The 72,089-nt window shown below is 38.0% G+C and overlaps 2 protein-coding genes across 2 annotated transcripts; one reads left to right on the top strand and one right to left on the bottom strand.

Moving 5' to 3' along the window:
* Window positions 1–31,172: 31,172 nt before the first annotated feature.
* On the bottom strand, window positions 31,173–33,908 carry LIG4 (DNA ligase 4; the record flags this gene model as incomplete). The annotated part of the gene is made up of 1 exon (XM_079722089.1): window positions 31,173–33,908. One exon carries the CDS (start codon window positions 33,906–33,908, stop codon window positions 31,173–31,175), a length of 2,736 nt encoding a protein of 911 aa, XP_079578215.1.
* An 18,587-nt stretch (window positions 33,909–52,495) lies between these two features.
* On the top strand, window positions 52,496–53,632 carry ABHD13 (abhydrolase domain containing 13). Its single transcript, XM_079722052.1, has one exon. The coding sequence runs from the start codon at window positions 52,499–52,501 to the stop codon at window positions 53,510–53,512; it is 1,014 nt and encodes a 337-aa protein (XP_079578178.1). The 5' UTR covers window positions 52,496–52,498; the 3' UTR covers window positions 53,513–53,632.
* The last annotated feature ends 18,457 nt before the right edge of the window (window positions 53,633–72,089 follow it).

Genomic DNA, 72,089 nt, shown 5'->3' with positions numbered 1-72,089 from the left:
TCCTCAATTAACCCTGTCACTTTCAGCCAATGGCCATATAAGATGAGGAAATGGGGATGGGGAGGGAGGAGACGGGGGCGGCACACCAGGTAGGTGGATGATAAAGGGAGAAAAAAAAATCATGAAAAAACACGTTATGCCTGGCATAATGTTTACAAGGGCCAGTGGAGAATCTAGACTACATGCATGATTTGCAGCATTCAGATCCTGCTTTATGTCTCAGCTCCATCCAGATCTGGCATTATGTCACCGTACGACTTGCAGCACATCTGTTGACCTGAGTCTCAAGTTTCTCTTCTGAGAAATGAGGATCGATCATGTCCCTTTGGTTCTAAAATTCTGAGTTTGTGCTGCCTTTGGAAAACGTGTGCAAAGAATAAATACGGCATTCCTCATTACCCTCAAGATCCAGGATAATCGATCACCTGTCAGAAAACCCGTCCTCAGGGCCCCTTCCAGCCCGAGATGTGGACAGCATAAACTTGCTCTCTGTATCATATCAGGGAGACTTGACCGGCCAGCGCTGTCAGTTTTTGCCCTATTTGTTTAGCTTTTCCATCAGTACAGTTGCTGAAATTGACCCTTGTTGACTTCTTTCCTTGTTACCAGAATCTCATCTGCTTCCTTATTGTCCCCCTCTAATTGGTAATTCACTTTGCCCTCCATATCCTTGGGTTCCACATCTGTAGGATTCAAACAACCACAGATTGAAACTATTCCAAACAATTTCCAGAAGGTTCCAAAATGCAAAACTTGACTTTGCTGCCCAGCAACTGTTTACATAGCATTTACATTATATTAGGTATTACATCATCTAGAGATGATTTAACTTATACAGGAGAATGTGTGTAGGTTATATGCAAATACTACGCCATTGTATGTAAGGGACTTGAGCATCTTCCGATTTTGGTATCCATGGGGGTCCTGGAACCAATCCCCTGCAGATACTGAAGGACTATAGGTCGCTTAGTATTGATCTAGATTGTTTAGTACTGGACACGAGTCCAATACTAAGACAAAAGGGAGTTCAGTTCCACCCCATGTGTCACATTTCCTCAAGCCTAATATCATCGAATATTTTCTAAAGAAGCAACATTTAAAAATGGGTGTATTTAAGGCCGTAATTTCATCTATGTGGAGAAAGAAACATTGAAAATGCTGTAAACCAGTGAAAACTGTCCTGGAAAACTATAACAAAAGAATGTCCTCGCAATGAATTGCAGTGTCTCAGAGATGGAAAAGAGAAAATACACATTAAAGTAAGTTACCTTCTATAGAAACCTCTTATTATTAAATATCCTTGCCAGGGATTGTCTCTGAACTTCTAAAAGCATTTCTTAAGTCTCGTTTGATTGGCATTTATAGCAAATTTATTTATTCTGTTAGCTTTATCCTGAAGTAGCATATTTATCCAAATATATTGTAAGTTTCTTAAGGACAGAAGTTTACTTTAGGTGCTCAATCCACACGTGTTCCTTCAATGACTATTAGTAGTTATAGTTCATGAATTATTATACGATGTGTAGGGAAGAAGTAAAAAAAAATAAATTTCCAGGTTTCTAATTTCAAGAATATTACAGACAATTGAGGGAGGAGGTCATGTTTATGTATGAAATGAGAAGTAATGTAATTTCCTCCATTGAACTTGGGTCCTGGGGAAGTGTTGGCCTCTTGGTCGGTGGTTCCATCATCTGTAAATATGAGCACACATCACCTGCCACGGCTATGAGGATGACATAAAAATAAAATACATCTTGTGCACCTAGAATGTGTTTAGCTGTCAACAGTCATGGGGTTCCATCTTGTCTTCACTGAAAACGTGAGAATTTCTGTTTAACAAGCGGTTACATAGCATACAACATACTCTGTGCCAGTCAGTGTTATGAAAGCTTCCTAAATATCTGCTCACACAATCCTCACAACTACCCCATGAAGAAAGCATAATCACCAACCCATTTTACAGATGAGGACGTGGAGGCCCAGCCACATTAAGAGCAAGTTGCAGAGTGGGCACTTGACACCAGTCAACCTGGCTTCAGATCCTGTGTTCTTAACCCCTCAGGTGTGCTACTTTGGTTTACAAAGCCGGGCATTTATGAGAGCACAGTCTCTCAGTGCAGACAGACTTCTAATTGTAGGTAAAAATTGAAAATTGATGCTTTCATTTTTAAGTTATGACACAATTGAACATTTCTGACATTTACTTTTCATGGCACTTCTTTTGAAAATCTCTGAAGTTCCTTTTCCATTTAATCATCATTATAGATTTGTTGTACACATGTATTCTCCATTTATTAAAAGTAATAAATTTTGGCAGTCATAATTTGCAAATGTGTATTTCCATTCAGTCATTCAACAAATACCTACCAAAAGCTAATTATGTGCAAAGAATTGTGCTGAGCATTCAAGACATAAAGAAGCAGGATCTTTTGCCCTCTGAAGGATTAAAGTCTACGTAAAGACCCTGATATTTAGACAAATACACAGGTTAAAGGGACTATCAATTTGATCCTTTGAATCTTCTTTTCTTCACTTACTAGCTGTGAGACATTGACAGAACACTTAACATCTATTTCCTTCAGTTTCCTTATTTATAAAATTAAGGGGACAATGCTATCTACCTCATGGGGTCATGTAGAGAACTCAGTGAGTAATCCATGGAAAGTGCCTAGCAAAAAGTAAATGGTGATAAATGTGACCTATGGATTTGGGAGGCAATGTTTACAGGTAAACATAAGACACAAGTAAACAATAAAGGGCTATAAATAAAGGTACAAATAAGCATACAAGAATAAACAAATAGATTTATTATGATTACTCACACCAGAGGAGGTTTAATGAAGCATCTGCCATGAGGCTTGTAGGTTGAGTAAGCTTTTATCCACCAGAAATTCATGTGAGGAGAGGACTTCTAGGCTGAAAAAGAAGAACAGGATGAGAAATCGTAACTCCAGTAAGTTATCTGAAACATGGGCCATTTAAAAGGGAAGGAAGACAGGGCAAAACATCAGATGAATTGTGATATTAGATTGAGAAATTGAAAATATATATACATTTCCTATTTATATTTATTCTTATATTTGCTTTTATTCTGCAAACTGAAATATTAACCTCTGAGAAATAAAGATTTTTCTGTTGGTGATTCTGTTCATATGAGTTCAAAACTGGCACATTCTTTAATGATCTTGTATACTGCTAATTGTTTATTTGAAGAGAATAAGAGTGATAGAAGTATAATTTCATGAAGATCAATACCTGAAGTCATTAGACAGATTATTAAAATGTGTCACTAGCTGTGAGAACAGTCAGACAGACAGTAGCAATGTCACTGCATGGATATACCTCCCACCTGTCCTCAGGAAGGTGGCAGGTAATGAACTTGCGGACTCTTCAACAGCTACCTCTATGTCAAGGTGATAATTTCTCATGGAATTTGGTTGAGTTTGTGACTACTTTTGATAGTAAAAGTAACCATATCTTTTGAGCCCCTTACCATATTGAATATTAGCATTTTATTTTTAATTTCATTAAAGTAAGTGATTTATTCAAGGTCACACAGCTAGTAAGTGATAGAACTGGAACCCTCATTTTAATTTCTTTTCCACCACACAATGCTTGAGCATGTGTATGTGTGAACATACACACACACACACACACACACACACACACCATGATTGATTAAGAATGAATCAACCAATACAATAAACAAAGCTTTGAAAGTCAGTAACCCCAGAGGGTAACATACTAATAATACCATCAACTCTTATCCCAGAACATGAGGCAGGGACCATACTAATTCCCACTTCCTTGATCCTGTCTATGCCCCACCATCAATTGTTTAATCTAGAAACTGACTTGGTTTTAGCCCAATTGTAGCCCATAATATTGCCTGCAATAGAGTGAGAAACACTTGAATTTTCTAAATTTCTTCAGAACATAACTCTGAAACATAAGAAAATTGCAGTGATGACTTAGAAGAATCACAGGTTATAATGTGCTCAACTTGGTCAATCAATTTTATCAGCTTTGTCGAAGTATGGTTGACCTACAGTGAAAATGGCCAATTATAAATGCACAATCTGATGAATTTTCCAAATGTGTAGTCATTTAACCACCATCACAATCATGATATTGAACATTTCTATCACCTCAAAAAGCTCCTTCGTGCCCTTTTGCAACCAATCCCCACCCCTGGGAATTACTGTTCGGCTTTCCGTCACTAGAGTTTTGCTTCTTCTAGAAGGACATATAATTGAAATCACAGAGTAAGCCTTTTGTGTCTGATCAATCAGTAACATTTGAATATTTATTAAATTTAGGACCCAGGCAAATGCAAGTTCTTGGGGGCTTATTTAATAGAATGGATAACCTTACTAGCACCAAGAAGCAGTTCACCTAGAGATTATGTCTTTTTTGTGCGTGCATTTTCAATCCTCTGTGTGAAATACAACCTTGCTTCAAACAGTAATTTTCTGCAGCTCTGGAAGTCCGTGAGATGAAGGGAAACTAACTGTGATTGGAACACACTGTTGGTATTGGCAAAATCTCATTTAAGCCTTAAAAGATCACACAAACATTTATTCTACATGTTAATGCAAAGGAAGCCAAAGGTGGTTTTGTGGACAAATAACAAAAGCAATTTGCTCTTGTTTGAGAAATTATGGGAGAATAATATTACATAAATATCTGTAGGGCTGTTCCAATCTTCTTACATACTGAGATGTCATCAATTATTGTTTAAAATTTGGTTCTTTGTTTTCCCCACTATTTGGTTTCATTTGCTGTCTGTGTTTCATTTGTGATTCTTATTCTTTATTCATAATTGAACCAACGTCTATTTTATGACATACTGCCTCGGGCTGTGATCATAACCATTAGGACAGTCTTTCTGGCAAGGTGAGCAACACCAGAAGGGGTCATCTGAGGAAAGAGATGAAGAGGGAACACATTCAAATAAAGGGTGGATTTTAGCTGTGCCTAAATCCATCCCCCGCCTCAATTAAGGACAAACCAGAATCTCTCTATCCACTTCCCCCTCACCACAAGACCTGCATTGCTGAGCCCAAAGTAGGTTATCCTTCTCTCAGACCCCGGGAATTTAGGGGAAAGGAGCCTGATGGTGTTAAATCACAACCTCAGGATTTATCAATCCAATCAGCAGACAAATGAGAGTCATAAAATGAAGCTGATCCTCTGTAGCTCTGACTGAAGGCCCCTCTGGTGTTCAAGACCTTGACTTTCTCATGTTTATGTTTCTCACATATTTCTTAAGTTTATTTATGCACTGTACTAATACCTGGGAAGTCAAAACAACTACAGAACATCATCCTTACCCTGGTGGGCCTCACAGAAAGAAGAGAAACATAAATGAGTACCTCAGCTGTTAGATGACCAGGACTACAATAGAGACACTTGTGTGCGTATGAATAGGAAGGGCCGGCTACTTGTGGACTCTGGGCAGATCAAAGAATGATCCAGAAGAGACGAGACATTTCAACTGAGACCTAGAGAAAAGACATGGCAGGAAGGAGCGCAGAAACATGAAAGCTTAGGGAAACTAGTGAGTAATTCACTTCACCATTTTGATACTCCTAAAACATGAAGAAGCTAAGTGTTCATTATATTCCCAAGCTAAAAGATGTGAGGTGATTAAAAGTGATTACAGCACGTGCATCTGAAAAAGGAAACAAATTCTTAACCTGTTTAGCGTTATTATTCTTTCCTTAACTATCTCCAGTTAAATGTGCTTTTCCATTCTATGAAACCGGAAGCTTATGAAATTAATCAGCACATGTGGTGAGGCAGCAGACATCAAGGCGCTTTCTTCATTCTGTTAGCGCTGGTCCTGCTGCGGGGCGTCGAGTGTGTGCCCCTTTTCTCAACATTCCCTCCAGCTTCATTTTCATGAGCTTTCTCATCCTGCATCCCACAGTTGGCTACTGACATCATTTCCTCTTGCTTTTATTGTCTAATGAGGTCCAGGTCTGACTTTTGAATTCTTTGTTCCGTCTACCCAATGTTAACATGCCGCGGAAGGTAGGGTTCTGATTATGGGCCATTCATGATTAGGATAAAAATTTCCTTGTTACTTTCCCCTATCTTTTAAACACATAACACCATTAAGGTACACTGAACTGTGTCCCACTCCCTTACAGCTCAAACCAGAAGATGATTCACGTGTGTCCCCAGATATTCTTAATTTCAAGGACAAGTTCTTGTTGAAGATAATTCAGAAGAGGGCTAAAGTGAACAGGCAAGCAATTATAGCATCTAAAGTGATAGATAAGACAAAACAAGACTCTTGTTCACAAATCATCATCACAGTGCCCAGAGATTTACGGAGTATGACTAGCATCTCTGCATTATGGCAAAGATATGGATATACAACAAGACTCTTGAATTTGAAAAAGGTACAACCACAGTTAGAAAAAAGACATTAAAATATAAGCCCTAATCATGAAGTATGTAAACAGTTGACTTTAATAGTAATGATACGATTAGTCACTTAATGAATTTTAAAAATAAAAATTATTGAGGTCCTCTGTAAAAAAGAAAAGAATTCCTTCAGGCTGACATGGAATGCACAAAATTGCTACTCCCTTCCCTAAAACCTAGATTATCAAACACACAGTTTGCTTGTGCCTTGGAGTCACTGTCATTTGAGGTTGCCCTTAGCAAGTGTTCTTTTCTCCAACCATGATTGGGTCGAGTATGAGGGGAAACTAACACTGGTTGAGACCATTCTTCAAGCCTGGCATTGTGTTAATAGTAACCCAGTCATCCCTGAAATTCAGGTTAAATCGACTTAAAACCCATTTCAAATTCCTAAGGAGTTTTACCTGCGATTCCACTGATATTTGACGAGATTGGAGAGGTAGAAGAGGAGTGACTTACAGCTTCATAAGCCTTCTCATTGCAAGCCCTTGTGATAGCCTTGGCAACTGGGCTCTCCTTTGGTCCAGTGTGGAGTTCAGTCTGTTTGTCCTGGACAGTGTGCTCTCCCATAAGGATGAGTCTCCATTAGAAAAATCTATTTCTTTCTTAAGGTCCTATATTCTGGTGTCTATCCTTTGCATTATAAGCCTGGAATGGCAGTGTGATGTTCTGTATTCTGTAACAATGCTGGTGATTTGCCACAGTATCTAGCAGACTGTACCTGATGGAGAAATTAACTTGTAGTAGGTCAAGTGACCAATATTTGGAAGTGTTACCACAACAAAGCCCAGTTAAATTCAATGAATGCTCATAAGGTCATCCTCAGATTTCCATCCTCACCTGCAACCATTTTACCTTCCTTCTATCTTGAACAATTAGAGTTCTACATCCATGTGCACGTTATATCCATCTTGCTCATGTGGCATTGTTCCCCGGAAGTCTTCCAAAGTTTCATTCTTTACACAAACTCTCTCATGATACAGATATGGCATCACTTGGTCAGTGATGACTTCCTGAACCTTAGAATGGATTGAGTGCCATTTCACATCACCTGAGCAAGTCACCAACTGAGAAAAAAAATATACAATATTAAAATTATCTCTTTCAGCATCTTTCTCTTCTATCAGGTTATAAGCTCTTTATATTACTTCAGATTTTTGTAATATGTGATTATAATATCTCAAGGGGTAGTCTTTGGGCTACCATACATAGGGATACATTAAAAACCCCAAAGAGTGTGACATTTTGTCTTTTGCTTCTAAATTTGTGTCCCCAATCACCTTGCATAGTTCCAATAGAAAATGGGTGCTTAATATATATTAGTAGACCTGACTTGAATAATGAGCTATGTTATAATAGGGTTGTATTATATCAATAATTAAAGTTTTACTCAAATCCTGTGATAAAGAACAAGGCTTAATTCACCCTAGAAAGGGCACCAAGCCCTTGAAAATGACAAGATTAAAGGCTTATTAATATTGCAGAAAATGTGTAATCATTAACATTTATCTATGATGCCTCCTATTTTTAATGCTATGTCACTTTAGGACTTGACATATTAGCCCTATGAAATTCAATTTTCCACTTTTTTGATGCTTATTTGTCAGGTGACCATTGGAGAAAAATAAGAGCAAATATGGAGCTTTGGGAACATATCATTCCTTCTCTAAAACAGTATAATCCTGTAACAAAAGAACAAGGAATACTACAGAGCATCTATAAATCAAATAAAATGTATGCATATTTGAGGGAAGAAACCTGAGTTAAAGGATACGTAACATACATTTAACAGAAATAGTCAAATAGGGAAATAATCTCTTAAAAAATAGCTAAAATCACATTAATCATGGGTGAAATGATGAATGTGACCATAAAAATAGCAACTGTTAGAAATAGGTTTTATAGGGAATTCCCTGGTGGTCCGGTGGTTAAAACTCCCACGCTTCCACTACAGGGGGCGTGGGTTTGATCCCTGGTCGGGGATCCCACAAGCTGCACGGCCAAAAAAAAAAAGAAATGGGTTTTATATAATGGGAAAAAATCTAAAAAAGAATATATATATATATACATATATATATATGTAATGTATAACAGAATCACTTTGCTATACTCCTGAAACTAACACAACATTGTAAATAAACTATATTTCAATAAAAAGTTTAAGAAAAAGAAACAGGTTTGAAACCAAGTCACCAAGATGACAACACATGTTATTTCCCTGCTGTCTGTTGTTTCCACACAGCAGGATACTACCTGCTCTCTTGTGAGTGAAATGTAATTTATAGAACTCAAAATTCCTTTGCAGAGACTACACTATGAGGATATAGTTCTATCAAGAGTAGGTGATAAGTAGATGATTAATCAGGCACAGGATTGTTTTCACTACTGGTGTCTCTCACTCTGCAATTCCTGCTCAGTTTGCTCTTCAAGGAGACATATTTCCCAAAAGCTGCCGATAGACAGGCCCACACTCAGATGCACACTTTACATTCGGTCTCCCATAAGCTTGTTGAGGAAAATGCTTCCTGCTCAAAGGGAAAATATAGTATTGAGCATATACTTTTATTAAAATCCCTCATCTGTTTGATATCTCATCCACAAAGGCACTCATTACATTGCAAGGCAAAAAATACATGGTGTTTGGGTAAGGATTTGTTCAGGTCTTGGTCTTCAGAAATTATTTAACCTTTTACATGAAGCTTTCAGTGGAATCTTTCACTAATACAGAGCATTCTTGGACAGTGGCCTGTGTAATTTCATTATACAATTAATATTTGTAATTTCTAGCTCAGGAAAGTAAACATTCTCAAATATCTACAATACTGCATCAAGGTGGGTTCAGTTTTTGACATCTGTACATATTACAGTGGGTTGGTTAGAAATATCACCATAATCAAGAGAAAGGAGCAGTGCCCAGCAGGCTGGCTGGCAGTTGGTAATTTAGTAAAAGCCATTACCATGATCTCTCAGACTTTTCTCTGTGTGGCTCTGAGTTACATGCTCTAGATCTGTCTTCCCAGACAAATTCCTTTATAAGGCTTTAGTAATAGCCCCACAGACAGGCCCCCATACAGTAAAAGAGAAGCAGCATTAAAATAACCAAATTAACCAGGTAGATAGAACACTGTAGAAAATCTGTGGAATAAGCATATATGTGAATAAACATAAACTAATCGAAACACTAAATAAATATAAATAAACAATTCATACATGTGCAGTGATCTAAATCATAAAATTAAAATATAAGAGTAGTATTTAAATTACATAAATAATTTAGATGAATTCTTGCTAATTTAATATCACTCTAACATTTCAATAGAGCAAGTAACCTAAAAATAACTACCCGTTGATGCTTTTGTGACAAGTTTTCACATGACACGACTCCATTCTTCTTTTAGGTGCTCTATTATTGAAGTATTATGCTAATTCAAAGGGAACTTCCCTTGGTTTCCTAATAATTTATGAAGTTTTACTGTCCAAATAGAATGGTTGCTAGTGAGTGGGGTTATTAAGAGAACACAATTTAGAATCAGAAGACCTGGATGAGAGTACATCCTCTGCCACTGTGTGAGTCTTGGAATACATATTCATATTCTCTGAGCCTCTCTTTCCTCATCTGTTAAATGGACCCAATAATAAGATTTGTAGGGCTGTTGAAAAGATTAGATGATATTTCTGTGTAAAACTTCACAGGACAGAAATGACTGTTGTTACTATAGACCATTTTTAAAATCCAACTGTTAAAATAAAAGGTAATTATATTGTTAGTTTTATACGCTGAAGTGGCTCTGAGGACTTTTGCCTAATTGCTATGAAAGAAAGAAAGAAAGAAAGAAAGAAAGAAAGAAAGAAAGAAAGAAAGAAAGAAAGAAAGAAAGAAAAGGAAGGAAAGAAGGAAGGAAGGAAGGAAGAAAAAGAAAGAAAGAAAGAAAGAAAGAAAGAAAAAATGAAAGAAAGGAAGGAAGGAAGGAAGGAAGAAAAAAGAAGGAAAGAAGGAAAGAAAGAAAAAGAAAGAAAGGAAAGAAGGGAGGGAGGGAGGAAAAGAATGATCACATTGCCCGTAATCAAACAAAACTGCTGGGCAGGGGCCGCTCTACCCCCCACCACAGTGCCCCCTGCTGTTCCTTTCCGGGGACGGCAGCTCTGCCTGTCCACCCCCGCCGCACACCCTGTCCAGTCCAGCTCTACCGCACCCTCCTTCCTCACACACTCAGCTAGGGCTTCCCCTTTTTCCGAATCTATAATGAAATTCCTGACCCTACTAACTTAATACTTCTAGATATGATCCTGAAACAGGGAAAAGTGAATAAGCAGAGAGAAGGACTTCAGAAATTTCAACACAAAAGAAGCAATAAAACAAGACGCTTAAGGAGTGTAAAGGAATCAAGAATTGCTTGATGAGCAGAAAATCATTGTGGGTTCTATACATACTTATTAAAGGTGTAGGTGTGTACTCACACCAAGAGTATACATACAACACACGTACACCATATGTATACACAATAGTTTCTGCTGGGTAAACACCCCACTAAAATGAGAAGTGTACGAATCTTTTTGAATAAGAGAATGATTTATAAATTCCCTTTGACCTCAGAAATTTAATAATCTGTCCAAAGATATCAATAGTCCATTATATCAGAGGTTTTAAAGCTTCTTGAAGATGAAGTCAGAAAGAACTAAGCAGTATTCAAAATGTCATTCTGACAATTTTTGCAGAATAAAGTATATTATGGGAAAAGTACACCAGTTATTAAAAGGAAATTCTGAGCTAATGGCATTTTTTTTTGGAAGAAGTGATTGCTGCCCAAAAAAGAACTAAGGTTCTTTTGTTTTCTTTTAGAATAATCTTACCTCATGTATATTTTCCTAAATGTCTTTTTATTCCGAAGACATTAATCTAATTTTATCTGAGAAAGTTTCCTTTAATACCTGGAGTTAGTTAAGAAATTAAAAATAATTATCACAGATTCCATCTTGAAAAGTGTGGAGAAGTTGCTGGTCAGAATTGTACTTGATTTTTCCAATGGTATGGGAATAAATGAGTGCAAATAAGATAACTCAGTTATGAAAATAAGGCCTGGCCTATCTAGCCAAAACCTAAAATAAAATAAATTGGATTGGGCTCACATGAGTGAGTACAGTGAAAATCATGCTGCAGACCTAGAGGAGGTGTGGCCACAGGTGAAGGAGGGATACAGGAAGGAAGACCGTGAGATCTTAGAACAATTTTCCCCCCAAAAAAGGCTTCTTGGATCCTCATGTAAACATCATACCAAAACAGATCCCAGAAACATTCCAGTAAGACTCCACTAATCAAAACACTAAGTTATTAAGTAATCCATAAAATACTTTGAGGAAAATATAAGTAAGTCTTTAATAAACCTATTGGAGGATGATCCAATTAACTTCCAAGTAATTCAAAAAGAAATCCCCCCAAATCGATCTATTTGGTGAAACTCGTTGAATTTAAGCTTGGATGTTTCCAGTAGAACACACCAAGCCAACCACAAAGGTGGTTTACAATGAGATTTGTTGGCTTCCCAGCACAGTTACCCATCCTTCTGGGACCACTGGGCCCATGTGGATGGGGCAGGACTGAGCCAAACTCAGTTGTGGCGGTCAGGGGAGAGTCCAATCGCCTTACACCGGTCAATGACGCCCATTCCCTGGTCACAGCAGTTGGCTCAGGGAAAATCCAGAAGCCAAAGGAGAATAATGGGATGTGAGGAGATACTTGCTGAGGTCTTCTGGGAAGGGGACAGTTCCTCTTCTCTCCACAGAAGATATTAGGAGTGATCCTGTCTCTCTTATGAACTATGTAATGTAAGGACTGAGGTCTGGAACTGTTGAGGCTCTTTTGCTGTTACATGAGGTGTGACTGGAGGGGAGAGTGGTGGGAGATGGTGCATCCCTTACAGGCTGAGGATGAAACCAGCACTGAGTGAGGCAGAGGGAAGAATCAGGATGAATCATGGCCCTGGGTATATAGCTTGAGTTATTACATAGAGATTCTTTTCTTGATGCCAGATTTTTAGTTGCAAACCCAGTAAATTAACTTTGTCGTTTAAAACATTTTGAGTTAGGTTTTCTACAAAGTGCCGCACAAAATATTCCAAATGATACATATTTAAGTAGACATTTTCTCAAGGCATTTTTTGGAGTTTCAAGGAGGGTTTTTGAGTCATCCACAGAGAGCCTTAAACATATGAAAACAACAGGAATACAACAGGAAATAATTTCTCACTTTATAAAAAATTCATGATGGGTCTCTAATGAATATAATCCACCCTAGTGCACTTAAGATAGAAACTGACTTATAAATATTTTATGTTCTTATTTTTTTAGGTACAATATTATAATTTTTAATGTGCTTTAAAAAACATTTTTAATAGATCTTTATTGGAGTATAATTGCTTCACAATACTGTGTTAGTTTCTGTTGCACAACAAAAAGAATCAGCCATATGCAGACACACGTCCCCATATTCCCTCCCTCTTGAGCCTCCCTCCCAAAGTAATAGCCTTCATCTCTTAGGATGTTACAGTTTCTAAAGCTGTTTGGTGTGTATTATCTCACTGAATCTAGGAAACCCAAAGAAGCTTATGTTGGCCAAGATCCCAGGAGTGTACTTTTAGGAAGAGTTGACATCCATCTCAATCCTTCTGACACTGATACTGATCCACTTCTCGGTTCTCCATCATCATGCAAGTACCATCCATCCATAATTACCACACCCTATCGATAATTCACTGGTCACCCATCTCTCACAAAACAGACACACAGCATATTCTGTTTGATGGTCACTGGTTCAGTAGCCCTATTGCCAAGTGGGAAGCTTCTGTGCTTATTGGGAGACACACTGCCCACGTGTACTAAGTATACAACTAAGCATACAACATTTGGAAAAATCACTTAAACACTTTGAGCCTCTGCTTTATCACATGAAAGTGGAAATAAGAAGTGTCCACATTACAAACTTTTGAGTACTAAACAAGATAATTCCTTTTATGTTCTTTTATTCTTCCTATGACCTGTCTTACCCTCTTCAATTCTCAGTTCATAAAAATTTGTATATTTCCCTGCTTTTAAAATTGATCATTTTATTACCAAGCTTAAAATCTTTCAATGATTACTTGTTTCTAAAAACTGAAGCCTAAACTCCACATCAGGACTTCCAAGATTACCCCTGACCTGGCCCTGGACCACCTTCTCACTTTCTGTCACTTGGTCACTCCAGGGTCTATGTGCTCCAGAGTCTAGATCCTGCCCTGGATGGCATGAATCCTGAATGTCTCCTTCTGTGTCACCAAACTTTAATCAGGCTTCTTCCTACTCTAGACCCTGACCTCCCTTTTCTTAGAGCATTTACTTTAGAAAACTTGTAAATATTTTCTCTGCCTCTTTGTGATGAATGCAAATCTTTTTTAGAGACTCTTGCAAGTTTTACAGCCCAGGACTGTTTTCGTCAAGGGCTTGGAGCCATCTCTTTGGAGTGTAAACATCCAGGAAAATAGCACCCCATTTTCCAGTTTCTGTTGGAGGGTTGGAGCTAATTAGTGGGATTTGCTCCAAGTTGGAAAACTACCTCCTGTCACAAGGGTACAAGGAGGTTTGCTTTTTCTTTGGGTGAAGCTGATGAATCCTGAATTTGAAAATCCCCCTGCCCTGTTTCAGTGAAATTAAGGTCAGACTGAGTTCCGGCCTCTCTCCCCTATTACAATAGCCTGGGATAAAGTCGTGCTTCCCTGTCTACATTTGTCTGGTGCACTTTTTGCTTTGCCCATCCCCAGATGGAGCATGTGGTATGTTCACGCCTACCTTAGCCCATGTTCTCTCAACTTGGAACTGCTTTCTCTCTCCTACCCACAGCTCTTCTGGCATTCCTATGCCAAAGGATTTACCACACAGTTCACTGTGCTTGCTTCAGCACACTACCCACTTGGAATAGGAGCCTCTTGGGGACAGAAACTGTTTCATTCAAATTTTTGTTCTTACAGGTTAACCCAGTGTTAAATGCTCAGCAGACCCTCTGCAAATGCTTGGGGCCTATCAAGCAGAATAAACAACTTCTCATCCCAGCAAACTGACTTTCAGCCTCTTATTTTATTGAGCCTGAACAAGTAAATTCAAGTGAAAAAGGAAGTTGGAATTCAAAAGGAAATCCCACAGATAAACCAGGAACAAAATACTTGTATTGCTGGTCAGCAAAGATGTTGAGAAAACTAAAACTGTATGGTCCTTTTGTGCAGGAAATAAACTACCCTGGTCATGGGAAGTGGTGGTAAAAGCAAAGGCAGTTACTTCTCATGCTTCAAAAGTGTAGTTCCTTCCAAATAAAATGGAAATATCTCTTTAATATTTCCATATAGGTTAAGACTTCAGCACTTTTCCTAAGTATATTTTAGACATTAATAAAGCAGATGTTGAAACAAGATTTTGGGTTGTGTGTAGGCAAAATCCCATCTTAGTTTGGTGACCACACCTAGCCTGGGGAACATAGATGCTCAAAGAAAAACAGAAGTGGAGTATACACACATTAAGCCAGAGTTATCAACACTTCATTTACCTGTGCCCTAAAATATCTCAAAACTGAATAAATATGGATGAACATTAATTTTCTAGACAAACCACCTGTAATTTTTAGCAAAAGTGTTTTCGGATCAGCCAAAACAGAATTTTTCTCCTCCAATTGAACATTAAGTACATAGAATATTAACAGCAAAGAAAGTCATATTTTCCCAAGGAAAGGGCAATTCTACTCGTACAGACTTCATCTCAGTTTGAGAATGATGAGATCTTCAGAGGAAATAATTGTGTTCCTGTGGGGTGCTCTGACATCTCAGATTGCTCAGCACCTTGATATTAAATTACTCAGAGGTCCCACTGGTCACTGTTTGTTAATGCACATGGAACCAGCAAGGGAACTGGCAACTGAAAAGTATTTTCCGAGAAAAAGCAAAGATACTCAATTAGAGTTTTAATAAGAAATCCAGGAAAGCTCAACAAGAAAATAGTTAAATTAACTTCAATTTTATTATGTTTAATCTTTTTCCAAGGTAGACAGGAAAGAAGCTTAGATGTAAAATAAATTAATTTTTACTGTTTTAGAGACTTCATATGGATATTAGCCATGACCTTTAGAAGTCACATTGGTTTTATCTATTTTGGAATGACAGTAGCTAAAAGTTAAAAGCTAAAACTAATAGTGGGAAGGATAACTGAACTATATCCAATCACTTAAAATTTTTGACGTGAGGCAGGGACTACTGAGTCTAAGATCACATAACTAGCCTCTTTCATGTTACCTAATTGAGTAGAGAGTAGTCAGTTTTACTTCTCAGTAAACTGTCCCCCACATGGAACACTTTGGGATAAATATTTTGAAATTTTTTCATGGCTATGTGTTCATATGTGTTTTGAAATAGTGCTAACTTTGGCAAGGACCATGTGCATCCCATTTATTGTGCTAAGCATTTGCTAAATTGAATGGTCGATGTTTTGATCTTATATTATTGGACTTTTCTAAGGAATTTGACACTTTAATGTTCTCCTAAAAAATGCTGTCTTCCAAATCCAAATATATATATATATATATATATATATATATATATATATACACACATTTAAATGTGTACTCAATGAACGCAAATGTCTGTTTCTCAATCAGCTCAACTTCCTCTACTACTCAGTTTTCTTCCCTTGCTCTTTTTCTCTTGCCAGGTTGAGTTTGTGGTTCTACATTCCAAGTCTGGGTCATTGTCCAGCCTCCATCTCTTTTCTCTCCCATATCTAAGTTTTCTTGCAGATTTTAGGTTGTACATCTCACAGCTATTCTCATCCCTCCATCCCCATTGTCAAGTGCTGCCTTGGGTCAGGCTCTCATTATATGTTTTTCAAAAGTCCCTCCCTGACATTATTATTTATCATCCATCCATATACAATACTACTACCTGATTAAGCCTAAAATGCTGTGCTGATTGTGTTGCTATTCCATGTAAAACTATTCAATAGCTTCCCATAACTTATACAGTAAAATCTAAGTTCCTTGCAAGATTTTTTTTCCATATTCTTTTTCATTACGGTTTATTACAGGATATTGAATATAGTTCCCTGTACTATACAGTAGGACCTTGTTGTGAGACCTTTAAAGATAGAGTATTGCCCAATTTTTAATATGCATTTACTTTCTCTCTTCTCCACCTGCAATTTATGCAACAGTAATGCTGAGCTACTTATTTTGCAAATTCACTGTTACAGACTTAATATTAGTATACATTTAAAATAAGTATGTTGAAGCCCTTATCCCCAACATGATGGTATTTGGGGTGGGGCCTTTGGAAGGTAATTAGGTTTATGTGAGGCCAGGAGGGTGGAGTCCCCATGATGGGATTAGTGCCCTTATAAGAAAAGGAAGAAGCACCAGAGCTTTCTCTCTCTCTGTGCACATGCACCGAGGAATCTCCAAGTGAACACACAGGCAGGAGGCAGCTGATCAAGCCAGGAAGAAGGTCCTCACTCTGGTCTTGTCAGTTTTATGGACATTACCCACTCTTATAGGTATGTAGTGAGATCACATCATTTTTCATCAAGTGTGATTTTAGCTGTGGATTTGGGGTAACTGTTCTTTGTCATATTGAGGAAGCCCCCTCCATTCCTAATTTGCTGAGAGTTTTTATCATGAATCAGTTTGGGTATTTTTCAAATATTTTTTCCTGCCTGTTCACAGAAAAATTGATAGGATCATAGGACTTTTCTTCCTTAGTCCGCTGATGTGGTGGATTATATTAATTAAACTATAAATTACATGATTAAACTGAATCTTTTCACTAATGACATTATCACATAGCTAAAAAAGTCCAAGATTCTAGTATGAAACAACTAGAATTAATAAGAACTTGGGGAGGTGGCTATATACAATATAACAACAAAAAATCAATTGATTCTATATATTTCATTGATAAGAACCTAGAAAAGGACACAGCAGAAAAAATTGACAATATGGAAAGAATTATAAAAAGTCTTAGGAATAAATTTGATAAGAAAGTTATTAGACCTACATGATAAATATTCTAAACTATTTTTGAAAAGCAAAGAATATTATTTGTTTTAGCTCTTCTGTATATCTTGCTTTTTCAAAGAACTTTAGAATCAGCTTGTCCATTTCTGCAAAAAAGGCAGCTGGAATTTTGATAAGGATTAGATTGAATCTGTTAAGAAGCAGAGAAAAGGAGAAACAAACAATAGAAACAGAACTACAGGTGAGCCAGACACTGGACTTATTAGATAGAGTCCTTGCAATAACTTATTAAATAGAGTGCTTGTCAGGTTCAAGAAGAAAATGACAACATGGAGAATTTCACCAGAGAATTATAGATTTAATGTTGGATATTTAATATAAATAATTGTAGAGCATCTGTGTGAACACTTAGCTTTTGACAAGCAGTTGGAATAGAGAAAGATCCTCCTAATCCAACCTAGAATTAAGTTTTGCAACATGTGCATCTGTGTCTCCCACCTGAATATGATTTTATTTTCTCTCCAGTTTATGGCTGCAAGAGTATACCTCCTGGTTTTGAGGCGGGTTTGGGGCTGCAGATTTTACAGGTCATGGGTGATTTCTGGTTTGTATTTTCCTGAGGATGCAGTCCTTCTGGTATCCCAGCATCCAAGCTAAGAGCATGGGATGTCTGATCGGGTGCCTTGTCCTTGCAGGCCTGAGACTCAGAGTCATGTCTCTAGCTCGTGAAACCTACGAACCTCTGCTTACTCCTCAGCCCCTGAGGAACTGGCTTCCCCAGTCCTAGCTGGTTTGGTAGCCTGAATTTCTCCTGGTGCCGCGAGATAGCCAAGCTCTGCACAGTCGCTGCTCTCTGCTCAGATTTCTCCTTGGTTTCTCAGTTCCTGCCCAACTTAGTTTAAATATCAGCAAACACCTCAGGGGAAATGCAGCAAGGAACGTCAGGCTCGACTTTCTCTTCCCTCTCTGAGCTTGGACCCTCAATTTTGGCTGCCTTGGCTGCTTTCTGATGTCTCTGAACAGATTTTCTTTTGGGGGGTGGGTGTGGGGAGGTAGGTGAGAAGTATTGTTTTGGGTGTTGCTTTTCTAATTTTGGAGGATACAGAAGGCTTGCTTTGCTGGAATCTAGTCCCTCATTAGCTGGAAACACAAGTATCTGCTAGAATATTTTAAAGCAATTCCCAGTTACAGTATCATTTTGTCTGTAAATGCTTCAATATGTATTATTAGCAGATACGATATGTTTAATGAGTTTAACACAAGTCTTTCATAAAAATAACAATAATTAATATAATCTAAATATCAAGTCTATGTTCAAATGTTCAAAAACAATTATATCCTGAATTTGGATGCAAATGAGGCCCAATCTTTGTATTTTGTTGATGTCTCTTTTAGTCTATAAAAGTCCCTTATTTTATCTCATGTTCATTTATAATAAAAAAGTAATCATTTTTTCATATAAAATTTCCCATATTCTGAATTTTGCTGATTGCATTCCTGTCACTTAACTTATCCTCCAATCCCTGTATAACTTGTAAATTGAAAGTTAGATACAGAGGTTTGATTATGATCAGGTTTTTAACAAAAATACTTCAGAGTACTCAGATAAGGTTTTACGAACCTACTCTTAATGATATCTTCTATTGATCAGTAGGCCCAGGTGTTACCAGCACAAAACATTTTTAGGTGAAAAAAAGACATTGCCAAAGACATACAGTATATGCCAGTTTTGTAACTCCCCTGTAATCATGGTGGCTCTCTTTAGGTGGTATTATCAGTGGCTTCATTTTGCTTAGTGTGTTTTACTTTTAGTTATAATTGTACTTTTATTCAGTTTTAAGGGACATATAAATTCATCTCAGAATATTCAAACACTGTTAGAGAAACAGTACCTGCCCTAGAAGAACTCACATGAGTAGAAAGAAAAAAAATAAGACACTATTTAACAGGGTAGAGTAAAAGAAACATCCACCGGAAGTCTCACCCTGACCTAAGAAGTGTAAAGCAATGGCTCTCCAAGGGGTGGGGCTACCCTTGCTGAGCACTGTGGATGGAATGTCATGGCCCCCCAAGTGCATATGCTGAGATCCCAGCCCCTAGCGCCATGGTACTAAGAGGTTGTCTTTAGTTAATATCTGGATTCTCCTGAGTCCTGCTCAGCTTCTGACAGCCTTCCTCCAAGAGAACGATCTACCCACTCAGCCTCCTCTTCTAGCCTGGACACAGGCTGTGCTACACATGGACAGATCCCTCACACCTGGGGGTACTTTGATTTCCCTTCCAGCCTGGGAGTGAAAGAGTGTACCTCCTACAGAGCATTCCTGAACATATTCATTTTGTCAATTGTGACTTAGACAACCTGGTTATTGTCTTTGTGGCCATATTTTATAGCTGTTTATTCTCTCTCCCAAATTAGAAAAAAGAATCTCTGCTTGATTTCAGCTCCCTGTTGGCCCAGGGCTGCTAAGTAATCTGGGTAAGAGGTGCTTGGGTCCAGCCAAGATAACACAGGTGCCATACTAGCTGGACTTTGCACCACTCCACCCTCTACGACCAATCACTGATTCCTACTGGAAGCAAAGTACAGTGTGAGGTATTAGCAGCTACATTTGGGAGGACCTTGAAGGTAAACAAAACGTGGCTCCACCTCTGAAAGGAATTTACCACCCCGTTGGAGAAATCACGGTGACACCAGAGTTGACCATGCCAGGAGAAGGCTTCTCATCCCATTGCTTTTGAAACATGAGCCACTATTTACCCCAGCCTCTCTGACAAGCCCCTGCCCCTATTTCTCCAACTTCACCACGCTGCCTCTCCTTTGGTCAATATTGACATTAGTCCAATAACCATTATTGACAGGGGCCTGGGAGATGGCGCTCCTCCAGCTTTGGGGAAACAAGATAAACACACAGAAGTATAAAAGTGAGGGATGTATTCAGAGAATAGCCAGTACCCCATGGTGTGAGTAGGGTTTCAGGGAGAGAGACGTTAGTAGATAGGACAGTAATTAACTAAATAAAAACATTAAATCAAAGGTCATCTGTAAATCTCCTTACTCTTCCTAATGATCACACAAAGGAAAAATTATGGGTAAGTACAAATATTCTGTAAGCTCTGTCCTATTCCCCCACCGAGGGGTTATGTGATCTGGCCACAGCACAGGTGAAGGTGATGGAGACCTCATCCTGGAATTAGATGGACTGGGTGAAGCACAGGACACAGTCAAGACTGCCCCATCCGGATCCAGAGCCTTCTCCATGGCCCCATCTTCCCCTGTGACATTTTCTGTGCCCACACGAATTTCTCTTCTCTCTCCTGCCCTGACGTGTTACCTCTCTTTGCCCTACATCAGCGTGCTCTGATACCTACCATTAACTGCAGGCCTCCTTGAAACCTCATTTTCTCTTCTAGTTTTATTCATTCATTTCTTTATTTCTTACTGAAACACTCCTTAATGACCTGGTAATTTCTCCACCTTTTAACAATTACCTTTAATACTCAGATCTCTTTTCTGAAAACTCATCGTATTTTTCCTAGTCCTTTGAATTCTCATCAGTTATTGCATTTCCCACAATTAGCAGCATGACAGTGGTTCAAAGACTGGCCATTAGAGCCAGATGGCCTGGTTTAAAATTCTACCACCTCCACTTAGCAGCTGTGAAAACTTGGGCCAAGTCCCTGCCTCGGTTTTATGGACTGTAAAATGGATACAGTAATAATACCAACAGAAAGGTTGGTGTGAGTAATACATAAATGACGCGTATAAAGTGCTTAGAACTGTGGGAAGGGTAGATTTAGCTCTCGATATAGTTTAGCTATTTTTATTATGATTGTCTTTAGCATGGTATGTTATCTCCATACTGAAAAGTTATTTTCATTGTTAGCATGTACACGCATGTTACTTTCACGTTAAAGGTCGCGGGGCGGGCTCAGTCACGGTAAAAGAAAGAACAGCATGCTGGTGCTTAGATTGTTTGAGGCGATTCGGCCCTTTTGCAGTATTCTATGCTGCCACCTGCTGTAACTCTCGGGAATTGTTCCCCTCAAGAGGAGGTGAACCTTGCCATGCTGTTTGAAATAATTTCACATTTACACAAAATAAAGTAAAATATATTACTCGAAGCATTCAGTCATCTAATGTTCATCTGAGCAATTGGTCTCACTGGGTGGCTCTGTGAATAATTAAATGTGATCTTAAAACGCTCAGAAAGGCATGTAGTCTGTGAAAAGAAGACACCAATGTGATTATGAGCATCTTCATATTTATGATAACGATGGTAAATGCTCTCTTAGTTATAAGATCCACACTTCAGGGGACATTTTAATGAAAAGTGGAATGTGAGATAAATGTGACATTTAAAAGATTGTATTTTTTAAATTAAGTGAATTTAAATTGATATCATAAAACTGTTTTCCTCTTGTTATTTAGAAATACTTTAGTATAAAATGAGGAAAATGATTAAACAAATAGGAGATACTGAGATAAAACATCAATAATCTCTATTCAGATTGTTAAGGAGAATATAAAATATATTAAAAAATTTTTTCCACTAGTTGCAGCAGTTATCAGATTTTTGTTTCACAGAGTCCAGGGTTCTGTAATATTTTTGTTATGTACTATGGCTAAGCTTTGAGCCAAAATGAGAGACAAATCCATATGCAAGCGCAGAAAATAATATTGGAGAATTTCATAAGTAAAGCTTAGAAAGTATAAGACCTCATGATTTTAAATTTCTTCACACCAAACAGAACCTTAGAACATGTGACATCTCTCATAAGCGCTTGAAGACAACGTAGTCCCTGTCCCTTGAAGCTCACAAATCCCAAGTAGTGGAGGGTTGGGACACATCTCTAAGACTTAGTAATATTAGCAAATTAGCCTATATCCCTTAATAACCACTAAATCATTAAATACTGGATTCTGTCTAGAAGGAGCACAGGTGAGGGCCAAGAACACCGGGTGAGACGATGTGACAGCTCCTCTCCTAGCTTTTCTGCTGAAGAGGTGTGTGCATCTGGGCACACCTCTGCCCCACCCAGTACCCTAACCTATAGCCTGTGGGGTTTGTACCACATGGTGGTTAATATGCTGGGTGTCAAGAACACAAGTGAAAGTCAGATGAAAGCTATGAAACTCTTCCAGGAAAAATTCTCAGGTCCATCCCTCACATACACACACACACACACACACACACCACACACACACACACACACACACACACACCTTGCCAGATCCCTGAATAGATCTTTCTTAGACTGCTTAAGAGTAAAGAATCCATGACTGTATCATACGTAAGGAACTTTCCAGGACTAAAGTCCAAATAGGAAGTGTAGGCATCATGATGGCTAATGTTATGTATCAACTTGACTGGACCACAGGACACTCAGACATTTGGTCACACGTGATTGGGGTGCGTCTGTGAGGGTGTCTCTGGACGAGATTAACATTTGAGTCCGTAGACTAGGAGAAGCAGATGGCCCCTCCCTGATGCGGGTGGTCCTCACTCAACCCATTGAAGGCCTAAATAGAACAAAGAGGCTGAGCGAGAGGGAACTTCACCCTGTCTTCCAGCTGCCACATGGCTCTCCAACTGCTTTAGGGCTCGACTAGGACTGGAACATACGCCATCAGCTCTCCTCGGTCCCCAGCTTCAGAACTGACTTCAGAACTTAGGACTTCTCAGTCTCCGCGGTGGTGTATATAATCTTTATAATAAGTCATATATATATATATATATATATATATATATATATATGTGTGTGTGTGTGTGTGTGTGTGTGTGTGTGTGTGTATTCTGGAGAATCCTGACTCACACAGGTATGTAAGAGGAGAACCCACACTCCTGGAACTGGGAAACTGGAAGACTGAGACAACTTAAATGTTGTGTGTGTTTCCCTCTTCCTTGCCCACCAGGTGCAGTTTTGCAATGGCAAGCACTCATACTGGGAGACCTTTCCTAATACCCACAGGAAGCCTCAGAACGCCTACCTGGGGCATAGCAGGAGCACCTGCACCCAGGCATGAACGGGGCAACACACACGTTTGTCGGGAAGTACGTCTGTCCCACTCACAATTCCAACTTTGTCTGAGTCATAAGTATTCGTTGGTGCTTCTTAGCCTTCACAGCCTCATTGTAAAATACGGGACCCCTATTTATTCCCAACTTCCTGTTAGTTGTTTTTGTTTGTTTGTTTATACAGCAGGTCCTTCTTACTCATCAATTTTATACACATCAGTGTATACATCATGTCAATCCCAATCGCCCAATTCAGCACACCACCATCCCCACCCCCCGCGGTTTTCCCCCCTTGGTGTACATACGTTTGTTCTCTACATCTGTGTCTCTATTTCTGCCCTGCAAACCGGTTCATCTGTACCATTTTTCTAGGTTCCACATATATGCATTAATATACGATATTTGTTTTTCTCTTTCTGACTTACTTCACTCTGTATGACAGTCTCTAGATCCATCCACGTCTCAACAAATGACCCAATTTTGTTCCTTTTTATGGCTGAGTAATATTCCATTGTATATATGTACCACATCTTCTTTATCCATTCATCTGTCGATGGGCACTCAGGTTGCTTCCATGTCCTGGCTATTGTAAATAGTGCTGCAATGAACATTGTGGTACATGACTCTTTTTGAATTATGGTTTTCTCAGGGTATATGTCCAGTAGTGGGATTGCTGGGTCATATGGTAATTCTATTTTTAGTTTTTTAAGGAACCTCCATACTGTTCTCCACAGTGGCTGTATCAGTTTACATTCCCTCATTGTCTTTTTTTAAATAAATTTTTAAAAATTAATTAATTAATTTTTGGCTGTGTTGGGTCTTCATTTCTGTGTGAGGGCTTTCTCTAGTTGCGGCGAGTGGGGGCCACTCTTCATCGCAGTGCGCGGGCCTCTATCGCAGCCTCTCTTGTTGCGGAGCACAGGCTCCAGCTGCGCAGGCTCAGTAGTTGTAGCTCACGGGCCTAGTTGCTCTGTGGCATGTAGGATCTTCCCAGACCAGGGCTCGAACCCGTGTCCCCTGCATTGGCAGGTGGATTTTCAACCACTGCACCACCAGGGAAGCCCTCCCTCATTGTCTTGATCACTGTTTAATCCTCAGCGTCCACACCATGCCTGGTACACTGTTGGTGCCTGATAAATATTTGTTAAAGGATATAAATTACTCGCCTTTAATTAACTCTTGTGAAGAAAAATCTCTTCTTAAAAAATCCTTTCTGTGGTTCACACTGAAACCACCTCTTCCGTGTGTTTTCTTCAAACCATAATATGGCTTGATCAATAGATTCATACTTCAATTTTAACAATTTAATAAATCATATAGATTTCAGTTTTTTTTTCCTCCCTGAGTTTCTTTTCACACACATCACAGCCTTTCTGACACTAGGACCCCATATTTGAACCATTTCTTTGTACTTCTTTGTGAAAATTCTTCCCTGACCTCCCAGACAGGATTAGATGTCTCTCATGTGTTCCTTTGCACCCTTCTCTCTCCATATACCCATTTGATGTCAAGGCCTCATTTTATCTTTCTGTTGAACAAAACCATGGACTCTTTGAGACAAGGACAATGCCTTATTTTTGTAACAGTAATGCCTACCATATAATAGGCCCATAATTTATATCTGCTGAATTATTTAAAGACAAACATACAAATCAATGAATGTCAAAACAGCAAGACCAACAGAATTCATTCTTGACCAGTAGGTGGCAACCATAGAAAAATGTCAAAAGAATGACCCCTGGGATGTGACCAGGAAGCCTTTGGTGTGGGGTCTGAGTTGGGCTACCAGTTTTGCCAGAGGAAGTCACCTTATATATTAAATTTATTAACATAAATTTAGTCACTCTTGTCTAGATGCCTTCCAAATTTCCTGCACCTTTTTCCAGCTCCAGAAATCTGAACTGGGTTAATTATTCCATTTGTAATATATTTTTGTAGGACCTCTTTTCCCAGTAGCCTAACTTGTAAATACTTATTTTCAAAGAACTGATAAAAGTGTTTATATATTTTTCTTATCTAATTAAGCTATAATTTGAATACATATATGATACATGTCCCGATTTGAAGGTATAATTTCCTATTCCTGAATATTTGTGGATTTGGAGAAATTCTGCCTTTAATAACAACCTGATATTGGAGGAAGATGAAGTTACCCAAAACAAGAAACCATTATTACTGAACACAGAAGCAGAAATGAATGTGAACAATTTTCCCTTTAGGTTTAACCACGGTCCAAACATTCTAGAAGAAGGGGCACTCTGCACTAAAATTAAGAAAGAATGTTCCTCTCACATTTATTTACATAAATGCCCATCCTTCTAATAAAACTATTTAGACTAGTGCTTCTTTTACCGTGCAAATAAGTCACTCGGAGATTTTGTTAAAATGATGCAGGGAAGGGTAAGCTGGGACGAAGAGAGTGGCATGGACATATATACACTCCCAAATGTAAAATAGATAGCTAGTGGGAAGCAGCCGCATAGCACCCGGAGATCAGCTCAGTGCTCTGTGACCTCCTAGAGGGATGGGATAGGGAGGGTGGGAGGGAGGGAGATGCAAGAGGGAGGAGATATGGGGATATATGTGTATGTACAGCTGATTCACTTTGTTATACAGCAGAAACTAACACACCATTGTAAAGCAATTATACTCCAAGAAAGATGTTGAAAAAAAAAAATGGTAAAAGAATCTCCCCCATGTCCTGCAGATTTCTTTTTTTATTCTGCTTAGTGTATCTGAAAGATACTTCCCTACTGGTAAACACAGTAGGAAAGCATCTTTGTTTTTTTAAAAATAGTTTTATGTTATCATGGGCTGATATACCATCATGTATTTAACCAAACGTCTGTTACATTTAATTTAATCCCTCTCCTTCATTATAGTGTAATTTCGCAGTAACTATGCTATGCTTGTAAATGTATGGTTTTGTATGTGTGTAATAGCTTCTGAAAGGTAAATCCCTGAAAATTCATTAAGTTGGCTAGAGTATAAATACATTTAAAGTTTTGATACATGTTGCCATTTCCCCCTACAGAAAATCAGTATATACACGATATAAATATTTGCATCAAAAAAGCATGAGGGGGCTTCCCTGGTGGTGCAGTGGTTGAGAGTCCGCCTGCCGATTCAGGGGACACGGGTACGTGCCCCGGTCCGGGAAGATCCCACGTGCCGCGGAGCCGCTGGGCCCGTGAGCCATGGCTGCTGAGCCTGCGCGTCTGGAGCCTGTGCTCCGCAACGGGAGAGGCCACACCAGCGAGAGGCCCGCGTACCGGAAAAAAAAAGCATGAGGATATCTTTTTTTTTCCTCGCATGCTTATGAGCACAACGTATTATCAAAGTTTTGGTTTGCAAATTTGAGAGCAAAAAAAAATACAACTTTAGATTGTCTTTGTTATGCCTGAGGAGGATATCTTTTTGTGAGTTCAAGAGCCGTGTGTTTTCTTTGACGTATCTTTGTATCTTTTTATATTTTTGAACAGTTTTACATGTAGTTGTATTTTTTTGTCTATTATCTAGTTGATAGCCTTTCTTATGGGAGCTCTTCATATAATAAAAAAAAAAGTCGTTTTCCTGCTATTTTGGTACAAATGTTTTTCCTGTGTCACCACCTTTGATTTATGGCAATCACTGTAGAGTATTTTTATCAATCATATAAATTAAATTTAGCAATCTTTTCTTCTCTGCCTTCTATTTTCATTTTTGTTTTCAATACTTAAAATACCCTTCTCTTAAATTTGTATTATTTGTGTGGTTTTGTTTTCTTACTTTTAAATATCTGCTTTATCTGAGATGTATTTAAGCAATAAGAGAGGGTTTGTTTTCTAGATGATTACACAGTTGTCTCCAAACTACTTATTAAATAATCCATGTTTTCCCTCATTGACATGAAATGTCACCTTTATTAAACACTGAAGTTCACATATGCGTCCATCAGAATTTGGCAAAGCCAAATCTCACAGCTCAGAATTATTTACCCCAGTATGTCACTACAGATACTTTATTCAGATTGAAGCTGAGTTAAAGATAACATTGTTATTTAAATCTAGAGGTTAGATTCTACCTCCTAACAGGAAAATGGTCACATTAGGTAAAATCAAGAGCCGTACTGAAATTTAAAGATATTTATACTGTCAAAGGATAAAATTATATTTATGGGACATGAATTACACTTCATACCTAGAGAAAAAAACGTACTGTATTATACTCAGTTTCTTGGTTTCTTTAGATTTTTGCAGTTCATTTTATTGTCTTCATTTTATCAGACCCAGTCTGAGTTACACCGTGACTCCCAGGTCAGAGAAAACCAGTTTATAAATATAAATAGTAGAATTTTTCTATAAATTAATTGTTTCTTTATAATAATTAAAATTGTATTATAGATTCTTGCTCCTCTCCTCCCCCCACCCCCACCCCCGCATACAGTGCTGTGAAATTGGGAGAAACTTACTCCTATTTAGCAGACATATCCCAAAGCAAAACCTATAGTTTTCTTAGTTTTAATGAGCCAAGTTATATACAGTCACATCCCAGCCACTGAAAACTGGCTTAGGTCCTGATGCCCATCTTTCTCATTATAAATGTTCCAGCTTATCAAAAATCACGCAGTGCCTCTTAGGCCTTTGAGGCTTGGCTGTGGTCATGAGCAAGGATCACAGTACGGTCTTTCAGAATGGTAATTAATAACACATAGCATTTACATACGATTTTACATCTCCAAAGGACTTTGCAAAAACTAATTAACCCACTTACTAACACTTTTAAAGGAATAAGCGGGAATTAGCTTTCGTTTTATGAATGAAAAACTGGCTCGCCATAAAGCTGTGATTATGCACGGTCTTTTGGAGTTGCTCATAAGTAATATAAGGTCTTCTTTCATTACATTTCAGGTGAATCTTTGTCAACCTCACCGTTATTGACATTTTGGTCTGGATCCTTACTTGTGGGAGCTTTTCTGTTCGCAGTAGGATATTTAACAGCATACTTGGCCTCTGCCCACTAGATGCCAGTCACACCTCACCACCCGCCCCCCGTCTTGACAATCAAAGTCTCCAGATATTGCCAAACCCCAGAAGGGCAAAAATCTTCCCCAGCTGTGAACCACTTCGTAGGAGAAAGGGCCAGAAAAGTTTGGTAATGCCCATTACAGGGTTTTCCCTTACAAACACAGTTCTTTTCTCCAATTCACATTCTATTATTACCATGTATCACAGAACCTCTGCACGTATTATTTTTCCTTCTCACATTACATACAAAAATAATAACTGGTAAGATAATGTTCTACACAGTCATAATACGTATGCACACGTGTGTGTGTGCACACACACACACAGGGTCCTTACAACCACTGGATAAAACAGTTACCACTATTACCCTATTTTATGCAAGAGGAAACTCAGGCACATTTTCCTAAATGGGAAAATAATTTGAAAAAGAATAGATACATGCATGTGTTTAACTGAATCACTTTGCTGGACACCTGAAACTAACACAACATTGTTAACCCACAGTACTCCAACAGAAAGATGTTTGTTTGAGAAGTCAGGAATTCTATAAAATATCTTTAGATGAAATCATGTGATCTAAGATGACTTCAAAATAATTCAGAGGTCTATAAATATGAAAAAAAGATTAATCATTGATAATTGTTGAGAATGGGTGATGTGCATGCAGGTCCTCCTGGTTGCATTTAAAATTTTTTCTATGATTAAAAACATAAGTTATGGTTGGACACATTATGTTTGAGAGGCCCATGCGACTTCATGTGGAGATGTTATGTAAATGGTTAGATATGTGAACTAGAGTTAAGCAAAGAAATCGGGGCTAAAAAAAGTGGGTGTTATTAGCATATTTAAAGCCACTGGGCAGGATGAGAACACCTATGAATTGAAAGGAGAGAGAAGAGGTCTAGTACTAAGAAACTGAACTCTCCAAGAAAATCTAGAAAGGCATTCTTGCCAGAATTTTACAATGTGTCTCAAGTCACTGGAAAATACGTAACTATGAATCAGCAATTCCATTTCTACAAATGTAAACAATTGATTACAAAGCTCAGTAAAGAAGTGAGGGTGACTTAGTGACATAACCTAAAAGCCAGAGAATAAGGGCCAGCTGGATACATTACAAACCAGTCAATGGAATATTGTGCAGCAATTAAAAATGATGTAGATATAGTTTAGTGACCTGTAAATATTCTCACAATTTATTAGGTGAGAAAAGCTAGTCATAGAAAGCATTATAGCTTATTTTATATTTATTTGTTACACTGTAAATATGCATTTTGTGCTTTCCTTACCATCAGTAACTTAAAATAGATGTTATTATCTTTGGTGGTAAAATTATATACTTTTCTTCTCACTACACATATCTGTATTTTGTAATTTTTCTCAATAGACATTATATAAAAATATACAAGTTTAAAAATTTTAATGAAGCTCATTCAGTAATATGAAATTCAAAGGACCTGAAATAGGAACTGACTTGAATCAGTCAAAAATTATATTAATACCGTAATGTCTATTTGACTGAAATAACTATTATGAATTGTTTGAAAATAAAGATAAGAAATTATTTTAATAGTACATTAAATATTTTATTTAAATTAAGAAATAAAACAAAATAACATACATTTGTTCCGTGGGTTCGATAAAATTTTTAACTACTTACAAATAATCTACACACAGTTTCTCAGGTACCAAATTTCAAGTATTTAATTGATGTCATAAAAACATATTTTTCAAAACATACAGGCTGCATTCCAAAATTTGGTATATTTTGGTATTTATATATTTGGTACATAAATCCAGACATAATATATATATATATAAATACATACACATACTATACAAACTTTACATAACCTAAGAGTAAATAAAAGTCACTTTAAAAAGTCAAAGCAATGTACTTCTCTGTAAAGAAAGTTATAACACACATGCCATTCTGACACATTCAATGGGTTATACTTAAGAAAATCACTCTTTGTGAATACTATTTATACTGAAGTACAAATTCACATAAAAGTATTTTCTTTAAAACATGCTCTATTTTAGAAAAAACATTAAGTGTGGGCCAAGTACTTTTAAAATTGCAAGAGATTTTAAAAATCAAACTGATCTAACTTTAAGTTTTTAGACCGTTAAATCTCATTCAACTTCCCCTGATTTAGCTAATGACATCATTAACAAGGTATGTATTCATGAGCTTGACTTAACCTTAAAAAATAAATTTGTTCACATTTCACATTTAAAAGAGGAATTTTAGCCTTCAACTTAAAAAGACATATATTTACAAGTCCAATTGTAACAATTCTGATTTTTTTCTTGCAATGCTTTTATTAGACAAAAACTATTATTAAAATTTTTATTTGACTTCAGTAAATCCTGTTAGGTCACTGTATTTAATGACTCTAAAAGCTTTTAAATCTATTTTATTAATATCTAAGTCAAAATTCTAGATTTCTATAAGGAGACTGTTAACGTTAAACGTTTTATTTCATCTTGGTTATAAAAATAATCAAATTCTATACTGTTAAAAAATTTTCCCTCTTGACATTGGGCCATTGGGTGTCTTTTCTATATCAAAAGTTACAATTATGTGTTTCTATATCTAATAAACTGTTTAAGCATAGATTTTAAGAGATTAAAATAAAATGTAGTTTAATGAGTCAGCCAGATCAGAGGCTTCCCTTACTAGGAAAGTTAGCTTCAAACCAAATATTGATTTTCCTCCTGTAATTCCCTCTTGTCTATTGATTCAGTTACCCAACGTTCTTGTAGGATTTTAAACTTCCTCTTAAGAGTTCTTCGAAAAGCTTTAAAGTCTGCGACCCGACTCTGATCCGCCCCAACGATGACGTGAGACACTCCCTCAGCTAAGCATGAAACTACTTTTGCTCCATGAAACTGAAGCTCCAGGGCTGTGATAGCTAATCTTGCCCCCTCGATTTTAGTACTTACGTCATTAATAACAGTATACAAGTCCAAAAAAACGGTGTGGTGTCGAAACATGCTAAGGGGAGTGTTATCCCAGGAATACCGGTGTTCCAAATCGGCAATCACAGGACCCATTTCCCTAGGAGTCTGTTCACCAGCATTTTTAATTCCCGAGAACACTTCCTTCAGTTGGTTCAAATCGGTATCGACAAAGTAACTGTCCCCGTAGCAGTCGTATTCCCGAGCGAAGTGCTGTTTTGTTGACGGGCACATGTGGATCATGTAGCGAGGCTGCCACGGCACACAGCTTTTGGTCTCCAAAGACTCTAACAGCCACTCTGGCTTGACAACATCGTGTTTATCAGAAGAGATGATGTTTTTCACTCGAATGTTCTCAGACCCTGCAATCACACAGTATGTGTCTGGGCCTGGATTTTGGACTATGTAACCACCAAATTCTGCGATTCTGTTCTCCAGATAAGACTTTGGATGGCTGTTTGTTCCACTCATGACACAAAACTCCACATCTTCAAATATATTAGAAACTTTGTTTATGTTAGAAAGGTTGGGTGCTTTTAGGTGCTCAATAATTCCAATAACTTTCTTCATCTTTGGGGCAGCTTTCCGCTTTTTTTCTTGTGGTTCATCATCATCACCCACATAAAGGTGTTTAGACGCAAGCTTTCCAGAGGCTTTCCCTCGAAGTTGTTCTAAGTCCTCCAGAGATGTACATTCATGCCATTCTTTGTTTTCTCTTATCTTCTCAATTCGTGGAAAACGCAACGTGCAGCCAGTTTTATACATACCACTGGGGACAATCTCTGTGGCCTTAACCTGAACAATGACCGAATTCCAAGGTTCGATGTAGACCTCTGGCTTCTCTGTTCCACATAAAATGCAATTTGGTGGAGCTTTCTTATGAAAAGGCTTCCAGTGTTGGGCCAACTTCAAACCCAGGTCATACAGTTCTTTCATGGTGTAACCTGAGCCAACGCGACAGAGAGTATGAAACAATGATGGTTTTTCACCAGAAGGGGGTTTCTCTGACACCGCACACAAAAAATGAGACATCATTCCACCCCGGGAACCTTTCCCCCAGTAGCCCCCCACGATTAAGATGTCCAGTTCATCCATCAGCCCATTTACATACTCTGGTTTAATTTTTAACCATCCTTCACCTCTTTTATCTGGCTTGTAAATGGACAGAGGATGTTTTATCATGATCCCCTCTTCTCTTTTATCTATTGCTTCATTCAAAGCATCAATTACTTCTTTCTTAGTATGAGCTTGTGTTTTCTGCACTATTTCTATTCTACCTGGTATTGGTGTAAAAACACTATTAAGAATTTCATACCTCTTTCTCAGTGTCTCCTGTCCTAGCTTTTTATCATTAACCATCAATACATCAAAAACACAGTAACAAGTGTGCAGATCAGAATCTTCTACCATTCTTTTAATATCAAACTTATTCCCCTTTTGCATAAAAGTTTGTGTATTAGGGTTGTAGGCCATCATCTCACCATCGAGGATACAGTTCTGAACATCTGTTTTGAATGCATTATGGATGAACGGTGTAAGGGAACCTTCCTGTGGGGAAGAGCCAAACTGATCCTCATAGTTATATCCATTGCGGGAGAAGTACCGATACACGTCCCCATCCTTGTGCATCTGCATACGCTCACCGTCTAGCTTGGTTTCGATGTAGAAACTCTGGTGTTTCATGTCCTTCTCAATTCGCTCAATATCTGCTATAGAGGCCAGCATGGGTTTAAAGGCAGAGAATAAAGTGATAGAAATGTCACTGAGTCCAACTGAAGGATCATGCAGTTGCCTACAGACCTTTTCCAGATCTGTGGTGACATTATGCAACTCAGCAGCATCATTATGAAAAACAGAAAATACAGTTTGCTGACTAAAACCAAGCTTCAAGTCCTTTACAATCATCCGTATCAGCCACTTTTGTTCAAGTGCTGAACTCTGAGTTATAAGCTGAAGAAGACTCTTCTTTACTAGGTCCTTCCTTTGGGCAGAATTATTGTTGGCAATGGAGTCTAAAATGTCATTTACTTGCTGTATGGTTAAACTTCCCTTCTGTAAACATCTGGGTTTCAACACAAAGTATGCAATCATCGCAAAGTCTCCAGCATCTCCACGAGTTCCGGTAGGTGTTCTGTAGTTTAAAAGTTTGAGGGCATCTTTTCCTTCTCGAGGTAAGTTAAGCAATTCAATATAAAGCTTAGCAAGCATAGTTTCTTTGATGCCATAGGCCATTCTCTCTCTTTCCAGCTGAGGAAGAATAAGTCTCATGGCTGGATAAAAAGAATCTGTGACATCTTTTTGGTTCTTATGAAGGGCATCATGAAACTTTCTCCAAGAATCTAAAAATTCTTTGAAGTGTCTGATTTTTTCTGCACGTCCTTTACTTTTCTGTATTCGTTCTAAAGTTGAACATAAATCTGCAAAAGGAACGTGAGATGCAACAGTCTGTGAAGTTTGTGAGGCAGCCATGGAAGCAAAGGTGAATCTTCTAGTTTATCTGATAAAGCAAAAAGAGAATAACTGTAAAGGATAAAATTCAACTAAATATTAATGTAAAGACCTTACAGAAAGTGCCTGGTTCATAACAAATGTTTAATAATGTTTGTTAAATGAAAACAGACAAATGTAACAAATGATGTCTCTTTTCAACCTCTACACTGAATGATAATCAACTATTTTGTTTCAAACCCATTTCACTTCTGAGCTCCTGAGGTCTTTTCTTATATTTCTCCTCTTTTTGTTCAGACCACCACCATACAGCACCAGAAACAAACTTTTCTTTTTCAATTTACAAACAATTTTTCCCATTTTATTGTTTTATTTTTTGTTGAAGTATAGTTGATTTACAATATTGTGTGAATTTCTGCTGCAAAGTGATTCAGTTATACATATGTATACATTCTTTTTTATATTCTTTTCCATTATGGTTTATCACAGGATATTGAATATAGTTCCCTGTGCTATACAGTAGGACCTTGTTGTTTACCCATTATATGTAAAAAGAAAAACTTCCTAAAATCATGTTTTTAACAAATTGCTAGCTCACTGAATTGAAATTTGGCTGAACTGAACTTCTATATAGATAGGGTCCTTTCCCCCAAGTAAGTACCCTCTTCTTCCAGACAAAGCCTATGACTTTGTTTACTGTCACTTCTTCACTGCTATGACAAATCACTCTAGCATTCAAAACCCAAATCAAAATATCCTCCCCATGGAATTCTCACTTTACCTTTTTTTTTTTTTTTTTTTTTTTGCAGTACACTGGCCTTTCACTGTTGTGGCCTGTCCATTGAGGAGCACAGGCTCCGGACGCGCAGGTTCAGCAGCCATGGCTCACAGGCCCAACTGCTCCATGGCATGTGGGATCTTCTCAGGCCAGGGCACGAACCCATGTCCCCTGCATTGGCAGGCGGACTCTCAACCACTGCGCCACCAGGGAAGCCCCCACTTTACCTATCTCTTAACTCTATTATCATAGTTACTTACAGTTTTATAAATTTAAATTCATTAGTGCACTTTTTTGGCTGATAATCCCATGCCAGTAATCCCAAAACCACTTGCTGACTATATATGGGCCACGCATTGTGCTATGGGCAAATACAGTATGTTTCTGCCTCGGGAGTACATTTTGCGATGAAAGAGAGATATAATGGGAACTATAACATGATAAGTGCTTTAACAAAAATACAGCAAAAGTAAAATGTCATGAGACAGAGCTTTTCACTGAAATATCTCCTAAAAGTCAGAGAGGAAATAATGGGGGCCTTATTCTAGACCCTAGACCCTGGACTAGGGTCTAGAATATTTGCTAAAGTGGTCACCACAAGCATAAAATTTCTTTGAAGTTTTAAATAATCATGCAAGTTCTATTAGAATCTATAAGATATCAGAACTAATATGGTTTAAACTATGGAACACTAAAATATACTAACTTTTCCAAAAAAAGATTCAAGTAATATGTGTACTCTAGGAATTTAAGCCATGTTTTATCTTGTGGTTTCAGATACCTCCTGGCATATCCCCATGTAGCCCAGAGGGCAGGGAGTCAGAGCAGCTTCCAGGGAGTGGGGAGGTCTCTTGTGGTGCAGAGTCCATGACATTCCCGGCCCCAGCAAACAAAAGAGAATCACACAGTATTATCAGCACGAGGCTATACTATCCAGCAGGAGAAATCACATGGTTAACTACAACACCATGTTTACTAAACTGTCAGTCTCTGGAGGTGAGAAATCAAGTTGTAATCTGTGCCACTAGGTCCTGGTGCATAGTAGGTTGGTTTATTGAATGAATTACTGAAACCTACAGTTGAGTTCCTGGAAAAGCACACTAGGGAAGGCCAGGAGCTGATCACACACACACACACACACACACGCACACACACGATTGGTGGGGTAGTTTGGTTAAAAACACCCAGCAGCTATGACTGCTCTGGGGAAGGTTAACAAAATCCATTTGGGGGCCTATGGGGAAAAAACCCCTCACTTCTCAGTCTAATTCCTGACAAAGGAAATCCAATTTCTACAGAGTCCATTAGGCCGAGATAAACCCAGGAGAGACCACAATCCTGAGTCTTTTATCTCTGAATACAGAAACTGCTTCCCCTTGCTGTGTCTCATTTGAATAACTGACTGCACCACCTGGTTAGGTCTGTTCACTGTCTCACCTCTCAAAACATGCTCCCTCAACCCAGCGCATTACAGTATATAATGCCCTGTTTACAATTCGTATATAATATGTACCAAACGAAGTATGTTAAGAAATACTTCTTTGAATGTTCAAGATTGGTATAGGGTTTCTAATTTATCTGTAGATTCTATTACAGTCTCAAAGTCCAAGTTTCCCTGAACAAGTCTCAGGCAAAGACTCAAATTACTTTATACTAATGTTGAAATCCACGTAATGATGTAAATATATATGCATCGTAAAACTGCTACATAGATAACAAGGATTCCAAAATTAGTATAAAATGAATAGACTTCAAATATTTTTATTTATTAAAATAGTATAAAAAAGTCGAATATTACCATTTCCACTGCTTTTTACATACTCTTTTAATTTTCTTTTCTGGATTCTGAGGATTTTAGCTGATGCTTTTGTTTTGTGAAAAAGCAATACAAAGAAGTTTGTGGTTAGGGCTCAGGCTCTGGAGTCCAATAAATCTGAGTTTAAATGTGGAGTCTAACACTTCATAGCTGTGTGATATGGGGCAGCTATTTAATTTCTCTAAGTTTCAGTTTCCTTAAGTGTTAAGTGGGGTTGATAACTATGTAGAAATTAGGATGATGCCTGACAATTCACATAAGATGCTTAACACAGTACCTGGCATTTAATAAGCCCCTGATCGATTTTAGTACTATAATGCTTGTTGACCCAAAAGACACTGAACACATGAATATTACAAAATACTAAGCCGATAAGAAGAGAGGGGGACGATTCATTTTGACAAGGATAAGCAAAGCTTTCAAGAGAATATATACAAATAATTAGTACAACAATGACTCATCATCCATTCAGCTGCTGCCTATATACAACAAGACACACTAGCAAGGTTTTATTCGGTGAATATGGGAGATGATTCAATGCTCTTCTACTGGAGAGAAAGGGATGGCACAGGTGAAGTTTCCTTCGTGCAACCCTCGACAAGACAGAAGGGTTGACAGGAGCCCACCTTCCACAGCACTTTGTGATATTCTGGGAGAACCTCAGGAGAAAGAAATTAGTGGTGAGAAAAAGCCAGAAAGTTGTGAGAGGCAGGAAGTTAGCGAAAGACAAGGTGTAAGAAGAGAAACAAGCATACTCCCTCTCCGCAAAATCACTGGACGGTCCACACTACCCTCATCAGCGGATGCCGGGGGAGCCCTGGCCTTGGGCAAACCGTTACCTCTGAGTCCAGGGGTCCCCAGCTGGCGGGGCGGGCGCCGGAGTCAGGCCATTCAAGCAGCCAACACGGCTCCTGAGCGTCAAAGGCGGGGGACACTACAGTCCCCTCGCCCCACGTCCTAGGAGGTGGGGTCCAGAGCAAGAGCCCCGAACCGGAGACCGGGCTTCTAACGCGGCGGGTCACCAGGGTGTCGGTGCCCCTCACCCGGGGACCCGAGGAGGATGAACCGAAGGACGAAGAAGAAACCTGAACTCTTAAGACTGTAGCATTTCCAGGACTAAGAAGACGCTACACGGCACCCTCCTGTTCGGCCACACCTACCCAGCCTCCGCCTGCCCAGACTCCACCTCTGGATCCTCCGTGGAATCCGAAGCCCCTCCCGGGCTGTCACACAAACCGCCAACCTGACCTGAAGCAGCCGCCGCCGCCGCCGCCGCCGCCGCCGCCGCCAAACCGGAAGCGGGAGCACCGCGGGCCGGTTCCGCCAGCTGCTCCCTGCGCAGGCGCAATCGCTTCCTGCGGACGGAGCGGCCCTGACTTCACGCGGCTGACGTACGCGAGCGCCCTCGCCACCTGCGGGCCCAGAGGCTGTGACGTCAGGGAGATGATGTGCGCAGGCGCCGTACCTTTCCGGAGGCACCGGGAGGACCGCCCACCTTGCTGAGCTGCAGAGGCCCAGAGGGAACCGGGGTTACAGTGTGGTTACCAACACATCTCCGGTTGGCCTCAGCAGCAGGTGCTCTTTGCAAACGGTTGGCCCACGAGAGTGGATTTCGTCGCTGAGAGAGTCCCCCAAATACTTTGTCCACTGGCTCCTTACTGGGACTTTGAGCCTGAGCCTCTCTGCTTAGGCTACTCTTAGCAAGTGACAACCTCTCAGAGTTCTGCTCCCTATGTGTAAAGAGTGGTACCATCACTCATTTCCGTGGTTGTGAAAACACCCAGGGGAGAGGAGGGCATCTTCCCTCCCAAATCGTCTGCTGTTTCATTAAGGTGGAAAAACATGCTTTTGCAAAATTGTCTAAGGCAGTTCTTTCCTATTGGTTTTTCATGATGGTGCAACTGTGATGTGAGCTCTTGTCTCCTAACACAGAAATAATACATAATTCACAATAATACATAATATATAATTCATAATACAAACAGTTGCATACTCAGAAATCAACAATGGACTCCTAGTTTCTATTCAAGGATTCAAAATAAAACTGTTCCACAAATCTCCACTGAGCATCTACTATGATATTGTAAATTGTGTTACATACAGATTGAGAAATGAAAACAACCCGGATCCTTGTGTGTGGCTTTCCAGGAGCTGTGGCTTTCTACCAGTATCTTGCTATGGTTTGTCCTCTTCCACCATGGAGAATTGAGAAATTATTCATAAACTGTAGGAGGAAACAACTTTTAGAATTACTTCATTTTAGCATAAAATATTATTGCTTTAAAATGAAAGTGAAATTTTGCTACAACAGGCTCTGAGAACATATTTTGGAACTTTTAAGTGCCCTTAAGTTGTCTAATGTACAAAAGCCTCTTTTTACAAACTGACACACATTTAATCCACACTACTAATTTGTAGTAAAGCTAGACTTAGGGCTCCTTCTAGCTCAACAACAATTATATGTCACATCAGCTATGTTATCTGACTACTTTTCTAAAATCACTTGAGTCATAAAGTCACATGGTACCGTTTTGTGGGTAATTTTTCCACCTACTAGTCAACTTAATTATCAATTTACTTTGGAGGAGCACCCAATAGTGTTAAGTTAGAGGACCCTCCACGTGCCCATCTTTTGCGAAGGCATTTGTGTACATTTTTGTACCCTCTTCAACATCTATTGCGCTTGTATGTCTGAGATTGCACTTTGTATTAGTGATATGAGGGGAACAAGGAAACCAGACAAACTCCAAGTTGTTTCAAATCCCCATCTCCAAGTTACCATGTTATTTTAGCCTTCTGATGCTTGGTTCAAAGAGAATCAAGAGTTTTTCATTGAGTAGCGTCTAGAGTTGCTTTGATTATTAGTTTATTTTTGTAAGTGGTCGGTCTACCATGGTGGGTGGTGCTTATCAGATGATGCACCACCTGATAACAATTTCTGATAAAAATAAGGAATTATTATCAAGAGCCTCTCTGACCTGGAGCTCTCAATTTGGTAGCAGATTCCAAGCTTTAAAAAAACATTGTTACATATCCTCTGTATATATAACACAGGGTACAGAGAATAGGGAATGACGGGGGTGGGGTTAGACATCTATAAACAAACAACTGAGTACAATCTGGTGCGCAAGGCGGTTGTCAATGAAGGTAATGATGCTCCAGCTTCAGGGGCCCATTTGTATGGTCACTTCCAAGGCCCTGGGAGGGGCCCTAGCAATGTTTTCACGGTCTTGTGCTTCTGTAAAATTTGCAAAAGTAAGGTAATGTTCCATTCCTTTTCTTTACAAGGGCCGTCTAAATGGTACAAGTTTCGGGCCTCATAAAACATGCATCCGCCCGTGACGGTCCACTCTGACAAAGGTAGGAGCGGTCTGGGTTGGGAGAAGACAAAAAGAGAAACAAAGTTAAGGAAGCGATTTGAGTGCCGGAACTCACTCCTATACCCTTAACAACCGACTGGGGCAGACACCGTTTCTTCGGGAAGACATGCGTCCTGCAGGCAGATCCGGCAGGCTCCGAGCTTTCATCCCGAAGGCCTCGGAGGCGGGGCGAGAGGCCTCCCGGTGATCGCAGGGAAGAGAAGCTGCCGGACTACCCGCCGCTGGGTACCCGGCCCATCGCGAGAATGCGCGTGCCGGCGGCCCGTTCCCGCGGTTTCTTGTCCGTCCGGGCCGCCGTCGTGGGTGGGGAAACTGCTCCGGCCGCGGTCTCTGCGCATGCCCGAGAGGGCGGGCCGGCTTCCCACTCCCGGGAGGAAGGCGAGAGCAGGTGATGTGGGAGCCGGCGGGAGTATTTGCGGGCTACACAGAGCGTGGGCCGGAAGTGGAGGAACCGAGAGCGGCGCCGCAGGAGCTCCGGGCTACACCGTGGCGACGGCGGCGGCCCCTCGCCTGGAGGAGGACGATGAGGAGCGACGGAAGCGGCGCGGGGGGACGCTTCTGCGCGGCGCCGGGTTCCGAGTCCGCGGCCGACTGCGCAGCCTGCGAGCAGGTCTAAGTAAGTGCGGTGCGGGCCGCCGAGCCGCGGGGCCGCCGTGTCCCGGGGCCGCGGGGGGCGGCCGGCGGGGACCTCCCGGGAGCGCGGGGCTGCGCGCCCAGGGCCGTGCGGGACCGGACGGAGTCCGCTCCACAGCCTCGCCGGCCGAGGGGGGAGAAGCCCAAACAGACGCCGCTGTGGGAACCGAGGCGCGCCGATTTCCGACCGCCCTCCGGTGCGGCGCCGGGACGCTGTCCTAGAAGGTGTCTTAGAATCTGCTGTCAGTGGTGTTTCCAGTAACGTGTACAAACAGGCGCGTGGACACCATCCATTCCCCAGCCCAACCCTCCCCCGCACACAGGAAAAGTGCAGCGAAAATCCCAGCTGCCAGGTGTGAGGCATGGAGTAGTCCTGATCCACTCACGTCAAGAACAGGTTTAGACCTGCGAATTCCATGGCAGGAACTTTGGGGTGTTTATGAAACGGGGCGGGAGCACCCCATAGAATTAAGTCAGTTTTGCTGTAGAGTCTTGTCAACATGTGTTTTCTGCAAAATGCATTACGAGAGTTATTGCCCAAGGTATCAGAACCCCAAACAAAGTCTTTTATTCGTTAGCTCTTTGACTTAGGTTCACCATGTTACAGTTATTGCATAGAAAGGGACAAGAAGATGTGGGCTTTAAGTTTTGATGCTTGGTTTTTCATGGATCCTCTCCTGGTATCTTTCGGCACGCGTTAAGAACTTGTGTGCAAGCGTGGGTTGATCTCGTATCTTTTGCTGAGAGGTTAAGTTTTATTCCACGAGCTAAGAACTCGTGGTTGACCATCTAGTGGTATGTCGTAATTGTCCTGCTTACGTCCTAGACTGCTCAATTCAGTAGTTGTTAATAGAGACTTACTGTGTGCCAGGCATTGCTCTGTCGACTGAAAATACGGATTTGCATAAGATGATGTCACTGTCATCAAGGAACTCACAGTCTCTGTAAAGCAGATGAATTACACTACGGTAGTGAGTGCTACCACATGAATTTGTACAAACTGCAGGATGTGGAATGGTTGGCAGTAGGGAATAGAGGACCAGGGAAGGCTTTCTGAAGGAGCTGCTACCTGAGCTGGGTTTTGACAGGAAAAAATAAGGCAGCGCCCTAATTCCTTCCTGTGTGCCCCTACACAGGTAATCTCCAGTGAGTCCTACCATTATTTCACCCAGGTCTAGCAGACCTTCTAGTTGTACTTACTCTGCTCTAGTAGATAATAAAATGCTTTAACTTTTGTCTCGTACAAGTAGCTGCATGTATTAACACACTGTGTTACAGTTGATCGCAGCCGTGTTTCAATTACGTGTTTGAGCCCCTTTTTACACACCAGGAGACATATATTTAGAAGACTTAAGTGAGTTGGCAAAAGCCGCCCAGCTGTCAACGTACGGAGCCTGAAAACACCCTCCTTCCCACAGCACGACGCTGCTTGCCATTGATAGATAGGTCCTTTGGAATGATGAAAGTGAGCCAGCTTATGAGTATCTGTACATACGGACCTTGGCAAGCCTCCTGGCTTCTCAGCCACACCTCAGGCCTGAACTAGAGCATTTACTAACCAAGTTGTCCTGGGTCAACATTGTGACTTTAGAAGTGGGTACAGGAAACAATCCAACCTAACCTTTTTCTGTGATCTCTTCTCTCTGGTCGCTTACCTCAGGAAAATCTACCTCTGTTTCTCTGTTTTTCTTTAATTTAGAACTCGGTTGTTACTCAGAGATTCTAAAATCTTTCTGATTATTGGTTAGTCACCTCAGGAATGTTTGAGGCCCTTATATACTCTTTTTAGAATAGACCTAAAAAAAAAAAGGGGGTTCTAGTTTTTCTAATTAAGATTTTTTCCCCCTCAAATGATAGACTGCATAATAAATTATTACATTTTATTTTGCTGTTTCATATAAGTCTCAAATCCTACAGCAGTATATTGTACTGGAATTGCAAAGCTGTAGTATATCCAGGGTGTGAATTGTGTGCATTTATGAGCTAGCCTGAGAATCTTACTTCTTCCGTAACACTGATTTTATAAGAAAATAAATTCTAAGTTTCACCCATTTAGTTAATAGTATTTAGAACACTATTCCGTCGTAAGTTGGAAACCTCCTGAATTTCATTATCAGTTTTAATTCTAACATCACTGTTTGCATTTTTAGCCTTGTGGATCTATTTTTTTAACCCTTTTCTTTCTTTGATATTTATAATCTCGGAATAAATTGTGACTGACTTCCACAGTGACAAGAATCTGTTATCTTTGTTCTCTCAGAGTGGACTACATTTGCGAAGTCTTCTGTGCTTCAAGCGAAAGGGAAAGCACAAAAATGCTACTAAGTTGATGCCTGGTATAATGTTCCAGATGTCTGCTCAAGCCAATTGAAATCCCAGTTTAAATCCAGCATCTCCATAGGCAGTTACCGTTGATTTGTCCCGTAGGACTATTAATACACACTTTTTCATTATTGATGACACGTGGGTAACCGTTAGGGAAATAGATAATTCATCCTGTGGTGTCTCCAGCACACTGATAGTGGCTGTTTGTGTTTTCATTTCAGCTGTGCAGCTGGCATGGTTTCTTAACTTTCCAGTGCTTAGCAGAAAAGGAGATCCATTGATGCAGGAGGGCTGAATCTGCTTTCTCTGTTACTTGAAATGTGATTGGAAGCTGTGAATTCCCCCAGAGGATACCATTCTCCCCCTGTGATGTAGACGTTAGGTGTGACACATGAATTTGCTTTCCACTTTTTAGTCTTCCCTTGAACCTACACATGGTTTTGTCAGTTGTCGGTATGTTTCTGTAATGTACGAGCAGTTTTTATTTTTAAACAAGATGTTCCTAAAATTATCAATAGAGATGGATATAAAGGCCTTTAAAATAATAGTACATTTATGACTTTTTAAAATTGTATTTATAATTGGTCACTCTTTAGTCAGATTGTTTTTGGGGAAGTCATATTTAATTCATGTATAGGTAAAACATCTTTTATAGTTTTCAAAGACCTTTTACTGTTGGCAGAATCAGTAAATGAATATATACTGTGCAATACAATATAAACTTCTGCATTTAAAAAATAATGAGAATAATTAGCATTTACTTTTTTTTTTGCGAGACAGTTCTAGCCTTCATTAAAGTATAATTTTATCTGCGATTGAAAGAGTAACATATTTGTTCAGTTTACTCTGCTAGTATTATTGGGGCAGTCATAATTAAATGTATCCATTCCCATAGTTTGAGTTTTAGTTCTTCATATATCTAAGTTGTTAATCTTTATTTATTTTAAATTTTTGGATAAAATATTGCTAAATGAATAAAAATAAGTGGCATAGACAGCTGTTTGATGGAAAGTAAGCGAAATTATTAATGCTAGAGTTGTACTTTGTCCTGTTTTTAAAAAATTGGCAAAAATTTCCCCATGGTTTCTTTAAGTTTTCAAGCATAATGAAATCCAGAGATTACTAAAATTATGTTGTGAAGGTCACATAGTTAAGGTTTTCTTTTTCTTTTGCTCTATGTAAGGACAGTGTGATCTTTCTCTAATTTTCCTTGGCCCCTCTATAATTAAATTTATGTTAGGCATATACAGTTACATATGCCCATGATTCCTGAGTAGATCGAGGGCTACTGAGTAGATCATGAGCTACTTAAGAATAAGACTGCATATTTATAAATTTTAAATAGTCTACAGTGTCTGAGCACAATGATTCAGATAGCAAATCTCTGCAGGTATTGGTGGCATTGTCTTTAATCTTTAAATACTATGATAGGATGCATTGGAATCTGATGAGGCTGAGAAACCAACCCTGGGACCATTTTGTGGTCTGGGCTGGGTTTGAGAACTCCCTTGGGGGACATGTAGTTGTGTTCTGAGGACTCATATGATTGAAGGTGGGCATACGTTTGGTATTGATCTCTCTTTTTTTAAGCCTCGGCTTATTGAACAGTTATTTAAATATTTTTCCTTAGAAATGGAACCATTTGCGATCCTCCAAGTACATATATGAGGGAGCACATAAGGTGATTAAAGGAAGTCAGATGCACTTGTTCATCACTCACTCAGTTGACTGGTCACTCAGCTCACGCTGTAACCAGCATGGTGGTTCTGACAGCTTCACAGCTATAAATTGTTTATATTTTTAGCCTTAAATGGGTTAGTATATACTTATATGGGCTGATATTTAAAGATAGGAAGCATATGGAGCAATAAAGGTGAGCAAAACAAGTTAATGACTATAAAATTCTCAAGATAATCATCATCAGATTTCTACTTTTCATTCATTTGATCAAAGTGCTTATAGAATATAAAAAGATATTACTAATATTTCAAAACCATTCTTTTAAAAAGAAAACAATCATAATTAGTTTTACTTTGTCTATATATTATAATAAAAATTAGTCATGTTTTTTGCACAGGCTCCGGACATGCAGGCTCAGTGGCCATGGCTCATGGGCCCAGCCGCTCCGTGGCATGTGGGATCTTCCTGGACCGGGGCACGAACCCGTGTCCCCTGCATCGGCAGGCGGACTCCCACTGCACCACCAGGGAAGCCCCTAGTCATGTTTCTAATAGATTATTTCTTGAGAAGTGCTCACTAATATCAGATGGCACCTCTAACCACTTCATCTAAATAAAAAGCACAAAAATTGCTGTTAAGGTTGATTTTTTTCATTCAGATATAAGACCTGTGCATGTTATAATAATGTACCTATTATTGATATTGTAACATAGTTAAATTTACTTTGCATGTTATTTTATATGTAGCCCTAGAATCAATTGTTTTTAAAAAATATATTTGTTTACACATCATGCTTTTTTTGTTCATAATTAACATAAGGCATGTAAAACATTAGATGAGGAGGATTTGTTTAGTTTTGGATAAGTCTGTGTTGTTAATGAAGCATCAGGTACTCAAGGAACAGATAAATTGAGATTATAGATGGAGTAGACATGGAGAATGGGAATAATTCATAAACAAGTATGATGGTTGGAGCCATGAGAAAGAATGAAATCCCTGAGGGAAAGAAAGGTCAATATACAGGGCCTTGGAAAATGCCTACATTTAGGGGTGGGTCAGAGTGAGAAACACAGGGATTTGATTGTACTGGAAGCTGAGGAAGATTCCAGGTTTGGTGCTACTTAGGGGTACGGTGTTGCAGTGTGGATTGAGAAAAGTCCACTGGATTTATTAGTAAGTGAGGTTTGCTTTTTATGAGAGATCATCACAAGAGCTCACGCCTCAGATCCTCTACTAGCGAGTAGTTAACGGTTACTGGGGTGGTCGAAGCCATAGGTAGATGGGCTTTAGAGACATTTGATATGTGCGAGCTGGTGTGATAACTTGGCAGAGGCAGAATTGAGAAATGGGAATAAGTGAGGTACTTATTTAAGATGTAGGCATAAGATTAAAAACAGAGTAGTAGTGTAGAAGAAGAATGGCGGATGAAGGACATTGGTTGACTGAGCGTCTGTGCTCTACAGATCTAATGTTCTTTCCCTCTAAGCAGCCTTCTTAATTAGTATAAACATTGATTTCACTTGGAGTATATTAAACTCACATTTCTCTTGATTGTTTATGATGCTAAGATGTTATCAGCAAGTGCATTGCAGCATGCAAAAGAACCTGGCAAATAACCCATCTCTTCTGGCAACACATTTCATAAATTTTCCTCATAGGATGTACTTTTTAAGGGGTAACTCATTGCCTTGCTTATTCTGCATGACCAGCAGCAATGGTCTTGGATTCAGCTGGACATTCTCATTCTCAAAAGACCATACCTGGCCCCAGCCTCCCTCTACTTTGTTGAAAGATGCGGATAGAAAACCTGGCCTGGCAGCATCAGGTATATTGTTCCAAGTAATAGCTCAGGTTAGTGGAAAGATGGCACTTGGGTGGGAGCAGGTGCCACCATGAGCTAGCTGCTTCATGCTCCACAGGAAACAGTATCTTTTGTTGCAGCGCAAGGGCATAGCGACCAGGACTCAGCAGAGGACACACCAGAGCGTCCCCTCTTTGTATTCCCACTGGGCATGTGCAGAGCTGCTCACTGTCCTCTAGTCCAGATTTAGCTCACTAATAGGGGTCAAGTTCACCACACAAAGTACTGCTTAGAGACAAAGCTGATATCCCACCTTTATTAGGTTTCCAGGGAAACAGTGCTAGAAGGTTAACCAGAGGTCACTTTTTTTTCATGGAGGAGAAAAGATTTTTGTTTTTCTATTTTTTAAATTTTATTTATTTATTTTTGGCTGCATTGGGTCTTCATTGCTACGCGCGGACTTTCTCTAGTTGCGGCGAGCCGGGGCTACTCTTCATTGCAGTGAGCGGGCTTCTCATTGCGGTGGCTTCCCTTGTTGCGGAGCACGGGCTCTAGGCGCGCGGGCTTCAGTAGTTGTGGCGCGTGGGCTCGGTAGTTGTGGCTTGCGGGCTCTAGAGCTCAGGCTCAGTAGTTGCAGCGCATGGGCTTAGTTGCTCCGCGGCATGTGGGATCTTCCCAGACCAGAGATCGAACCCGTGTCCCCTGCATTGGCAAGCGGATTCTTAACCACTGCGCCACCAGGGAAGTCCGAGAAAAGGTTTTGTTAACCCTTTATTCAAACTAATTTTTTGGCAAAATAAGTGGAAAACTTACTGTTAGCTCGAGGATCTGTGCACTGGACTGTTCCGGAGGCAGTGTTCATTTTTATTGATCATCATAGCATCTGGGTTTATGTGAAGTTGTTTTTACATCTCAGCAGATGGCTCTAGTAATTGTACTTTGTTGATAGTTTCAGGTAATTTATCAAAAAAAATCCTTCCTATGTTGTTTGATAGATCCAGTTCCATTAAGAGCATGGAGGTGTGATACAGAAGGAGGAGCAGAAATTATTGGCTAATTGGGTTATAGGAAAAAGAAGGTAGTTCGTGCGTGGAGGTCTCTTTCTAAACCGCCAATATGCCGTAATGTATTACAGAGAAGAGACACACACTCTAGAACAGTTTTTATTAACCTGTCCTTAAAAATTGACATCCATTTGATATTCCTCAAAATGAATTGACTTTTACTGACTTCCACAGTTTAACAATCCATTGCAAGATTACCCTTGTTTATCACAAAGTCATTTAATTAAGGCAGCTTTTCAGGAATGCTTTGTGGAAAGCTGCAAGGTTAATCCCTATTGTTCCTAACCAATAATGGACTCAAATATGCCATTTTTCTGATGTCCAGTCTTAAATATATATGTCTGACGCTCAGAATGCAGTTGTGTTTCCTTAGAAGTCTAATAATTCAGATACATTACTGGATTGTTCATTTAAAAAACATTTTAGTTTTGAGTATATGTAAAGTGGTGTACTACCCATAGGGATACAGTAGTGAAAAAGAAAAACACAGTTCCTGGCCTTACAAATTTAAATTCAATAGTGTATGTTGAAAAGATTCTGAAGACGAAGCAGCTGTTATAGGAAATTACCAGTGATTTAAGAAGCATCTATACCATGAACATAATGAGATTCTAAGAGACTCAGAAATAGTTAGATGCTTTGAAATCAGAGATTAAGAGCTTTTGGTCAAAAAGGCTTGATTTCTCATCTTGTCTCTAGCATTAATCAGCCTTGTAAATGTTAGCAAGTTGCTTCACCTCTCTACCTGTTTTTTTTTTTTTTTTCATCTGTAAAAGGGAAATAACATTACATGCTTCCTTAAGTTGTGAGGATTAAATGACTTAAATTGGAAAAATGAGTCAGCTGAAAATTAATGAAAATTGCTCAGACATTGTTACAGCCCTCAGAGATGTTACAGCCACCAGAGCATGAGGTATGCTGGGGACTGTAGTTCCTGACAGAGGAGCCCAGGAAGACGGCTGCTGTTATTCACTAACGGTGATCACAGGGAGACCACACAGCTGTCCCAGCCTCACTTCACTTCGAAATATGTCATCTCAGCCAGTGAGCAGATCTCTGGCTATTGAGAGCTAAGCGCATCAACAATTCCCTATTCCGGGGTTAAAATGCCCTTAAATATTTCTGTAGTTACAAATGGGAGAGCTGGTTGGATCAACAGTGAGATGCTTGAGCAGAACTTATTTCAGAAGCTCTCACTGATCATGGATCCTATCCTGTTCCCATTCTCTGGAAGAAAGAGAAGGGAGAGCCCAGTGCGAGAGACCAAAAGGCTGATCTCTGTACAGAGCTTGTGATTTCTGGGGAGGAGCTCAGAAACTTGTTTTCAGGAAATTCCTCAACAAAAGATTTGACTGTCATGTGATGCTGGCATTTCTCATTATATCAGGTTAGATTTACTGTATACATTATAGAAAGACCTTTAAAAAATAGATGTTTTGCCATAATTTCCTATGAATGATTATAAATATATGCAAGTAACTGTGTGTTTAAAAAAGCAGATTTATCTTTAAACATCTAGTTGCAGTTCCCAAGAAGGACAGAATGAAATAAGATGATGTAAAAACAAAGATGATGGTAATGATGACAGTCATGGTAATGAAGATGATAGCTGTTTACTGAGCCTTTTCTGTGAGTGAAGTCTTGTTTTGGAGGCAGCAAAAAAAAAAAAAAAAAAGGAAAAAAGAAAAGAGGCTACTTTTTTAAAAAAGATATTTTTTCAAAGTTTGAAAATCAAAAACTTTATATAGTTTAATTTGTATAGGTGGTTTGAATTTCAAAATATGCCCTGTCCATGTATTAGGTTTATGTTTTATTTAGTGTTGTATTAGTTTTTTTATAAGAACTTTGATGTGAAAACTTGAGTCAATTCACTCCTGATTATCCAGGTTGTGGGAGTGCTTTGCCATGCCCTTATCAAATTCCTAGATTTTTTTTTCTTATAGGTGCTTGGTAAGTTCTAATTTTGATGTTAATTCAAGCAGAACATGGTTAGGAATGTAGTAGTACAGCCAGAAATACTAGTCACAAAAGCAAATTAAGTTAATATATCTGTAGCATTTGTAAATGCTTTTTTATTAATTTTATTTGATAATGCTGACCAGCTTTATAAATAGGCATTTTTAGAATTCTCATTCTACTGAAAAGGAAATTCAAACTGGAAATAACTGATAAACCCAACATTATTTAACAACTATATGGTAGAGCAGACTTTAAGGGTGATGGAATTTTAGTGTGTTTTTTTTCTACTATATCACCAAATAAGTGATATTTGAGTTACTCATCTCTCTGATACTTCTGTCATAAACGATTGGCTTGACTATGAAAAAAAGTACATTTTTTCCCTAAAGAAGTATCTTAAATGGTATCTTATTTTCCAAATGATACAGTGCCTTAATTTTGTATGTTATATCCCAAACCTTGTTAATCCTAATCATTATACAACGATTATTTTATTTTGATGTATAAAGTAAATGCCAGTCTGTTTTCAAAATTTCCTAATACAGTTTCTGGGTACGAATGAAAATCATTCTCTTAAAGAAATAAAATTAAGCATTAGATGAAAAATTTAAGTGCTCAGATGTGTTGTTCAGACTTATCCACTACAGTGAAGGATTATAGAGTAGCTCTGTATAATTTAAGCTGTTGATGAATAGTGGTCAGAGATTGTAAACAGCATTGATTATTGACCTGGAACAGTTATTCACTATTCAGTGTATTTGGCTTATTTGGCTGCTGTAGTGTACCCTCTTTCATTCTGGTTCTTATCCAGGTCTGACACCTAATGCTCAGGTATTGCTTCTGTAGTTGTTAAGCTTGGATTTTTGTTTTACCTTACCTACCTGCTGTTCTCTGGCTTAACGTAGTGCTTATTGTAATAAAACTTGCTGCAACTGGGTGGCAGTGTTGATTTTAGAGAAACTTCAAAAAAATGCTACACTGTTGGTTTATGTTCAAAGGGAGTTATTTGAACACAATTTCAGATTTTAAAGTCCATGTTTAGCGGAATAGTAAAATATTTTTGGTGAGATTATAGTGAAAAATCGAATCTATTAAATCGTCTAACTCATCTTTGTAGCCAGTATAATTTAACTTGGTTTTCAGTGTTTAAATCTAATTTGATGAACTAAAATGCCACATTTATTAGCTTATGGCATACAGTAAAATTTTAAAGATAAGTCATTAACAATTATTTATTAAATTTAAGAATAACTTCTTTATGGTAGTTTTGTTAGTAAAAGAGATTGTCATTTTTTAAAATGGTAAATATATAAGTAAATGAGTACTACATAAGAAAAATTGTAACATCTCACCTCTTGTGCCTTTTTAAGACCACACACATAAACTTTATTTGATAATAAAAACAATGACTTCTGAAAGCTTTTCTTTTGTATTTTCTTTACATCAGTTATATTTTTTAGCAAACTTTAAAAAGATTTTTCTCCAGTAAGTCATTTTCTTCATTTATCTCTGGTTCTGAAATAGAATTTCTGTGTCTTTGTTTCACACTTATCCCCCAAGTGTTTATGGCCTTATCAGTATACTGTAGCAATCTTTGTTGACCCACTGGTATGAAATTGCAGTGAGGGCTCTATAAAAGATTGAGCATATTTCACAGTATCAACACTCTAAAGTTTCTTTTTAATCATATATGAAAGACAAATTATTAGACTTTTTCTTAAAAATAATACAATATTAGAAACTAGTGTTCCATTTAAATTATTTTTTAAATTTAGCTGTGAGAACCTCCAAACAGAAGGGAAATATAAAATATTTTTTATTTTAGTTTAATTATAATTTTTTTCTATAATGTGAAAAAAAATTGACAATTCTGTTGGATTGGTCTTGATAGGTTAGAATCTCTTAACTACCTCTTTAATAAAATTTGCCCTCAACCTACCTAGCTCAGTAAAGTTGTAGGATACAAAATCAATATATAAAAGTCTGTCATGTTTCTATATGCTAATAATGAACTGTCAGAGAAATTAAAATGATCCCATTTACAGTTCCATTAGGAAGACTAAAATAGCTAGGCAGAACACTCTTTGACATAAATTGCAACAATATTTTTTTGGGTCCATCTCCTAGAGAAATGGAAACAAAAGCAAAAATAGACAAATGGGACTTAATTAAACTTAAAAGCTTTTGCACAACAAAGTAAATCATAAACAAAACGAAAAGACAGCCTATGGACTGGGAGAAAATATTTGCAAACCATGACACCAACAAAGACTTAATTTCCAAAATATACAAACAGTTTATACAGCTCAATATCAAAACAAAAACAAAAACAAAAAAAAAACCCACAACCCAATCCAAAAATGGGCAGAAAACCTAAATAGACATTTCTCCAAAGAAGACATACAGGTGGCCAGTGGCACATGAAAAGATGCTCAGCATCACTAATTATTAGAGAAATGCAAATCAAAACTACAATGAGATACCATCTCACACTGATCAATCAAAATGGCCATCATCAAAAAGTCTACAAATAATAAATACTGAAGAGGTTGTGGAGAAAAGGAAGCTCTCCTAAACTGTTGGTGAGAATGTAAATTGGTACAGCCGTTATGGAGAACAGGATGGAGGTTCCTTAAAAACTAAATATAGAATTACTCTATGATCGAGCAGTCTCATTCCTGGGCATATATCCAGAAAAGACAAAAACTGTAATTCAAAAAGATGGATGCACCCCAGTGTTCATAGCAGCACTATTTACAATAGCCAAGATGTGGAAGCAACCTAAATATACATCAACAGATGAATGGATAAAGAAGATGTGGCATACGTGCACACACACACACACACACACACACACACACACTCACACACAATGTCAAATCAAGGAGAATACATGAATGAAAGTACCTGCATTTTTTTAGAAAATAATACAGTTTGATGAATATTTGTGTTTCATATATACAGCGGTGGAGGGAGAAAGGAGACCTTGAGAACTGAAGGGATGAGGAAAATTAGAACAATCGATTTTGTGGATGTATTGATGTAGGTTTCCAAGGATTCACCTAGTACCATGATTTATTACGTCATGGATCTAACTTTTAAAATAATAGATATATGTTGAATTACTGATTCTCACTATCTCTGTCTCTCTTTAGGACACTTACGGAGAGCCACAATGGAAAAGTCCTGGATGCTGTGGAACTTTGTTGAAAGATGGCTAATAGCTTTGGCTTCATGGTCTTGGGCTCTCTGCCGTATTTCTCTTTTACCTTTAATAGTGACTTTCCATCTGTATGGAGGCATTATCTTACTTTTGTTAATATTCATATCAATAGCAGGTATTCTCTATAAATTCCAGGATGTATTGCTTTATTTCCCAGAGCAGCCGTCTTCTTCACGCCTTTATGTTCCCATGCCGACTGGTATTCCACATGAAAACATTTTCATCAGAACCAAAGATGGAGTGCGTCTAAATCTTATTTTGATAAGATACACTGGAGACAATTCACCCTATTCCCCAACTATAATTTATTTTCATGGGAATGCAGGCAACATAGGTCACAGGTTACCGAATGCATTGCTTATGTTGGTTAACCTCAAAGTTAATCTTTTGCTTGTTGATTATCGAGGATATGGAAAAAGTGAAGGAGAAGCAAGTGAAGAAGGACTCTACCTAGATTCTGAGGCTGTGCTAGACTACGTGATGACCAGACCTGACCTTGACAAAACAAAAATTTTTCTTTTTGGCCGTTCCTTGGGAGGGGCAGTAGCTATTCATTTGGCCTCTGAAAATTCACATAGGATTTCAGCCATTATGGTGGAGAACACATTTTTAAGCATACCGCATATGGCCAGCACTTTATTTTCATTCTTTCCAATGCGTTACCTTCCTTTATGGTGCTACAAAAATAAATTTTTGTCCTACAGAAAAATCTCTCAGTGCAGAATGCCTTCTCTTTTCATCTCTGGACTCTCTGACCAATTAATCCCACCAGTAATGATGAAGCAACTTTATGAACTTTCCCCATCTCGGACTAAGAGATTAGCCATTTTTCCTGATGGAACTCATAATGATACATGGCAATGCCAGGGTTACTTCACTGCCCTTGAACAGTTCATCAAAGAAGTAATAAAGAGTCATTCTCCTGAAGAAATGGCAAAAACTTCATCTAATGTAACAATTATATAATGTTTTTCTTTTTGATTAATGCACTGTATTTTAATTTCTGCAGAATGATAAAGAATGTTCCTTTCTAGAAGTGTGTTATATCTGTACTTGTCTGAAGAGTGACATTAAACTTTGAAAGGACTTCAGTGCTCCTTTAAAATGATCCAAATAGTTTTTTACATTTGAAGAACTATAATTATTGGGATTTCATACATTTTCATCGAACCTTTCAATATGGTTATGTATCCATATCTTTAGTTTATTATGCTATCATAATAGCATATTCAAAAGTTTCTTGTTGCTGAAGTTGTGTAATCTACATGACACTTAGATTAATGACTAAGTGTGGAAGGAGACATGTAAACAAGAAACCTTTGGGTATTATTCCTTTAGTAAATATTGGGACAATCATGGTAAGCAAACTTAGTTCTGTAATAGCATTTTTCACCTTAAAAATGAAATGCATGATGGTATTTTATTCCTTGACTTATGCAATGCAATGTTTTTAATGTAAATACTGGTCATATACCAATGTATATGGTAACCTGGGTTATATCTATTTTTATGTAAACTCTATTTTGTTTTTAGCAAGAAATGAAATTGAGGCCTATGTGCAGGTTGCCATTGAATTTTGCTCTGGTGAATGCTGAGATCCAGCTTTTTCTTACAAATAAATGGGACCCCATTTTCCAATATAAACGTACCGTGTTTTGTTAGGTACAGTCTGGATCATGGCATGTAAAAATAGAAATTGAGAATTTTACTGCAGCTTTGATGTGCATATTTGAACTTTTTAACATTTGTAATTTTGGTGGCAAAGAGAATTTTAGCTTCTGTCGATTTTGTAAGTCTACAGCTGAACCACTAATAGCAGTCATAATGAAGATTAGAATCTGTTTAAGAATTAGGAAGTCTTATCATTACATTATTGTACATACTATTTTACAAGAATTCCCACATTTCATTTTTAAGTCCAAGTATCTAGGTATATCTGTCCCACTAAAGCCAGGATATCATTTATTGGACTTTCTGAAAATAAAAGTTACAAAAACAAAAGTAAATGAAAACTATATTCTTTGGTCTGATGTTTCAGTTATGAAATAGAAGAACTGCATCAAAAGACAGCTTTAGGAAGTCTTATTTATTTTCTACATGTGAGAATGTGCGGATAAAGGAACTCTAGAGGTTTTGATCACAGAACCTGTGACCACATTTAACAATTAAATGGCTGTAAGTGGGAAGTAGTATTTAGACATAGAAGGTAAGAAAAATCTTATTTAAAAAAAGAGCCCCTTAAAACTTACAGGATTTACCTTAAGATATATAAGCTAAGTTGTTTCAGGCAGTCCTCAAAAATTAGATGTAATTGAGCTCTGTACGTTATGTCAGCTTTAACATATGATATTCTGAGTATTTTAGCTATATTTATTGGCTTTGTGCAAGCAGCTAGGGCAGAGAAATAATGGGTCAATAATCTTGACCTTAATTGAAACTCTTTCCATGGAGATAGGGCTAGAAATACTTTTGCCAAATAACGTTCTTATCATTCACTTTATGTCCGTATTTAGAAAAAAATAAATTACAGCAAGTATGATTTCTAAAGGATAATGTTTTCTATAAATTGTAAAAAAGTCATGCGTTTTAAAAAAAAGTTGGAAACGCGTATCATGGAAGGTGTATTTTGTATTTATAAATTCACTACAATTAGAGGCTACTTTTCCTCTTGTCAATCATTGCTATGTAGAATGACTATCCTAAATAGTAATGTATTAACAAGAACGTTAATACAACAAAATGTAGTGTATTTAGACATGCGTTTACATGGCACACCTTAGACTTGTATCATTCTTTAAAGTTTACAAAGTACCTTATGTTTTCATGTGATGATTTAGTCTAGTACACTATGGAGGAATTTATCAACTTTAGTTATAAATATTATGCTGATGAAGTATAAAAAGCTTTTTCTTCATCAGTGTTTTGTTTTATGCTGCTTTTTTTTAGTACTCCAGGTTTATTAACAATCCCCCCCTCTTCTTTTTGACCCAGGACTTCAGAAGTTGTGGAGTACATGTGTCCCATCCCTACCTTCATTCTCCTCTTTGGGTTGAGGAGCCTTTCTTTCTGCAGCAAAAGGAAAAGGTGTCTAGGGTTGTAGCACATCTTTCCTTCCTAGCTTCCTTCTGTATTTGAGACTGGTTCCTTAGATGGGAAGGGGGTAGAAGACAAACTCCTATTATCAGGGGTCCATGAAGCCTGTGGCATCACTTTTTTTAAAACATGTCTAATTTTGTGGCCAAAGCAATTGGTCTTAATAAAACGTGAATTCTTCATGAGTCACACCTTCATCTTGGACTCATCTCTTAGTGGGAATAGGTGTGTGTCCATCTTATTAATTTCTGGCTCATTGATGTAAGAGTAGCTGTAGGAGTTTCTGAATGAGTTTTTAAGTTATTAAGCTACTGGAATTTGGAAACCCTAGAGTGATTTTAAATATGGCAAAATCCATTATTTTAAAAGGGATTATTGGGGGTAAAATGGCAAAAAAGATCCTAAAAAAAGATATTGCAAAATACGGGAAGAAATAATTTGTAACAGATAAAAGAATACTAATAGGATAGAAACAACTGGAAAGGGAAATGTGACATCGTTCTTAAATGTAGATCTAGGAAATAATTAGCTGGTGAGGTTGGTGAAAAGGAAGCATAACATGTAAAACAGATCATTTGAACTCAAGGTGCTTCTAACAGAGAAGGCAACTGGAGTACCTGATACTGCATCTACCCTGTTTTTGCAAACACTTTGACTGTAAAATTGGTGTTTTCATTAAAATGGTGTTCTGAAATTTGTTATGGGGCAGCTTAAATTTATCTTTTCATGACTGTAGACAGTTGATAATAACCCATATTCTACCTTTGGTAATGCGTCACCAGATTAATGATACCGTAATATTTATTGAGAATTCATACCACTGATGCTTTCATAGTCATTTCTTTTGTTTATAAGATTTGGTTTGAGGTGGGTATGGGCTTTTTTGGTGGAATTAAAGAATGAAGGCCATATTCAATTTTATATAAACTATCATGCAAGCCCAGCCAAAGTGTAGTTTTTGACTGAGTCCTGTCCTTGAGGTTAGGAATAAATAAGGTAAACCTTAAAAGAGGGTGTTGCAGAAGTCACTTTTTAAATTAGACTATGATTGAGATATACTGAAAACCTCCACTGACCTCTCCCCTCTCTGTTTTTCTTATTATGTTTGACAGCAATTATGGAGAAAGAAATGTGAAAAGAATTAGTCATAATGCTTTTGGATTATCCTTAAATTTATGTATTTTCATATCACTCAGGTAAAGTTGGGAAATGACAGAGCACAGACATATTTTTTAAATCAGAGTAGAAAATAAAAAGCACTTCTGTTGACTTATATTGCTGTATGCGCACATCATCTCAGCTAATCAGAAATAGTATATTCATTTGTATGACAAAATAAATGCATTCATCCTAATAGTAGTCAACACATTTTGCCAGATGGTGCAAATATACCTCCATTTATATTTTGTATCTTAAAAATGTAGTTTAACAATAGGACTGTGTGTAAGAGACACTTTTTTTACGAAAAGTGTCATATATACATATGTAACAGGGATGAGTGTATGTTGTTGAACATCATTTATAACAGAATTTCTGTCAGTACTCCATATACTGAAAATTCAAGTTGTTTTCAACTTCTTCAAATACGTTCAGGATAAAATAAGTTAATCCAATTTCATAATGTAAATCATATTTTTGTTATTTGCCATATTTTATTTGAAGCAGTGATAAAGTTTTATAATTCAAATCTGAATGTTATAGTACATTATGTGCTGATCATGGCAAAAGCAAACATTTACATTTGTGTTTTTACAATAAATTTCTTTTAAAATACACTTTCTATTTTTCTGTACTGACATATGCAATAAATTGATACATTAAAAGTTTGATTAATGTCTTAAGATAGTTTGTATTCAGTCTTTTCTATTGACCAAGATTATATGGTAGGACATTAAAGCCTCCTTAATGATCAAATAAACTCCTGAATTTGTTCTGAAATTAATTTTTATTGTACTAATGGTGTGAATAAAAAGTAGAAGTTAGATTTATTTTCCCTTTCCTCGTATTTTTCTCTCACATACATTTCATTTAGGCTAATATTAAATATTTTCTATATGTGAAGTGCTGGTGAATGAATAGACCCAAAGCATTTGATTAGTTACATTAATCTAGGAATGAATAGATTTTAACTGTTCATAGTCATGTTGTCTTGAGATTTCATAAAGTGCCTTTTCATGAAATTATGCTTTTTTTTCTCTTATTAGTACTGTGTTAATGATTTGGGATGATTACAAAAATGGCCTAATATTCATTTGACCTTTAGGGGGCTGTAGCTTGCTTTCCCTAACCAGAAATATGCATGCTTAAATAGTGTCACAACCAGCTGGATGATAGGAAATGTATGACAAACCTTAAATGGCCCCCTGTAAGTGCAGATGAAGAATTCACCTAGTGGAGACCATTTTTCCATGGGTAGATCTGGTGGGAAGAAGCATCCCTCATGTGCTTCCCTGAGAGATCACCAACCTGAATCCTTTAGATAACTAGTCCTTATTTTCAAGCGATAATTTTTTCACATTCCTATTTCACTCTTCAACTCCTGCTTTACATCCTAAAGATGATGAGCAGTTGGATCTGGTTAGAGACTAACTCCTGTCTTATTAAGGGGAAGGGAGGGAAAAGATACCTTTTGAATACCTACAAGTGTAGAATGTGTTAATGTCATTGAACCCTCACAGCAAACTGTCTAGTAATTTGCATATAAAAGCCCCATTTTATAATAAACGGGCTCAGAGTGGTTCAGTAATGTGCTCAAGATTACCCAGAATGGAGCTGGGATCTGAATGTGTCTCCAGTTCAAAATCTAGGACAACTGCACATTGCCTCATTTACTCAATGAAACAATTTGTTTTTATCCATGTTGGAGTTGATTTAAGACATTGAAATGAAATTAAAAGTGGCTATGTATAGAAAATTAGGAATATACAAGAAACTATCCTTTTTTCAAAGTAGTTAAATGTGTGTTCCTGCAGGAAAATGTAGAAGTTAATTAACCTCATAAGACTTCTCATCCTCTTTCCTCAGCCTTTTATAGAAAAATTTAGGAGTCATCTTCCTTGTGAAGTGAAACTGATATATCTGATCTTGCTGTTTCTTTCTCCAATAAGATTTAGTTTCCCAGCCTTTCCTCTGTTACCATACCACCATACCAGTCCCTGGAATTATTTTATAATAGCTGACATTTTAGTTGAATGCTTGTTATGTACCAAGTATTGTTCTGACTCCTTTTTGTCATTTATTCTTTTTTTTAAAATTTTTTGGCTGCCCTATGTGGCTTGTGGGATTCTAGTTCCCCGACCAGGGATTGAACCCAGGTCCACACCAGTGAGAGTGCAGAGTCCCAACCACTGGACCACCAGGGAATTCCCTGTCATTTATTTATTTATTTATTTATTTTTGTTTGTGGTACGCAGGCCTCTCACTGTTGTGGCCTCTCCCACTGCGGAGCACAGGCTCCGGACGCGCAGGCTCAGTGGCCATAGCTCACGGGCCCAGCCGCTCTGCGGCATGTGGGATCTTCCCGGACCGGGGCACGAACCCGCGTCCCCTGCGTCGGCAGGTGGACTCCCAACCGCTGCGCCACCAGGGAAGCCCTGTCATTTATTCTTGATAACTGAATAGTCTATGATCTGGTGTCCAAATCCACTGACCCAACTCCTCCATGTTTGTCCTGTTCTAATTCGTTAGAAAAAATTTGCATGCCTTTCCCTAAGAGCATTTACTGACTTCATTTCTCCTTAAAGTCAAGACTTCTTGGTCTATAAGGTCCTTCACCAACTAAACAATCTCGTTGTGAAAGAAGTTTTCTCTTTCTGTTTCATAAGCCAAACTCATTCCTCCTCTATGCGTTTATCCGTGTCCGGTGCTTTAACTGCTAGGTGGAATGTCCTCTCACCTTGCTAGGCTCCCAAGCTCATCACCCGAATTCAACATTGTACTGGAGGTTCCATGCAGGACAATTAGGCAGGAAATAAAAAGCATCTAGATCAGAAAGGGAGAAGTAATATTATATTTACAGATGATGTGAGCTTGTGTATAGGAAATCCTAAGGAATCCACTAAAAATATGAGAACTAATGAACTCAGCAAGGTTGCAGGATTCAGGATCCATATACAAAAATCAATTTCATTTGTATACACCGTCAATAAACAACCCCCAAATGAGAGTTTTGTAGCTTGGACTATGTACCCCCAAAAGATATGTTGAAGTCCTAATACTTGGTACCTATGAATGTGATGTTACTGGAAATAGGGTTTTTGCAAATGTCATTAAGATGTAATTCAAATGAGATCCTTCTGGAGTAGGGTGTACCATTAATATAAAATGACTGGTGTCCTTATCATAAAAAGAGAAAAGACATAGAAACAGACATACATGGAGAGGAGAATAACATGTGAAGACACAGCCAGAGGAAAGATGGTCGTGTGGCAATGAAGACAGGTTGGATTTATGCAGCAGCACCAAGGAATGGCAAGGATTTCTGTCAGCCGTTAGAAGCTAGGAGAGAGAGTATGGTCCTGCTGACACTTTGATTTCGGATTTCTCTCATTCAGAACTGTGAGAGAATGAATTTTTGTTGTTTAATTCACTTAGTTTGTGGTTCTTTGTTAATGGCAGCCCTAATATATTTTTAAAAATTCCATTTACAATGGCACCAAAAATAAATACTTAGGAATGTACTTAGCAATAATGGCAAAATGTCTTCTCTGCAAACTACATAACATTTTTTTAAAGAAATAGAAGACAAATAAATGGAAATGAATCACATATTTGTAGATTGAAAGATTTATTATTGTTAAGACGGCAATCAAGGGATCAACCCATGAAGAAGATATAACAATTGTAAATATTTATGCACCCAACATAGGAGCAGCTCAATACATAAGGCAAATGCTAACAGCCATAAAAGAGGAAATCGACAGTAACACAATCATAGTAGGGCACTTTAACACCCCACTTTCACCAATGGACAGATCATACAGGATGAAAATGAGTAAGGAAACACAAGCTTTAAATGATATATTAAACAAGATGGACTTAATTGATATAGGACATTCCATCCAAAAACAACAGAATACACTTTCTTCTCAAGTGCTCATGGAACATGCTCCAGGATAGATTATATCTTGGGTCACAAATCAAGCCTTGGTAAATGTAAGAATATTGAAATCATATCAAGTATCTTTTCTGACCACAATGCTATGAGACTAGATATCAATTACAGGAAAAAAAATCTGTAAAAAATACAAACACGAGGAGGCTAAACAATACACTACTCAATAACGAAGTGATCACTGAAGAAATCAAAGAGGAAATCAAAAAATACCTAGAACCAAATGACAGTGAAAACATGACGACCCAAAACCTATGGGATGCAGCAAAAGCAGTTCTAAGAGGGAAGTTTACAGCAATACCATCCTACCTCGAGAAACAAGAAACATCTCAAATAAACAAATTTACACCTAAAGCATTAGAGAAAGAAGAACAAAAAGAACCCAAAGTTAGCAGAAGGAAAGAAATCATAAAGATCAGATCAGAAATAAATGAAAAAGGAATGAAGAAAACAATAGCAAAGATCAATAAAACTAAAAGCTGGTTCTTTGAGAAGATAAACAAAATTGATAAACCATTAGCCAGATTCATCAAGAAAAAAAGGGAGAAGACTCCAATCAACAGAGTTAGAAATGAAAAAGGAGAAGTAACAACTGACACTGCAGAAATACGAAGGATCATGAGAGATTACTACAAGCAACTCTTATGCCAATAAAATGGACAACCTGGAAGAAATGGACAAGTTCTTAGAAAAGCACAACCTTCTGAGACTGAACCAGGAAGAAACAAAATATAAACAGACCAATCACCAATCACAGGCACTGAAATTGAGACTGTGATTAAAAATCTTCCAACAAACAAAAGCCCAGGACCAGATGGCTTCACAGGCGAATTCTATCAAACATTTAGAGAAGAGCTAACATCTATCCTTCTCAAACTCTTCCAAAATATAGCAGAGGGAGGAATGGGGTTTTTCCCAGGAATTCAAGGATTCTTTGGTACACGCAAATCAATCAATGTGATACACCATATTAACAAATTGAAGGAGAAAAACCATATGATCATCTCAATAGATGCAGGAAAATCTTTTGACAAAATTCAACATCCATTTATGATAAAAACCCTACAGAAAGGAGTCATGGAGGGAACTTACCTCAACATAATAAAGGCCATATATAACAAACAGCCAGCATCATTCTCGGTGGTGAAAAACTGAAGCCATTTCCTCTAAGATCAGGAACAAGACAAGGTTGTCCCCTCTCACCACTATTCAACATAGGTTTGGAAGTTTTAGCCACAGCAATCAGAGAAGAAAAATAAATAAAATCCAAATGGGAAAAGAAGAAATAAAGCTGTCACTGTTGGCAGATGACATGATACTATACATAGAGAATCCTAAAGATGCTACCAGAAAACTACTAGAGCTAATCAATGAATTTGGTAAAGTAGCAGGATACAAAATTAAGGCACAGAAATCTCTTACATTCCTATACACTAACGATGAAAAATCTGAAAGAGAAATTAAGGAAACACTCCCATTTACCATTGCAACAAAAAGAATAAAATACCTAGGAATAAACCTACCTAAGGAAACAAAAGACATATATGCAGAAAACTGTAAGACACTTATGAAAGAAATTAAATATGATGCAAAACAGAGGGAGAGATATACCATGTTCTTGGATTGTGAAAATGACTATACTACCCAAAGCAATCTACAGATTCAATGCAATCCCTATCAAACTACCAATGGCATTTTTCACAGAACTAGAACAAATTTGTATGGAAACACAAAAGACCCCAAATAGCCAAAGAAATCTTGCGAAAGAAAAACAGAACTGGAGGAATCAGGCTCCCGGACTTCAGAGTATACTACAGAGCTACAGTAATCAAGACAATATGGTACTGGCACAAAAACAGAAATATAGATCAATGGAACAAGATAGAAAGCCCAGAGATAAACCCACGCACATATGGTCACCTTATTTTTTCATAAAGGAGGCAAGAATATACAATGGAGAAGACAGCCTCTTTCATAAGTGGTGCTGGGAAAACTGGACAGCTACATGTAAAAGAATGAAATTAGAACACTCCCAAACACCATACACAAAAATAAACTCAAAATGGATGAAAGACTTAAATGTAAGGCCAGACACTATAAAACTCTTAGAAGAAAACATAGGCAGAACACTCTATGATATAAATCACAGCAAGATCCTTTTTGACCCACCTTCTAGAGAAATGGAAATAAAAACAAAAGTAAACAAATGGGACCTAATGAAACGTAAAAGCTTTTGAACAGCAAAGGAAAGCATAAACAACCCTCAGAATGGGAGAAAATATTTGCAAATGAGGCAACTGACAAAGGTTAATCTCCAAAATTTACAAGCAGCTCATGCAGCTCAATATCAAAAAAACAAACCACCCAATCCAAAAATGGGCAGAAGACAAATAGACACTTCTCCGAAGAAGATAATACAGATTGCCAATAGACACATGAAAGGATGCTCAACATCACTAATCATCAGAGAAATGCAAATCAAAACTACAATGAGGTATCACCTCACACCGGTCAGAATGGCCATCATTAAAAAAAATCTACAAACAGTAAATTCTGGAGAAGGTGTGGAGAAAAGGGAACCCTCTTGCACTGATGGTGAGAATGTAAATTGATACAGCCATTATAGAGAACAGTATGGAGGTTCCTTAAAAAACTAAAAATAGAGCTACCATATGACCCAGCAATCCCACTTCTGGGCATATACCCTGAGAAAACCATAATTCAGAAAGAGTCATGTACCACAGTGTTCATTGCAGCTCTATTTATAATAGCCAGGACATGGAAGCAACCTAAGTGTCCACTGACAGATGAATGGATAAAGCAGATGTGGCACATATATACAATGGAATATTACTCAGCCATAAAAAGAAACGAAATTGAGTTATTTGTAGTGAGGTGGATGGACCTAGAGTCTGTCATACAGAGTGAAGTAAGTCAGAAAGAGAAAAACAAATACCATATGCTAACACACACACACATATATAGATAGATTCCATATATATATGGAATCTAGAAAAAAAATGGTTCTGAAGAACCTAGGGGCAAGACAGGAATAAAGATGCAGACGTAGAGAATGGACTGAGGACACGGAGAGGGGGAAGTGTAAGCTGTGATGACGTGAGAGAGTGGCATGGACGTATATACACTCCCAAATGTAAAGTAGATAGCTTGTGGGAAGTTGCTGCATAGCACAGGAGGTCCACCTAGAGAGATGGGATACGGAGGGTGGGAGGAGATGCAAGAGGGAGGAGATATGGGGGCATATGTATATGTATAGCTGGTTCACTTTGTTATACAGCAGAAACTAACACATCATTGTAAGGCAATTATACTCCAAGAAAGATGTTAAAAAAAAAATGATGGCAATACTCCCCAGTTTGATCAATGGATCAAAACACTCCCTATCAAATCTGTCTCTTTTTTTTTTTGCAGAAGTTAACAAGCTGATCTTAAAATTCATGCATAAATGCAAGGGATCTAGTATAGCTAGAACGATCTTTAAAAGAAGAACAAGGTCAGAGGTTTCATATATCCTGATTTTAAAACTTGCTGGAAAGGTATAATGGTCAAGACATACAGGCATAAGGATAGATGTATAAATCAATGGCCTACAATTGAAAGTCCATAAATAAATATATATTTACAGTTAACTGATTTTTGACAAAAGTGCCAAGATAATTCATTGTTGAAAGGACGGTCTTTTAGCAAATGGTGTTGTGTCAACTGGATATTCACATGCATATGAATGAATTTGGACTCCTACATCTTACCATATAAAAAATTAGTTAAAAAGGGAGTAAAGACTCATGTGTAAGAGCTACAGCTGTAAAACTCTTGGTAGAAAACGTAGTCATATCTTTGCAACCTTAGATTAGACAGTGGTTTCTTGGTATGACACAAAAAGCACAAAGGACAAAAGAAAAAACAATAGATTAATTGGGCTTAATTAAAAAAAATATTCCTCAAAGGACATTATACATTATCAAGAGAGTGAAAGACAACTTATAAAAAAGGGGGAAACATTTGCAAATTGTATATCTGATAAGGAACTTGTTTCCAGAATATGAAGAACGCTTACAACTCAACGATATAAAGACAAACAACTCAATTTATAAATGGGCAAAGGCTTTGAATATACATTCTCCAAGGAAGACATACAGGTGGCCAATAAGCACATAAAGAGATGTTCGCTCTCATTAATAATAAGGGAAGTGCAAATCAAAACTACAATGAGGACTTCCCTGGTGGCGCAGTGGTTGGGAGTCCGCCTGCCGATGCAGGGGACGCGGGTTCGTGCCCCGGTCCGGGAAGATCCCCCATTCCACGGAGCGGCTGGGCCCGTGAGCCATGGCCGCTGAGCCTGTGCGTCCAGAGCCTGTGTTCCACAACGGGAGAGGCCACAACAGTGAGAGGCCCGCGTACCGCAGAACAAAACAAAACAAAACAAAACTACAATGAGACACTTCTTCATATCCAGTAAGACAGGTGTAATCAAAGAGACAGAAAACGTGTCAGCAAGTGTCAGCGAGGATACGGAGAAATTTTGAACACTCACATTGCTGGTGGGCATGAAAAATGGAGTAGCCACTTCGGAAAGCATCTAGCAGTTTTTTAAAATGTTGAAAATGGAGTTAGCATATGACCAGGATCTGCACTACTAGGTATGTATCTAAGAGAACTGAAAATATATGTTCATACAAAAACCAGTACATGCATGTTCATAGCAGCATCCTTCATAACAACAAAAGAGTGGAAACAATCCAATAACTTATGATTGAATAAATAACATGTGATGAATCCTACAATGTAATGTTATTCAGCACTGAAAAGAAATTCTGATAGATGCTACACATAGACAAACCTTGAAAACATGCAAAGTGAAAGAAGCCAGTCACAAAGGACAATGCATTTGCAAAGTCCAAAATAGGCAACTCCATTGATATAGGAGGTAGATTAGTGGTGGTCTGAGTGTAGGGGTATTGGGTGAGGGGGAATGGGGAGTGACTGTTAATGGATATAGAGTTTCTTTTGGGGAAGATGATAATGTTCTACAATAGATTGTTGTGATCCATCTGTATCACAACTCTGAAAATACTGAAAATCATTGAATTGTGCCTTTAAATGCATGAATAGTGTTGCATGTAAATTATATTCAATAAAGCTGTTATAATGGGTGAGACTAGGAATATTCTAAGTAGAAACTCTTGGATTTAAATGATGGTAGTGGATCTCGAGAGAAGTGGATGGATTCAAGATATACTTGGGGTGTAAGCAATTGTCGGAGGTCCAGAAGACTATAGAATGAATACATCTATATCTCTGCCTTTCATACGTGGTTGATTAAAAGAACCCAAGAATGTTTTGGGAGAAATATCAGCAGTTCAAGTTAAATTCGTAATGAGTTTGAAGTGTCTACTGAGGAAGGTATGAGCATTCTTCATCCTTTTCAACTGCCTAGCACCTGCCCTTTGCTTTGGCAAATGTTCCATCCAATGGGCCAGAGCTGGATGCTCCTCTTGCAGCTGTGATGACCCAGACTTTGTCAACCAGGTACACTTGGTGTCAACCAGGTAGAGGCTGGTGATGTGGAAAAGGAAGGCTGTTATAAAATCTATGCTAATGTGGCAGTAGCAGTGAGCACCAGCAGCAGCCAGATGCAGATTTCAGAGGCTCCAGCACTTATGCTTCTAGCAGTAGGTACCCAGAGCTATGACTGCAAGTGGTGGTCTGTGCCCAGTTGTAATAGCAGTGGTATTTTTATGGGCTCACTTCTGTATTGTGATTGTGAGAGGTATATATATTCAATCCTCCAAATATGATTAAGCATGATTCTCTAATTCTTTCCATAGATTTCTGCAAGTTACCCTAAATCCTTTCAATAGAATCCTTTCTATCTTATTAGCTAGAGATGGTTTATGTTGCTTGCACCTAAGAGAAACCTGACTGGTATAACATCCAAAAGAAGATGCTGAAAAGGCCGTTAGGTTTGGGGAAAGAGATCGGAGCTAAAGATACGAGTTTGAATAGCCATCAGTGATACTGTTGATACAAGAATTGGTGGTGCACAGCAGTGTGATTGTACCTAATACACTGAACTGTTTATCAAAAGATGGATGAAATGGTAAATTTTGTGTTATATACATTTGTCCACAATAAAAAAAGAAGAAGAAAAAAGAAGGAATGGATGAGAATGTTTAGGGCAAGAGTCTAAAAGGAAAGGAGAACGTAGGACCTAAGCTGAGGCATTTGAACCTTTAAAGGATAGGAGAAAGATATGTCCCTAAAGGAGAAAGAGAATGAGGTGTTTTATTCAGCTCTGCGGAGTAGCTGGCACTGGGTAGTCTGGAACAAGGTTTGTAGCCTTGTTCCAAATCTGAATGAGTGAATGAGTTTACTCCTCAACTGGGGAGCTCCTGAGCTTGTTGAGTGTTAATTGCATCTTTAATTACACATGGGTTATAAAATTTGGTATATAGCATCATGGTGAACAAGATTAGCAATTGGGGTCATGGCATAGAACAGCTCCTTTTATTATAGTGCAGAGTCCACAGGAATCCAGAGTACAGGATGGGCACTGGGAGACACAGTACTGTTTACTCTGCATGTAATCAGAAACAAGGCACCATTGCCTGAAAACACTTTTATTCAGTCTTCACCTACAGTCATATTCCCGACATACACTCTAATTCGGTTTATTGTTTCTCTGACAAGTGAGATTTCTTCATGAATGTGGGCCACGTTCTGCAGCTATTATCAACAACCTTCACTACGATCGATTGCCACACCTTTATTTACTTAGTAACGTCCACTCCGCTAAGGTGGCAATAAAAATAATGACAAAGTTAAGTCTTATATTTTCTTTTTGTCCTTAGCTGGATACTTAGAGGTGGCAGAAGTGAACATATATATGATCAGGAAAAAGAGCAAGAAAGAGAGATGATGGCATTTAGGTTTAGACTTTCTGTTACTGTGAAATTTTAAGATTTGGAATTATAACCACTCATTGGCCAAGAGCAGATGAACCAGGCAGTTTTTGATCGTATTGACTCTGCTGCCTTTGTAGCAGCTGAGAGACAGAGACATTGACACAGAGTTTCTGGCCTTTTTATTCCGTCCCATTGACTTCTCTACCTTTATTTTAGTACCACTCGCTTACTTAAAGCTTTCTAGAACGGTTTGAAATCGTTTAGTGTAAATCCTCAACATTTATTCTTTTTCAAGAATTTTTCACTATTCGAAATCATTTTAATTTCCATACAAATATTGAAATGTTATTTTCTTTTAAAAAAAAACCTTCAAATTGATGAACTATTTGTTTGGGTCAAATAAATATCTTAAAAATATAAATCTTGAGGCTTTCTTTAAGTTTTCTCAGCATTCTTTTTAAATTTACAGTTTATCTTCAAATAATTTTAGACATCTTCACGTGAAATTTGAGAACCTAAAAATGGTATGCTTATATTCTTCCCCTTATTGCCTTTGTGCTAGTTTGGTCATATATTTTGCTTCTGTATATGTTATAAATTTCACAACTGTAATTATTCTGTCATTAGTCAGTTATCTTTTTTTCTTGTGGTAAAACTCACAAACATAAAATTTACCATCTTAATCATTATTGAGTATATGGTACGTTAGGGTTAACTATGTGCACTGTGCAATGGATCTCTAGATTTTTTTTCATTTTACAAAACTGAAACTCTCTACCCTTTGAACAATTTCCATTTTCCCCTTCCCCAAGCCCCTGGCAACTATAATTCTACTTTCTGTTTCTTTGAATTTGACTACTTTACATACTCCATGTAAATGGAATCATGCAATATTTGTCTCCTTGTGACTACTTCACTTAGCATAATGTCCTCAAGGTTCATCCACGTTGTGGCATAAAACAGGCTTTCCTTCTATTTTAAGGCTGTATAATATTCCATTGTATGTATACATCACATTTTCTTTATCCAGTCATCAGCCAGTAGACATTTAGGTTGCTTCCACCTCTTGGCTATTGTGAATAATGCTGCAATGAAAATAGATGTGCAAATACCTCTTTGAAATCTTGTTTTCAGTCCTTTGGGGTATATACTAGGAAGTAAGATTTGCTGGATGACATAACAATTCTACTTTTAATTTTTGGAGGAACTTTCATACTGTTTTCCATACTACCTGCATCATTTTACATTCCCACCAACAGAGCACAAGGGTACCAATTTCTCCATATCCTTGCCAACACTTTACTTTCTTTTTTCTTAATAGTGACCATTGTAACGGATGTGAGGTGGTATCTCACTGTGGTTTTGATTTGCATTTCCCTGATGATTAGTGATGTTGAGCATCTTTTCATGTGTTTGTTGACCATTTACAAATTATCTTCTTTGGGGACAGGTCTATTCAAGTCCTCTGTTGATTATTAATGCAGGTTATGGGGGGATTTTTGTTGTTGTTGAGTTGTAGTTTTTTATGTATGCTGGATACTAATTCCTTATCAGATCTGTGGTTTGCAATATTTTCTTCCATTCTGTAGATTGCTTTTTCGTTTTGTTCATTGTTTCCTTTGCTATGCAGAAGTTTTTAAGTTTGACGTAGTTCCATTTGTCTGCTTTTGCTTTTTATGCCTGTTCTTTGGGTGCCGTATCTAAGAAATCATTGCCAAATCCAATATCATGAAGTTTTTCCTGTATGATTTCTTCTAGGAGTTTATAGTTTCAGGTCTTACATTTAGGTATCTAATCAATTTTGAGTTGATTTTTGTATATGGTGTAATATAAGGGCTCCATTTTATTGTTTTGCTTGTGGATATTCAGTTTTCCTAGCACCGTTTGTTGAAGAGACTATCTCTTCCCCATTGTGTAGCCCCGAAAACTTTGTCAAAGATCATTTGACCATAGAAGTGAGCGTTTATTTCTGTGCTGTCTCTTAAATGCTGTTCCATTGGTCCATGTGTCTGTTTTCATGCCAGTACCATACTGTAAATTTGTACTATGTTTTAAAATCAGCAATTGTAAAGACTCTATAGTTTTTTTGTTCATTTTCCTGTGAAGACTCTAGTTTTGTTTTTTGTCTTTCTTAAGATTGTTTTAGCTACTTGGAGTCCTTTGAGATTCCATATGAATTTTAAGATGATTATTTCTATTTCTGTGAAAAATGCCATTGATAGTTTGGCATGGACTGCATTGAATCTGTAGATCGCTTTGAGTATTACGAATATTTTAACAATATTAACTCCTTTAACCCATGAACGTGGAATGTTTTTCTACTTATTTGTGTCTTTTTAAATTACTTTCAGCAATGTTTTATAGTTTTCAGTGTACATGCCATTTACCTACTTGGTTAAGTTTATTCCTAATTATTTTATTCTTTTTAATGCTATTGTAGATGGGAGTGTATTCTTAATTTCCTTTACAGATGGTTCATTGTTAGTGTATAAAAACACAACTGATTTTTGTGTGTTGATTTTATATTCTGCAACTTTACTGAATTTATTTATTTTAACAATATTTTTGTGGAATCTTAGGGTTTTGTCCATATAAGATCATGTCATCTGTAAACAGACAATTTTTCTTCTTCCCTTCCAATTGGGAAGCCTTTTATTTCTTCTATTTGCCTAATTGCTCTAGTTAGGACTCCCAGTACTGTTTTGAATAGAAGCGTCAAAAATGGGAATTCTGGCCTTGTTACTAAGAGGGAAAGTTTTCAGTTTTTCACCATTGAGTATGATGTTAGCTGTGGGCTTTTTAAAAAAATTTATTGAAGCATAGCTGATTTACAATGTTGTGTTAAGTTTTGCTGTATAGCAAAGTGATTCAGTTATATCAATACATATATGTATATTCTTTTTTATATTATTTTCCATTATGATTTATCACAGGGTATTGAATAGAGTTCCCTGTGCTGTACAGTAGGACCTTGTTGTTTATCAATCCTGTATATAATAGTTTGCACCTGCTAATCCCACACTCCCAATCCTTTCCTCCCCCACCCCCATCCCCCTTGGCAACCACAAGTCTGTTCTCTGTCTATGGGTCTATTTCTGTTTTGTATATAAGTTCATTTGTATCATTTTTTTTTAGATTCCACATATAAGTGATATATGATATTTGTCTTTCTCTAAGTGACTTACTTCACTTAGTATGATAGTCTCTATGTCCTTATGCAACAACCTAAATGGGAATAGAATTTGAAAAAATAATAGATACATGTATATGTATAACTGAATCACTTTGCTGTACACCTGAAACTGTCACAACACAGTTTATCAGCTATACTCCAGTATAAAATAAAAAGTTAAAAAAAATCTCTAGGTCCATCCATGTTGCTGCAAATGGCATTATTTCATTCTTTTTTATGGCAGAGTAATATTCCATTGTACATATATATATATATATATATATATATATATATATATATATATATATCTTTATCCATTCACCTGTTGATGGACATTTGTTTCCATGTCTTGCCTATTGTAAATAGTGCTGCTGTGAACACATATTTGCTGTGTAGAGTTTTCTCTGGATATATGCCCAGGAGAGGGATTGCTGGATCATACAGCAACTCTATTTTTATTTTTTTGAGGAAAGTCCATACTCTTCTCCATAGTGGCTGCACCAGTTTACATTCCCACCAACACTGTAGGAGGGTTCCCTTTTCTCCACACCCTCACCAGCATTTATAGACACTTTTTTTTTGGCTGTGCCATGTGGCTTGTGGGATTTTAGTTCCGCAACCAGGGATCGAATCCGGGTCCTCAGCAGTGAGAGCACAGAGTCCTAACCATTGGACTGCCTGTTTGTAGACTTTTTAATGATGGCCATTCTGACTGGTGTGAGGTGGTACCTCATTATAGTTTTGATTTGCATTTCTCTAAAGATTAGCTGTGGGCTTTTCATATATGGCTTTCATTATGTTGTAATTTCCTTCTATTTCTAGTTTTTTGAATGCTTTTAATCATGAAAGAGTGTTGAATTTTGTAAAATGCCAACAGAAGCAGACCCTGCCATGACCATTTGATCAAAGAATCAATGAATGAAGCTTCTCTCTGGCTGTTCTAGAGTCACATGGTCTCATATCTCTGCTTTCTCTTAGCAGATCGACTTCTGCTCTGCTTGGACTTAGCCCATAACTGGTGTCACCAAAGATGCCTGCAACTCCCAGCCCAGTTATTGGGCTATGCATGGGGCAGATGGTCCAAGAAGGGGATGTGAAAAAGGGAGAAGGACCAATTAGCATCTTTAGTACTAGTTCATTTCTTTGGAATGTATGACTTCTGGGAGGATTTGTTGGTTATTATATTTTAAAATCACAAGAATTTAGTTTTTAGTGAAATTAGTATAGAATCAGGACTTT

This window comes from Hyperoodon ampullatus, assembly GCF_949752795.1.
Source record: "Hyperoodon ampullatus genome assembly, chromosome: 16".
Lineage (NCBI taxonomy): Eukaryota > Metazoa > Chordata > Mammalia > Artiodactyla > Ziphiidae > Hyperoodon > Hyperoodon ampullatus.
This window is presented reverse-complemented; position numbering and strand designations above follow the sequence as displayed.

Bases quoted from the DNA above. Each gene is read 5' to 3' on its own strand.
- ABHD13 (XM_079722052.1), top strand. From the start codon at position 52,499: ATGGAAAAGTCCTGGATGCTGTGGAACTTTGTTGAAAGATGGCTAATA.